Source organism: Alosa pseudoharengus, unplaced genomic scaffold, assembly GCF_046254945.1.
Source record: "Alosa pseudoharengus isolate Yale_2024_CS ecotype anadromous, Long Island Sound unplaced genomic scaffold, YU_APseudo_1.1 YU_APseudo_1.1_scf_1, whole genome shotgun sequence".
NCBI classification, from domain to species: Eukaryota; Metazoa; Chordata; class Actinopteri; order Clupeiformes; family Clupeidae; genus Alosa; species Alosa pseudoharengus.
Genome location: NW_027468564.1, coordinates 27,108,473 through 27,180,561, shown reverse-complemented (window position 1 = coordinate 27,180,561; position 72,089 = coordinate 27,108,473). Strand labels below are relative to the sequence as shown.

The 72,089-nt window shown below is 39.9% G+C and overlaps 3 protein-coding genes and 3 long non-coding RNA genes across 6 annotated transcripts in view; 5 read left to right on the top strand and 1 right to left on the bottom strand.

The window, feature by feature from the left end:
* LOC143124334 (uncharacterized) overlaps positions 1-4,663 on the top strand; it is a 14,728-nt gene extending 10,065 nt beyond the window's left edge. The window contains exons 2-3 of the long non-coding RNA XR_012987026.1: positions 4,364-4,396; positions 4,614-4,663. This is a non-coding gene — a long non-coding RNA (uncharacterized LOC143124334). The remainder of the gene's footprint in view (positions 1-4,363; positions 4,397-4,613) is intronic.
* Positions 4,664-5,336: 673 nt separating this feature from the next.
* Positions 5,337-12,663, top strand: LOC143117959 (GTPase IMAP family member 9-like). Its single transcript, XM_076279302.1, has 3 exons — positions 5,337-5,343; positions 5,923-6,599; positions 12,307-12,663. The coding sequence occupies exons 1-3, from the start codon at positions 5,337-5,339 to the stop codon at positions 12,661-12,663; spliced, it is 1,041 nt and encodes a 346-aa protein (XP_076135417.1).
* Positions 12,664-37,766: 25,103 nt separating this feature from the next.
* Positions 37,767-39,295, top strand: LOC143124284 (uncharacterized). The gene is made up of 2 exons (XR_012987009.1): positions 37,767-38,198; positions 38,712-39,295. It is a non-coding gene; the product is annotated as an uncharacterized LOC143124284 (long non-coding RNA).
* A 44-nt stretch (positions 39,296-39,339) lies between these two features.
* Positions 39,340-41,013, bottom strand: LOC143124297 (uncharacterized). Its single transcript, XR_012987012.1, has 2 exons — positions 40,706-41,013; positions 39,340-40,295 (listed from the first exon to the last, which is right to left on the bottom strand). It is a non-coding gene; the product is annotated as an uncharacterized LOC143124297 (long non-coding RNA).
* A 6,275-nt stretch (positions 41,014-47,288) lies between these two features.
* On the top strand, positions 47,289-49,089 carry LOC143117928 (GTPase IMAP family member 7-like). Its single transcript, XM_076279301.1, has 2 exons — positions 47,289-48,156; positions 49,046-49,089. The coding sequence occupies exons 1-2, from the start codon at positions 47,289-47,291 to the stop codon at positions 49,087-49,089; spliced, it is 912 nt and encodes a 303-aa protein (XP_076135416.1).
* Positions 49,090-54,733: 5,644 nt separating this feature from the next.
* LOC143117912 (GTPase IMAP family member 9) lies at positions 54,734-55,821 on the top strand. The gene is given in 3 exon segments (XM_076279300.1): positions 54,734-54,795; positions 54,887-55,538; positions 55,702-55,821. Coding segments are annotated over 3 exon segments (834 nt in total).
* Positions 55,822-72,089: the final 16,268 nt, after the last annotated feature.

Here is a 72,089-nt window from a genome sequence, read left to right as displayed (position 1 = left end):
GACATCATTGGATAGCTTTGAAACTACACTTTCAGAATCTGTGAATAACTCAAAATGTCTCTGGGGAGACATGTGGCTGGTTTTCATATGGCTGGTCACATATCTGAAGGTGTCTGGCATTGAAATTTAATCTTAAACAACGCTCATTATCCATCCCTGTGTGATCTCTTACCATTAAAGATGTTAAATATAGGCTACTACTGGACGTAGACCTACCCTACGCTCTTGAACGCAGCATGACTGCACTTCACCACCACACCACATATGAGCAAACCGCATATGATCGGTTTGACAGCACTCGCAAGTCCTAAGAAGTCACCCTGCTTTGATGCGAGTGTTTTGTCTATTTACATAGGTGTTCATTTTGCTAGCCTACATGGTTTGATACGTGCTGAAAAAGTCCTGTTTGCTGTTGGCCCATAATACAGCCTACTTCAATGATTGTGTCAATTGATCTGTAGCTATTCGCTGCCAATCAGAGCTCCGGAAAGTTCCCAGATATTTTGAAACACCTGTTAGGAATATCTGATGGCGGAATATTAAATGGCTACCCGACAACATCTCAGTGCAAATTCCAAAATTGTTCGGCTGCAATGGCTTTATTAATTTCTGCCAGTTAGTGCATTTTTCCTGTGTATAAGTTAAAGACTACCCAGTGAACAAAATAAAGTCCCGGCGACGTCCCCTAAAGGTTCCCTGGCGAACGTCACCTCATTGTGTGGGGTTCCCTTGACGTCCCGCGGACCTGTGTTCGGGATGTCTAAAGGACATCTCCGAGACTTTGTAGTGATAGTATAGACCTTTATACCGGGCTAGGATATGATACTTTCACATCTACGGTGTCTTTTTCTGTATAAACTAATATGATTTTTAATGGGCATATCCCGTAGCATCTCCTCTAGAGAACATGATGTTATGGACCAATCGGGGATGTTGTAAATGTCCGCATAAGATCCGGGGGACGTCCCGCATTTGTCAGGTACATGCATTAATCAAATGAGTTACGTTGTGAATTGAGAATGGCGCTCAGAGTAAATCGTTTAGTCTATTTCTTTGTATTGTGAAATCTTGGACAATAGACAGACATAAGGTGCTTATAGAGTAAGCATATAGATTATTTGTCAAATAAACCAGTAAAATAGTAGGCTGTTAACTCATTGAATGCCAAGCTGTTTTCGGAAGCTTTGTCCTAGAGTGCCAGCAATCTAGACCATTGTTGATGATTTTTGTACAGCCACAGCATATTCTATGTTATGCTATAAAAACATACAATGGCTCGTTTGAAAGGTGAAACTTTAAGCTCTCAGTGGGTGCAAACCGTGTATTTCTACACGCTTCTGTTCCTGAGAAATCGCAAGCTAAACTGTGGCTAGTTTTCATCAAAATCGCTTTTTTTCTAGAAATGGAGATATAACGTCTTAAATGAAATATGAAGTGTTGCCTGTAAAGGAAGGGGAAGTGACCTAGCGAGAACTGGCGAGACTGCCACCTAGTGATAGACCCACGAAAATGGCCTGGTTTTGAGCTGACGTGCTTGCGTCACTGATTCGACCCAAAGCGGCAACCGAGTTATGATAAAATGTCCAGATAAAATGTCCAGATTGTGCGTTTTCATGAGTTTCCATCGTCATATATTTCATTTCTGTTGTGTCCGAGTGAGGGCACGCATACACATTGATGGAGGCGGACATGAAAGTGCTGAACAATAAACTTGGCTTTATTAACTACTGTATAATTATAATACACATAGGCTTTCTGTGTCTCCTTGCAGTAGAGAAGAGCGTTGATTGGGGGAACTCTACCTTATATAGCCCCCGCCTAAACGCATGGCATTATGGGAAGTGAAGTTTGTATATCCGTACACAACAATTTCCATTCATCACAGAGTTCCCAAAATCACATATAAGGTGTGTTAGAGTGTCAAGTTTCGTAATTTAAAAAAAAAAAGCCAAATACGTAATATAACATTTTTGGCACTCAATGCATGGGATGGAAAAATGTAATATTACGTTTTTGGCACTCAATGAGTTAAAGGCTAAAGAGTGCACTTTTTTTTCTTACGCACATGGGAGAATTTGCCCCAAAGTGCAGCAGACTTACAAATGCATTTGGAGGGGGGTTACGTGCCCTAGTAACAAGTACATGTCGTCATACTGTCAGCGTCAGAACATTTAAGCAATATAGCATGAGTGAGAGTGGGGTTGGTCATGGATATTCCCACGGGTGTTGTTCAGCCGTAGCCACGAGGCCGGAGGTGCTATATTGCTTTTATACAACAATTCTACCACAAACTAAATAATCTGAAAACACCCCATTATTGTTTAAAAATTTTAATTTCGACATCGTTCTTACGCATCAAAACATAGTTCCCTTTTCAATAGACAGCGTCTTGGTTGCTAGGTAACCAACATTCCAGATCCCTCGTTGCGGGTCTTTGTGGTTTAAATGTCTTCTTGAAAGAAATGTTAAAAGTCGGGCTGAAATCACATTCATATCTAGGTTTGCTGCATGCATGTTACAAGGACACTGGGCCATGTCATGTAAGGGACATGGTACTGCAAAAAAACGGAAACATAGTCTACATTGCAGAACCACTCAACTTTATTAATTTATGGTGAATAAATGTTACACTACTGTGCACAGCCTGACGTGACGATGCTAGCACGTTAGCAGCGGTTAGCTAATTATAATTATAATATATAAATATTATAATATATAAATATTATTATTAGCTGTGCAAAGTCTGAGTTAAAATGTCCAGGGCAGAGTTTCCGCTAGAAAAAAATGGTGCCGGTCAAAGTGACCGGCAGAGGTATCGTTTTCCGGACATTTTGATGATATGCCGGTCAAATATCCTATTATCGCTTCTTAATTAGTCAAATTGAGGAAAACTGGAGACAGGCTATGTAGCTTAAAGAATGACATAATCAGGCTGTGTAGAATGTTCATTAGCCTAACTTAAACATGCCTAACAAGATCTAGCCAGTATCTTTACATGGACAGCAAGAGTCCGCTGCTACCCACGTTATCTCCAGTGGTGGCTGTTTAACTTACACAGATGCGCACACACAAGAATGAGCGCCCACACCACTACCCCCTAATACTATATGCCTCTTTATTTGATAACAATAAATTAAGAAATGTTTCCTATTCTGGGAAATGTTTCGTTTCTTTTTCTTTCGGCCGCGGTTCAATGATACCGTTTAATTGTGCCAGAAATTATCCGCGGACCGGTAATCTCCTCGTCGAGAAGGGCCTAACTCTGCAGATCATAGACAGAGACGCATAGGCCTACTGTATGCTTTGGGTAAAGAACACTTTGCATGTCCAGTGTAGGCTACACGGAGAATGACAGTGTATTGGAGCGGCACCACCCCCCGCAACTCCACTTCCAATGTCACTGATTCCGACATAAGCCCGACACTTCTGCTTTTTATCTGGTGGTGGTGGAGTTGACCGGACATCTGAGGCTTCAGACGTTACCAATTTATCATCCATCGCGTCTGGCCTCTGAAAAAACGTTTAAGGCTAGTCTGCCTGGGCCTGGCCATGTTTGAACCGCCACGTTTTAAGCGTGCGCTTCCTATTTGAAATGCAGAATAGGCTATGCGTGTTGTTTAATAGCTTACTTTTCAAACGCTAGAGCCAGTTCATTTAAAAAAATAGCCAGAGGACGTATAATATAGGTTTACATATTAAGGCTTATTCTCAAATTCAGATTGCGTTAGGGGACGGGATTATTAGCCAATTTCAATCGGACAATTTGACCGGAGAGATTTAATTTTGTCGGACATTTCATTTTTTTTCCGGCCAATGTCCGGTAATTACCGGACAACGGAAACCCTGGTCCAGGGATATTCCAACTCATAGAACGTCTCTCGGCCAATCAGAAACAAATAAATAGTTCCATAGAACCCAATTGTTGTATAATCACCAACAATTTTGGAATACCAGACTTTTTGTTGTGGTGTTGTGGAACATTGCAGACCATAAATCAGCTGTTGAATACAATAACAATCACATTACAGGACACATTTCTTTTTTGGTGTCATTCCCGACCTTTTCATATAGCATGACACTAGAAATGTATCAGCTATGATAAAATCTTAGTAAAATCTGAGATGAAATTGTTTTATCTGACCCGGCATAACTTTATTTAGAATAAAATAACAGTGTGTACTTGCTAGTGGATAATGATATGATATTGGATTATTCAGTTCTTATTGTGATAGTCAAGGTTATTCTCCATTTTTTTTATTGAGTTATTTTAGAAAGCTTGTTTGTACCAGTGTGTAATCTGTATTTGACAGTTGGTCATTAAAAGAAACTTTGCTTCTAATGAAGTATTGTACTCTTCTCTTAGACTGAATAGAACTGAAGATGGCTGGTAAAAGAGGTATGTTTTGTAACACTGAAATTACAATGTAAATTTGGTTGTATGTTATGAATTAAAATTAAATCAGTATAAATGTTAAACTGGTCATAATGATGCTTTTAATTTAGGTTAAAATATTCCATCTACAATTCTAAGCAGGTTTGTTAGGATATGGTTTGTTGATATTTGTGTTTTATGAAACACATTGTTGAAATATTGACAAACAATACCTTCTAAGGTCCAATGCTCAAGACGAAGCATAACATCGAAGGCAATCAATTCTACGGTAAAACATTTTCTTTTCTCTCTTTGCTTTAAAATATTTGTCAGCTAATTGATATTACAACACAAACAACAATAAATTCTTTTCACCAAGTTTCATGTCTGCATGTCGGTCACTCTGGCGGCATCAATGGGTCAAAATTGGTGTTGGTCCATGCACTTAACTCTTAAACCGTAAGCCTGATTATGAACATTGAGGTATTGTTGGAATATTTGGATGAGGTGGAATTCAACTCATCCCATGATATCAATTCCCCCATGTTGGAACTACTGCCATATTGGATTTGATCAAAAACACTTAAAAGTTTTTTAAAGCAACGTGTGACGTTAATGTAAATGGTCCGGCTGCCATACAGGATTCCATCAAAAAAATTAAAACGTTTTCACAGGTCACACATTTGATCTGATCTCCACCAACTTTTGCACAGAGCATACCCCATACCTTCAAATCATACCTGCCTTGCTTTTTAAGCCATATTCAAAACCGTTTGCTCTTCAGAGCCAATTGAAATCAGTGGCGGAGCCGACGAGCAGGAAGTAGGCTCATATCTCAGTGCTTTCACATATCAAAACCAAACCCAAAATTTAATACAGTAGATTTTAACAACAAATTTGGTGTCCTTTTACCACTAGAGTGCTAAATTAAGCAACACTTTCCTGTCTCTAAAACAAACTTGGAATGTGGAGTAGGGATACCATTCTGAGGCTGCAAAACAAATTTGGTGACCTTTGACCACTGAAGGTGCTATAATTAGCAACACTTATGTGTATCAAAACCAAACTTGGTACATGGACTCATGAACACACCTTGAGGACACAAAATAAATTTGCCCATCACAGCCAATCAGAAAGTGACTTTATATATCATCCAGTCTTCCGTTGCTTGACATGAAACTTACTGTGAATGCTTACAACTACATTTCTGATGCAATAGCATTTAGTTGCCATGGCAACACCAGCCTGCTTGACTGTTGGTCCCTCAATGCTGCTTGCTATATTTTTGCTTTAAAATATATATTTCTTAAGAAATACTACCAATTTGATTGTCTATAACTCATTTATAAATGGTGTACTGTCACCTCAAGGGTCTACATAGTTCTTATGACCTTTTGCTAGCTCCATTCAAGTATAGCCTAATTGGCTAATCCACAATCTTTAACATTGTTTGTCTGTGCCACATTTATAGCTGATGTTACTCATATTATGGTATCAATCACTACTCCTTTTTTAGCAGAATGTTTAACTATTGTCTATTAACACTGTAGTACCAGTGCAGCCTGCTGATCTGAGGATTGTGCTGGTGGGGAAGACTGGATCAGGGAAGAGTTCGTCAGGAAACACCATCCTGGATAGAGAAGCATTTGACTGTCATCTATCACCTAAGTCTGTGACAAAGGAGAGTTGGATAGAAGAGAGCGTGTTACAGAGCAAGACCATCTCTGTAACTGACACACCCGGTGTGTATGACACAGAATTTACAGAGGAAAAGTTGACACGTGCATTACATGCCTGCATTTACATGACAGTGCCTGGACCCCATGTGTTCCTTCTAGTGATAAGAGTTGGTGTGAGATACAACAAGGAGGAGAAAGATGCAGTGAAATGGATCTGTGATCATTTTGGGAAGGAGGCTTTAGCATACACGCTAATACTCTTCACCCACAATGATATGCTGAGAGGTAATCCTTTAGAGCAATATATTGATGAGAGCAGTGAGCTTAAAGAGCTCATTACAGACTGTGGGGGCAGATTTCATGGATTTAACAATTTAGACACACGCAGAAGTCAAGTCACTGCTCTCCTGCAGAAAATTGAGAACATGATGGAAATTAACAAAGGGAAAGGAAGCGAGCACTATACCAACGATATGTTTAAGAAGGCAAAGAGACAGATTGAATTGGAAAGATTGAAAAATGTAGCTCTAGGTGTTGCAGGTGCTATAGTAGTTGTAGGGACAGGGTTAGTAGTAGGAAGAGTGTTGCAAGGTAAAATTGTTTTGAATCTACCAGGATTGTAAGCTAGGGTCTGGAATCTGGATCTACTGTAGAAGTGGGCAGGGTTAGGCAATGGCCACCCAAATTTCTGCTCTGCCTACAGCAATTTTGCTTCTTAAAGGATAATTCCGGTATTTAGCACTTTGAGTCCCTTTTCTGGTTTGTTTTGGAGGGACTAGAGTGGTGGACACCGACATTTTGATTTTTCCCATTTTAACCGACCTTGTCATAAAACTTCTGTATAGGATCATAGATAGATAGACAGACAGATAGATAGATAGATAGATACTTTATTGATCCCCAAGGGTAAATTCAAGATACGATGCTTCAAGATGCGATACGATGCCTCCTTGCTGCTTTGTCGTCTACATCAGCCTTTCTCAAATTTCTTTGACCTGAGGCTCAGTCAAGGCATACTTGGGGTCATAGGGCCCACCTACATGAACCCACCCCTCCTCCCACCCCCCATCAAATTATCATAATGGTATCACAATTATTATTATTTTTATACTATATTGCTATACATGCACTTTAAAACACCAGCTTTTGTGAATAGTAGCCTAAATGGCGGATCTGGGGACCGTTTCTAGAAAGCATCGTATGCTAACTTGCGTCGCAACCTTGGTAGTACTCTCCATCGTTCTTGGATTTGGTGTTTCTAGAAAGGGTAGTTCGAACTCTCCATCGCAAACAAGGACGCAAAGTTTGGTCGTTTGAACTACTGCCCTTAGGCAGTCGCACTTGTGTCGTTCCTTGGTAGTTCCTGTTGGTGTCCAGAGCGCCTAACCAAAAATCACAACCGCCTAAACAAAAATTGCAAAGTGGATGTTTATCTTGTGACTCAATGATTGATCTATCCTGTAGCTTAATTTTGATTAAGACACTGACTCCCCTACTTGGCTCATTCTTGCTATTTATGTTCATTCGAGTATTGCCTTGCTTTTAGTAAATAATCTTCATAGACTCTTACAACAGCAGTGATAAATGGTGTAGTGGCTAGAGCAGAAGACTTGTCATCCCAACGTTGTAGGTTCGATTTTCTTATGATGATTGTCCTCTTGCTTCTCGCTACCTGCAGGTGAACTGTGTGACACGTAGATTAAATTGTTTTTGACTGATGTCTTGTACCTATGGTCTCTCGATGTAGAGTAACTATATACATAAATATGTATGGTCAAATCCTATTGTTGTGTCTCGTAGGCCTACTCTTACTCAGAGATGAAAAGAAGAGAAAGGATGCGAACTCCGGCCGAGCGCACAGTGCACCAACGCGCTGCCGTTAAGCCACGAGACAGTTGATAACCTTTGGGATACCCAGATATTTGTCCAGGCTATATATTTTTTCCAACACATATATATTTAACACAAATAATGACTCATATTGGTCTGCTTAAGTTAACTGTTTTATATGCTTGCAATAGGTTTAGGTTTTGGCTGATGGCAATGACAATACCAGCATTAATCACTCGGTTTAGATTAGAAACATGTCGACATAGGCCGTGACAGAACATTTCTAGGGGGTGGGGTATTACACGTTGCCACTGTTATCCACCAATGATATGTAGCCTATCGCTGCATCATCAACAACGTTGTTGGAACTATGGTGTTCGAACGTCGGAGGTAGCGAATTGCGACACAGGTACGATGCTTTCTGGAAACAGGTGTAACAGTGTCGTTGTTTGGTCGCAAGTTGCGTCGTACCATGGTGGTTGAGCAACGTCGTTGCTAACTTTTCTAGAAACGACCCCCTGATAGGCAAATCACTGATCTGGAGATCTTTAACTATCTTTAACTAAGATGAATGAATAGCTTTTGGTCACATTATATTCAAATTTGACTTTGGATGGAAGTATAAATCAACATAGTTCTATTAAATGTTGTTTCATAATTAAATAGCCTTCCAATAGGTTGAAGCGGAGCTTTGCTACCAACGTTATCGAGTGGCTTCTTGCACAGACATACATGCATGCATTGAATAAACACTCATACCACGACTTAATTGTATGCCTCTATGTTTGATGACACCAAATTAACAAGTATATCCTACTAATTGCAGAAACGTTTGTTTTCTTTTTCTGTCCACGGTTCCTTGATCAATTGCGCAGCAAGTTATCAGACGATGCCCCGGGAATAATTTCACTCCGCAGACCAGCATTGTCCACGTTGTGGACCGCGGCCCACCATGTAGTGGTGGCCTACATGCTGCCATATTAAGGCCTGTTTACGGTGTGTTTTAACCTGGTTTTCGCCTGGAAGGCTCTATAGAATTCTGGCACCCTATTGAACGAAGTTAAACTGAGAGAGCGTGCCGTTCACAGACACCAGAATGAACGAGTTCACAGTAACGTTCATCAGGCAGCAATACAGTATGTTCAGTTCGCCCAAAATATGAACATGAACTATCGTTCAATGAACGCGTTCAGGCACAACACTGGTTTTAAGGACATGTTTGTGCATGCCTGTAGGCAGCCACTCTGAAGTAGTCAAAGTCGATTCAAAATGAGTCAGAAAAGTCGAGACAGGAAAATTTCGGTGTCCACCACTCTAGTTCATCCGAAACAAACCAGAAAAGGGACTCAAAGTGCTAAATACCGGAATTATCCTTTAAGCTACTACATCAATCACATTTACTTATTTCAAATTGTTTGATATGAGTTTCAGAGATTCTTTGAATGTAGTTTGAAAATGGGGTTTGCGTTTATTTTTTTGGGGGAAAAGATGGAATGTTTCAAAAAAATGTTTTAGTAATTGTAAATAAGAAAGGATATAAAATTAAATAAAAATATAGTTGGTATTTGCAATATATAAAGAGTCTTACTTAGCTTTTTCTTGTAAGATCATTTTGACATAAAACATATTAAAATAAACCAGACTCTCATTAATGTATAAAGGAAACAAGCACATTTGGCTGCCAATGCAAATTTGTCTTGATAAGAGGTCTTAAAATAAGTCAAACTCTATACTTAAACTACCGGTAATGTAAGATTTTTGATCTTAATAATCACTTGTGTTAAATGTACTCTTTTTTACGTGACATGTATTCTAAATTGTGTGTGTATATATATATATATATATATATATATATATATATATATGTATGTATTGTTATTTTGGTGATGTGTACTCTGCATAATAAATCCTACTTTACAATGTATTTTATTCCATATTTTTCTTACTGAAGTAGTCTGTGACTACAGACTGTGTCTGAAATACTAGCTTGAATAATATACATAAAGGTCGGATGTCCACAGTAATAGATTTCTAAAAAGATTAAGGAAAATCCTGTATAGAAAGTGGTTGTTTTAGTTTATATTAGAGAGTGTAGGGATACACCTTCTGTCAAAAATGATGGATGGCCCTAAGGTCAAGAGGTCATGGGTCAGTTACGGGTCAGTAGGCATGGCCTTCCAGTACATTCCAGAAGATTCTGAAACATTCCAATTATGTCACATGATGTAGGAGTGTCTTACCACGTCACATGCACTGCAAAAAATGAATTCTAACCAAGTGTTATTGATCTTATATTAAGATTAAAAAATCTAATTTTAAATATTAAATCTAGTTTTTAGTATGAAAAGACTTACCTAGAGCCCTCTCAAAAGATCATTTTGACTTAATTTAAGAAGACTTTAACTTATTTTAAGGAGTCTTATCAAGACAAATTTGCTCAACGCACTGGCAGACAATTTTGCTTGTTTTTAGGACAAATTTGCTTAACGCACTGGCAGACAAATTTGCTTGTTTTCAAGATAAGATGTCTTAAAATAAGTGAATTATTTTGTAAATTAAGTCAAATGATTTCACAAGAAAGCACTAGGTAAGTCTCTTTATACTGAAAACAATACCAACTAGTTTTTCTTATCTTGATATAAGATTAATAACACTTGGTTAGATTTTGTTAGATAAGCAGTTTTTGCAGTGCATGAGGAGTCGATACTTTCCACATGATGTGGGGGATGGGGCGTTACCTTGTCAAGTCTTGTTTTATAGAATTCTGAAGCTCCAGTGCTGCTGATCACGGTGTCGGAGATGCAGTTCTTCAGTCGAACTGTGGCCGCTCTGTCAGGTAGTCTGCAATCCAGGATACCAGGTGAGCGTCCACACCCATCTGCAGGAGTTTTTCACCCAGTCTGAGGGGTTGGATGGTGTTAAAAGCACTGGAGAAGTCAAAGAACATGATTCTCACAGCACTTTCCCCCTTGTCCAGGTGAGAATGTGTTCTCAACACTCTGGAACCATTTAATACCACTGGTAAACATTGGACAATAACCGTAAAATGACAGTTCTGAATGCCTTTTTAAAAAATCCGATACCGCATGGCGCAGTCCACCTTACCGAGATCACAGAATTCAGTTTACCCCATAACCTCATGTTATCCCTAGCGATAGCTTTAAATATGTGTTAACAAAAAGTGGGCAAATTTAGTCCAAGGAAGTATAAAGTGGAAAGTGGGCCAATTTAGTCATTATTAAAAACATCATTTTGATAGAGATACGATTAGGTACTTTTATTTTGAAACTTCACAATGCACTCTAGCTGAATCCGTAGTTGGAGAGCAGGCGAGAGACAAGGAAGACGGCCATTTTTTACAAAATATTTTTAGCAAATTATTTTTGCCATTATTTAGTTGTTTTCTGGAGGAGCTGAACTTTGAAAAGTGATGAAGTCACTGGAGGGTTTTTTTGGGAACATTTAATAAAAGGGTTGAATGGTGTTAGTTATATAAAGTTATATTACGTTAGCTAGACCTCAGGAATGTTTCTAGTTTTGTGGTTGTGTGGCATTGGTAGTGTTAGCAGCTAGAAGTAATAATTAGCTTCACACTCAAATTATCAGCCTTTCCTAACGATAGCTGGCCTGACGAGGGAAATGGCCTTCTATGGCAAACAGTCACTGGCTGAACCTTAGCCTTCGTTTCGAACAACGTTTGTATGAGTGGTAGGTTGTGGCATAAAATGACTTGATTGTAGGCTTAGCTGTTAGTTTTTTGTTCAGTTAGTTTTTTGTTCAGTTCAACATATTTATCTAACAGCTGCCCCCCCCCCCCCTTCTATTTCTGTTAGGTGCCGCTTCACTCAGCTACTGGATGGTGGGGGATCAGTGAATGGATGGCAGGAAAGCACAGCACGCGTGACTTTCTAGATGAAGAGTGAATAAATGCACTTGCTTTTCAAACTGATAAGTTGTCAATGGTTATTTATGCAAGCTTGTGTAGCCTAAATCAGACATACCTAGGCCTAGCCAAATTTATCCTGGCTGTAGAAGCAGGATAGGAATTTCCCAATATTTTGCCAGATTAATAATGGTTTACTAAGGTTTAATATCAATTGAAATACCATTGAAATCAAATTGATCTTTAGTTTGGTTGTAATTTCAACATTGTTTCAAAATTCATTTTATGGCCTCCTTACACCAAACAACTTTGACAAGATTTGGGATGAACATACATTTACAGAGATTTAATATGACCATCAAGTTTCCACTGTATGGAGGAAGGAGAGGAGACTACAGGGGTTGCTTGGCAGGGTGCCGGAAATTCCGGGAATTCACTGTCAAATGGCAGCTAATACAAAGTATTTTGCTTTGTTTTTTTTTTTGGCTGTGAAATACTCTTATCTCTGTAGATTACTTTAACTCTTGTATGGTATGGCTCAGAGGAGTCCTGTCAAGCTGCAAAATAGCACTGACCCGGTGGCGCTGCAGAAGCTGGCGGAGATCCTGGAGGTATGCAGGGCGGAAACAGCCAGGGAGCGCCTATTACAGTCATTATGCCGGCCGATCCATTTTGTCAGAGAGGGAGGAGGGGCCCCTAACATCACGCAGCCACAGAGATCAGCCCTGTCAGACAGTTCTGAGTGGAACCTGAGAGTAGACCTCAATCAGCAGCTCAGGTTTCCAAAAGAGATCACCACAACCAACCTTCGACCAGACATTATTCTCTGGTCTGCCACAGCCCGGGCAGTAATCTTGGCAGAGCTCACTGTCCCATGGGAAGAAGGAGGCAGCCTTTGAGAGGAAAAACGACCGGTACCTCGACCTCACAGCCGAATGCAGAGAGGCTAGATGGTCAGCTGTCAGCTACCCGGTGGAAGTCGGCTGTAGGGGGAGCATCCACCCAGTGCTCCCTGAAGAACATGGGAATCACAGGCCCCAAACACAGAGAGGCTCTGAAAGACCTGGCCGAGGAGGCTGAACAAGGAAGCTTCTGGCTTTAGTTAAGAAGGAAGGACCAGAAGTGGGAAGAGCAAGGGTCCTAGGGTTAGCTGCAGGGGGCGGCAGGGAGACGTCCCTGCCGTTGCTCCACCACCGTGAGATGTTCCGGGATTAATGGAGCGAAACATCAATGAAGGGTGGCTCCCGGCTGATGTCCCTGCAGCTACCCGCAATGGAACCGTCGGAGGTGCGGCAAGCAGAAATGTTCAGCAGGCAGTCACTTGCCTGTGCTACCACCTATGGAAATATACTTATAGTCCATGAGCCACAGGCCCAAAAAGGGGCGTGTCACTACCACTTGGGGGGGCAAATTCTCACTATATTTTTCTGAAAGCTACATATCTCTGGAGTATAAAATGGTATGATAGCAAGTTGGATCTTGTAGCTTTGTGGCTGTACAGGCCTTCAAAGTTGACCTCTGATTTGAAAAAAGGAAATTCCGCCTATTGGCTTTTTTTTGTTAAACCACTCATAAGAGCCCAGAAAATAATCCAAACCTCATTATTACTGATGCATATGTGGTGTTTGATGTTGGCATACATATTTTGAATCATTATGTGATTTTGCCCTTCATTTTGGTTGATAAAATTCAAGATTTATGTGTAATAATGAGCAAATCTACGTTTTCAGAGACACAACGTGTTGCAGCACTAATTGAAATGCCCACTACCTCATTAATCAATGTATTTATACCTTCCTACCTCCCAGCAGAGACTTGAAATACAAATGATTACATAGGTCTGCATTGCTATGCTATTTACTATTTGTAAATGTACTATTCGGAAACACCCCAAAAATCAGTAAATTAGTATTTTATTGAAACTACCCATACGAGATATTCCAAGAGATCAAAACATCATGATTACCAATCACATATTACCTTTACATTCAAGGAATACCATATGACAATTGTTCACATCACCACATGTACCCAGCTTAACATAAATATTATAATTTTATAATGTCCAGGGCACATGAAATTCGAGGGGCAGCCGTGGCCTTTGAGGGGCAGCCGTGGCCTACTGGTTAGCGCTTCTGACTTGGAACCGGAGGGTTGCCGGTTCGAACCCCGACCAGTAGGCATGGCTGAAGTGCCCTTGAGCAAGGCACCTAACCCCTCACTGCTCCCCGAGCGCCGCTGTTGTTACAGGCAGCTCACTGCGCCGGGGTTAGTGTGTGCTTCACCTCACTGTGTGTTCACTGTGTGCTGTTTGTGTTTCACTAATTCACCGATTGGGTTAAATGCAGAGACCAAATTTCCCTCACGGGATCAAAAGAGTATATATACTTATACTTATACTTAAATACATACAGTAATTTCCTGTGTATTAGCCGTATTGTGTATAAGCCACAGGACAGTGTTTTATGCAAGTTAAAAGAAACAAAACCATATACCATATTAACTGCCCCCGTGTATTAACCTCATAGCTGAAGAAATTTTGCAAAATCATTGTATAAGCTGCAGCTAATAGTTGGGAAATTATGGTAATTGCATCACAGGTGCTAAAATGATCTACATTATACATTTCAGTTGTACTTTTAACTAGTAAGAATGTGGGAATGAGATGTAGATGAACTGGTTGGTGAAAATATTCATACTTTACACATTGTTATCATTATGTACAATTATTATTATTATTATTATCATACTTAAAATTGTCTTTCATCTGATGTTAAAATATTTTCCATTGAAAAGAAATAATAACTATTTTCCAAGACTTGATCTACAAGTACATACATTTACAACAGTTTTAAAAATTCTACACAGTTGGATCTGATGAGACAGAAACTGAAATTGGATCAATCCATTTTCAGAGGAACATGAGTTCATTTGCATATCTACAGCAGGCAAAGCAACACGAGGTTAGGGATGATCTGATTCAGGCTCATACTACAGGCAAAGATCATGACATAGAGGCTGGAGTCAGATACACCTAAGCACAAATTCCATGATACATTGACAAAGCAAAAATTAAATACATTTACGAGCATGAGTCAAAAAAGAAAACACAGGCACATGGGCAAGACCATCATGTTAAAGACTGGACATGAGAGAAGTCTTTTGTCACCCTTTGGACCTTAACCATGGTCATTGGCGACACCTTAGGGGACCCCAAGGAAAACCTCTAAAGCAGCACTTGCAAAGCATTTGCAGAAACTTGTATCACTATCAGATAATCTTCCAGATGAATATAATACAGCAACAATCATTGATGGAATGTCTCTGGTCCAGAAGGTCAATAACAATGTCTCAACTTATGCAGACATTGCTGCTGCTATTCATAGCATGATCCGTAAAGAGGCAAAGCAGAGGCAGATCATTTTTTAGATTAAATTAGATTAGATTTAACTTTATTGTCATTGTGCAGAGAACAAGTACAGAGACAACGAAATGCAGTTTGTGTCTAACCAGAAGTGCAAAAAAGCAGAAAAGTACTATGTGATATACACAGTATAGGCAGGTGGTGCATAGACAGGAGAAGAAATATAGTGCAGTGTAGACAGTAGTATACAGTTGTTTTGCAGAAGGTGGTTTAGAGTAGCATAAATTAAATATAAATATGTGTAGTGTATTAGCAGTTACCTTATAAGAGCAGAATAAATATGGCTATGTACTGTAACAGGCTTGGAATTTCACCATTCTGGGGGCAAGGCCACTTGGCCTTCAGTTGGGCATATTTGGTGGGGGGCACAAAGGCCACATGTCAGGGCACCAAGGCCAGTTAACTATACAGTAGTAGGCTATAAAAATGATCAAAGTGTTATTTAGCCTATTCACTGCAGTAGACCTGCATCACTGTATGAAACATTACAAAAACATGAAACATAACATATAACATAGAACTGTAAATCATCTGATCATCTAATATTTACAGATATCTAGGCTATATATAACATTTATTTTATATTTGGCCTGTTATAAAATCATGTATTGAACAATTTAACCACAGCTCAGCTTTAAGAAACTCAAATAGCCTAGATGCATGCTTAGCATTTTATGAAGAAGGCATCAGGCGGGGGCGGGGCAGGGGGTGATCAGGGCTCCAGACTAACTTTTTGCACTGGTTGCACTGGTGCGCCTAACTTTTTTTCTTAGGTGCACCAGCACAAAAGTTAGGTGCACCCACATTTTCAACCACATCGCATTTAACACCGCAGCAGGTTCTTTTTTTTTTCCTTAATTACTGTCCTATATAGGTTGTCCTATGACTTATGATTTACAACTCTACAAGAAAAGTAACTTAATGAAGTGTTGGTGCTTTAAGTGCTTCACTGAGCTGAACATAAAACATCTCAAGATGAATTAAATAAAAATAACAGTGAGTAAATTAACAGTGCACTTTTTTAAGGGCTTCAAACTGCACATCTCATGGCTCAATGTCTTACATACTATCCTTCATGATCTTTAGGCCTTGGCTAAACCAGCTCGCCATGCTAGCATCTTCCATAGAAATGTATTTGAGCACAATTTAAAGAGATGTTCCAAGTAGCCTGGGGGATTTTTATGTGATTTTGCAATGATGATTGCAAGAATCATTTCACAGTCCCACAATGCAATTTACTTTTTAATTTTAGTATTTTTACATTTTCAATAGGCTAAGAACATCACTATGGTTAATGCAGTAACGAAATGGTAGGCCTATTATTATAGGCTATTGCAATGACTTGCCATGCTCGATCTAAATGTGTCCATTCAATTCACCGACCAACACGTGGACAACATACTTATGTAACATTACTGTTGATTGTTCCCTTGCCCAGTGCATTGAGACATAGTAAATGAAAAGATTTTATAAGAGGCCTACACAATGACCACAGTTATACATGCAGGGAATATTCGGGCTTTAAATGTAGCAGCGATATTCGGTTTGCGGCCAATAATGGATTAAATTGATTGATGCCATCAGAATGAGTTTACACAACTCGCGCGCAAAACGAATATTGCTGTTGAAAACCGGGTTACCTGCATGTAACTGCAGTCAATGACGCACTCCTTTTCGGCGATATCTGTAGGCCTATCTATGTCGTTCGCGAAGGCCTTGTATGCATTGTTCGCAATTTTAAGACGTCTTTTCATCTGCAATGAATCCTATAAATTTGGCGCAAGTGGCATTCCTGTACGTCGGGTTTACGTTCAAACTATTTTTCTGGTGAATAATTATTTCGGACTGAACTTGGTGAAGGGAAGTTTCACTAGGCCTATTGTAGGCAACGATAAACTTGATCATCATCTCGGGCTCGTCTGATCGGTTTGCTGCTGCCAGCCGCCGAAAGGCAGTGGGGAGAGGGTACATTTATCTCGGCCTATGTGACCACACTGTAATGCAACTACATCCACTCTGTTTATCTGACGGGTCTCTGACCTCTCTCTCTCTCTCTCGCTCTTTGCAGCACACGCATTTTCAAATTTACACACAGGCACTGGGCCACGGCCAATCAGAGGGGAGGTCCCGCCCTTCACTATCTGTGATTTGTTTAAACCACGATTATTGGCCAAATATGTGTCTGTTATTGAACCAAAGGTAGAGTTTCAATGCGGACACTTTTTCCTCTCTCGAATAGCTGGTTGCACCGGTGCGACCTCCGATTTTTTTTAGTCGCACTTTTGAAAAATTAGGTCGCATATGTGACCAAATTGGTCGCACTCTGGAGCCCTGGGGGGTGATGGAGGCTTAGTTTGTTGGATGTCACCGGGATGCAGAGCTAGAGTTCAGTAGAATGACAGCCGCAGGAAAGAAGCTTCCTCTGAACCTGCTGGTTCGGATGCGGAGAGACCTGTAACGCCTCCCGGAGGGGAGTGGGGTGAACAGTCTGTGTTTGGGGTGAGAACAGTCTTTGATGATGCGCGCCTTACGCAAGCATCGCTTGCCCTGGATGGCCTCGATGGAGGGGAGTGAGGAACCGGTGATGTGTTGGGCAGTTTTCACCACCCTCTGCAGTGCTTTCCGGTGGTGGGCAGAGCAGTTGCCATACCAAACTGTGACACAGTTGGTGAAGATGCTCTCGATGTTGCAGCGGTAGACGTTCACCAGGATCTGAGGAGACAGATGGACCTCAGAAAGAAGAGACGCTGGTGAGCCTTTTTGATCAGGGTAGAGGTGTTGAAGAGAGGTCCTCAGAGATGTGGACACCCAGAAACTTGAAGCTGGTGACATGCTCCACCTCAGTCCTGTTGATGAAAATGGGTGTGTGTGTGCTAGCTTTAGACTTCCTGAAGTCCACAATGAGCTCTTTGGTCTTCTTGGTGTTGAGAGCCAGGTTGTTATCAGTGCACCACGATGTTAGGTGCTGGACCTCCTCCCTGTAGGCCATCTCATCGTTATTGCTGATGAGCCCAATCACCGTAGTGTCATCTGCAAACTTGACAATGGTGTTAGAGCCATGTACAGGTGTGCAGTCGTAGGTGAAGAGGGAGTAGAGGAGAGGGCTCAGCACACATCCCTGTGGTACACTGGTGTTCGATGGTTGAGGAGGTGCGATTATCTAACCTAACAGACTGAGGTCTGTTGGTTAGAAAGTCCAGAATCCATAAGTTTGGTTTTTCTTTTATCACATACACATATATTGGTAGATGTTTTTTCTTTACCTTGACATGTTTCGACGTATACTTCCGTCTTCATCAAAAGGTCACACGGTGGAGTAGTGTGACGCGTTTTTATCAGCTGATGTTGTTACGGAGGTGTGATCCACCTGTCACTTTTTATCTCAAGTGTAGACACAATGAATGCAATACAAGTAGTCCAGAATCCAGTTACAGAGGGAGGTATTGATGCCCAGTTCACTGAGTTTGGTGATCAGTTTGGAGGGGATGATGGTGTTGAACGCTGAGCTGAAGTCAATGAACAGCATTCTTACATAGGTGTTGCTATTGTCAAGGTGGGACAGGGCAGAGTGAAGTGCCATAGAGATGGCATCCTCTGTGCTCCTGTTCTGATGATGAATTCAATCAATAGATTAAAGATCCTTTGTACCCCTGGGGATCAATAAAGTATCTATCTATCTATCTATCTATCTATCTACTCGTTTCAGATACAATTTAAAAAACATTTGTACTGCAGACCTATGTATGTCATCATTTAACATTAATTTCAACTCGCAATTGAAAGTAAGGAAGGTAGAATAGTAATGATCAATAAGGTCTGCATTCATGTATTGCCATAACATGTTGCTCTGAAAACTCAAATTAGCTTTTTTTTGCACATAAATCTTGAATTTTATCAACCAAAATGAAGAGCAAAATCACATAATGAGTCAAAATATGTATGCCAACATTAAACACCACATATGCATCAGTAATAATAAGATTTGGATTCTTTTCTGGGCTCTTATGAGTGTTTTAACAAAAAAAGCCAATAGGCGGAATTTCCTTTTTTTTCAAATCAGAGGTCAACTTTGAAGGCCTGTACAGCCACAAAGCTACAAGATCCAACTTGCTATCATACCATTTTATACTCCAGAGATATGTAGCTTTCAGAAAAATATAGTGAGAATTTGCCCCCCCAAGTGGTAGTGACGACCCCCTGTGGCTCATGGACTAATAGGGATACAGAGCGCACGTAGGGGGAATTCTGGTAGAATAGCTTCAGTATGTTAATAGTATTAGTTAAACTTGTTATTTAAAATGTTATAAGAGTATTATGGTTAGGAATAACTTCAGTGTATTACTTGATTATGATTAAGGTTATATGAATACATGTTTTACAGTTTCAAACTCGTTCTCTCATCGTGATGTCTACAACCCATAGGATAATTTTATACAACAGGTCATATTCAAATTTGCATTTGTCTCTTAATTTTGAATATGACCGTCAACTCATTTAAATGTCATTCAGCAACCATAGAATGACATCACAAAAAGTGGTCTATGTTTTTTTTTTTTTTTACAGAGCTGTATATGTATACAATACTGGAAAGAGTTTGGGGTCACCTAGAAATTACCTATTTACCAAAAAAATAAAAAAAAATTGTTTTTGTTTTTTTAATCAGGGCAGCAATTTTCAAATTATATTACTGTATGTGCCCACATAATTGTAAGCAGTTTGTTGTAGAAAGAAATGGCTGATCTTTAATGCAATATCTACATTACCCATTATCAGCAACCATTCATCTAATGTTCCAAAGGCATATTCTGTTTACTAATCTGATATCATTTTAAAAGTTAGCAATTATGCAAGAACATAATGTAATCTGTAATCTGCCGGGCCAATCAGTAATGAAAGGGCATGATGCTAGTATTGGAATCAAAATTGGTTGTGGTAAATGACAGTAGTAACATTTGTAAAACATTGTATTCACAGCAAATGTAGGACTAAATACATTGTTTCCTGACTGCCGATGCAGTTTAATATCAGTTTGTGAAGGTAAGGCAACGTAGGAACTAACATTAGGAATCCCTGATCAATGTAATCGAAGCCATTGGCCCAGCCTAATCAAGGTTAACACAAAGTTAATGTAAAGTCTATGCCTGCTGTGATGATGAAAAGTTGGAAATGTTTCCCAGTCTTAAGAGGCCAGACTCTGCACAAAGACTCTGGGAACCACACTATATTCACATCACACCGAGATAATAACATAGTCATTAACTAAAGGCTTTTCCTTCCAAAATATGATGTACTATCAGATATTGTATTTCAAATAATAATTGAATAAAAACATATTTATTCCTATATCTCTATGCACCCTAGTAGGACTGATTACCCATTATGGACGAAACTCACAACGTAGAAAAACAAGTTAACAGAGGACTAAAAAAAAAAAAAAGGTTTCGGCCTATCCTAATCAGTGACATTTCATGACATACTCTTCAATGCCAAAACACCTCCACCTCCCTTTCTAAAAAGAGGAGCGGTTTATAGGAAACTGACATTATGTCATGACTCATGATTGTTGAATGCCATTCTGTTTCTATAAACGTCCCCGCAGCCGTCTTTCCTTGGTTGACTCTGAAAGCACTATGCTGGAGTTTCTAAAATAAATTGAATGAGTTACATATGGGTTGTGGGATAATATTTTTAGCAAAACTAGACAGCCAGAGGGCTAAGATCAATCTAATTAATTGCATAATTACTTAATTATGTATTTTAAAAATATTTCCTTTCAAATAAACTTTGGCAAATGAGTAAATCAATGAATAACCAATATTATAGACTTTAAAGGTCAACCGCTCATTGTTGGGCGCAAGCATCAGCGTAGTGCCTGGTGTGAGTTTTGAACATGGTTAATGCAAATGACTGAAGTTTCCACTCACTGTCAATGACGGGTGGAGTAGGTTATAAAAGAGTCCTTTGTGTTGCCATTGAAAGCTCTGTGCCAAAGGGTATGTAAGTTGAAAAAGTCCTTATTTTCATACAGGTTAATACAGGTTTAACAGGTCAGATATTAACATCAGTCCAAAGGAAAGTTATGAGAAACTTACAATGGTATCAGATTACTGGGTGAGCGGAACACCCATTAGGTGTGTACCTACATTAGAACATTTGTTTTGGGGAATTGAACAATACAGAGAATCCATAACCAGGCAAGAATATTTTCATAATCACAATTTGATGAGGACCACTACATCTGGGTAAGTACTAAAATAATAACATCTAATTAATTACATTCTAAAAAAGCCTTCATAGTATGAGAATGTAACTAGACATACACACATATGGCTATTCTGACAATACATTCCACATTGTTGAAACAGGGGTATAGATGTATTTCAGTGGCAATTTACTGTTTTACATGCAATGTTTCAAATACAGATGTTTGTTTTCTGAAGAGAGTATTTCATCTTTAATTGATATCACAATAAAGTATGTAGAACCAGGGTTGTAAAAATAGAGTGGCCCGGTGCCTGGAACGCCAGGGTGTGTGTGTCTGTGTGCGTGTGTGTGGTAGGGGGGTTATTGTTGAAGGGGTGGCGAGATACGTGTCTCCCTCGACTTTCAAAAGGTGGTGTTTGTCCCCCCCAACATTTGTCATCTAAACAATCAACAAATACCAGCAACAGAGACAAATCAGCTTTAGGCTAACTATTGACTAACAAGCCAAGACAGCCAGAACCAAAAAACGAGGTAGCAAAGGAAAGCAGATAGGAAATACTGAAACAAATCTACAATAAGCACATCGTTTTCATGCGCAGGGAGAGAGCTCATGCACAGATCTTATGATTGTAAGTTTCTGGTGGTTGCTGATTACTGAAAGAGTTATGGTTATGGATATAATGAACATTCTGAAAACGAAAGGAACTGCAGTAAGACAGTGCAGGCTAATCGGAAGGCACAGCAAGGAAACATCAATACCATGCGCTTTTTAGAGTAATCTGCCCGGCCCCAAAACGCCACCGGCCCAACGGGAATTCAGGAAGTCTCTCGATCACCATCGATCAAGGCAATGAGGAGCAGAGGGGTATTCCATGAACCTTGCTAATGAAGGCGGCGCTTAACCGAAATTGCCTGGCTTGGACTGGGGTAGACTTTCACTTGGGGCTGAAGCCGTTCCATTAACTCAAGGTATGCCGGCCTTACATTGTATGATTTTCATGCGATTTCACAGTCGGCGATTAAATTTCCAAAGTCTGACAGAAATCATAGGAGTTGTAGGCTACTAGAGTCGTGGCGCGTTCAGTCAACTACATTGTTTAGTGTAAGGTGCCAATCTTATTATGACCGCCGCGCAGCGAAGCGGCGGTCATATAGGTTTAGTCAGATTTTTTTTTCTTTTTTTTTTTTCGCATGTTCAAAATTCCGTCAAGGATTCATAGGACACTGTAAGACCGGGGTACACGAAACTTGGTGGTCATGTAACCCCACATGGATAGCATGGAACCTCCTTTTTTCGTTTTGATCTGTAGCCTCCCCGCTGGACTGGACCCCCCGAAAGGAGGGTAGGGCAGACACAGTTTTCTGCGAATATCTCGAGAACCGTAGGGTTTAGGAGCACCACTCATTTCATGTATAGTGCCACCGAGTTAAACACAAAAAAGTAAAAATTAGGTGTAATCGCAGGTATCTGTGACCTAACATAGTCAAAACTTCACGAAATTGAAAGTGTAGGATCATTATGACACCCTCTGAATGCATGCCAAGTTTTGTGGAATTCCGTTCATGGGGGGCCACACAATAAATTAGTTTATGTTATTATACACCAACTGGCCTGTAGGTGGCCGGAGACAGTTTTCTGTGAATATCTCGAGAACCGTAGGGCCTAGGAGGTCCACCTTTTTTGTATGTTGGTCTTAAGGGGGCATGTCAACCTATCCCATTACCACTTATTTCATGTATAGCGCCACCTAGTTAAAAATTACATTAGGTGTTTTCATCACAATATCTCTGGCTAACATGGTCAAAACTGCACGAAATTGAAAGTGTAGGATCATTATGACACCCTCCGAATGCATGCCAAGTTTCGTGGACTTTCGTTCATGGGGGGCCTTACAATAAAATAATTTATGTGTACATTTAGTGACCGTACACCAACAAGGATTCCCGGGACACTGAAAGACCGGGGTACACGAAACTTGGTGGGCATGTAACCCCACATGGATAGCATGGAACCATCGCTTTTCGTTTTGATCTGTAGCGCCCCGCTGGACTGGACCCCCCGAAAGGAGGGTAGGGCAGATCACAGTTTTCTGTGAATATCTTGAGAACCGCAGGGCCTAGGATGACCAATTTTTTACATATGTTTGCCTCCAGGGGTCATGTAAACCCATTCCATATGCACACATGTGCATAAACAGATACACACGCACACACATACATTCACAGTAATCCTACGTATGACACATACTCACACAGTAGACATATATACGCATGCATGCACATGCACACACACAGGCACATAAACAGGCAAACACACAAGCACATGCACGCACACACACACACACACACACATAAACATGTACACGCACACATGCACACAATTCAAGAATTTCTCAGAATTATGAACAGGCAAGATGGGGGTGGGGTTGTATAAAATGTATATTACATGTGAAATCTATGAACTAATCATGTTTTGGTAGTTGTTGTCTAGCAGATACCAGTGAGAATTGAGTGTGCATAATGCAATACAGTGAGACAGTTAGAATCATATATGCCTTTCAGCGTGACTTATTTTTGTGGAAAACATGTGCTGGACTGGGCGGCGGTCATATTTTGTACCGCTCTGCGGTACATCTAGTTATTGCAAGTCTTGTAGTCGTTGCTCATGCAAATAGTGACGTGAACAATATAAAAACCAATAGTGACCCCTCTCCAACACAAAACAGGAAGGGGCAGCTGTAGCCTATATGGTTTGTTATTTTGTTTCTTATACATTATTTGTGTATTCCACGTGACAAAAAAGGGGCCGGTTCCCCAAAACATTCTTATCGCTAAGTAGTTCTTAAACTATTCCTTAACCTCTCTCTTAACATTATGGCACGATTCCCGACACGTTTGTACGCTAAGTATATCTTGTGTAAGTCACACTTTCGTAAGGTTGGTCGGGACCATTCGTAAGCTCCCTCTTAGCGTTGTTTGAGCTCTCAAGACGCTAGTCTCCACCACTGTGCAGCAGTCTTTAGAAATCAGCGCAGCGCAGTACAAGTCAAACTATGGTACAGTATGTTGATGATGTTGTGGCTCAACGATGATTTTATGTTATGGACATTTTAAGAATAATAATAAAATATGTTCGCAATGGGTGCAGGGCAGGCCTATTTATGTAGTTTAGGCTACTTTATTTGGTATCAGAACTAATATGGTGGTAATTAGCCTAGGCTATTTCGTAATGTCATTAAAGCGTTCAAATTGGCAATCACTTTTGATAATTAAAAGCTGGCAAAGAATTTGCCTCTAAATGGCTAAGATCTATAAATGGGTAAGCATGGTGGTGTCCAGTAAGCGACCAACTAGGCCTATGGCAGCGATCCAACGTGTCCTTGTATTGAATCATAAACGGCGCCGGCCGCGGAGCCGTGTAGTCCATGTCGCTCCATACAGTAGCTCTGCTGGAAAACAGTGTCGCCTTGTGCAAGCTCACCTCGTCCAGCAAAACTTCAAGTTCCTCTGATGAGAAGCTTGGTGCCCTTTTTTACGTTGCTTCCCCACCATACTGTATCTAACTCTCTCTCTGTTCATTGTAGATAGGTTGCTTTTTATTGAAAACATTAACCAATGGCAATCAATACCGCATTAAACAGAAGTAACTGCAGCTGCTTGCCAATCAATTCTAATTGTAAGGTACCTTACCATTAACATAAAAGTGTATTACATAATGTTTAGAAGTCGTTAAACCCATGTCAAGAAGCGGCACAAGTGGCACAACGGGATAAGGAGGGTGGATGATTAGCGAGGAATAGGCCTACCCGGTTAGTCTACCTGTCACAACATATCGTGTGAACATATTACTGACAATTTGATAATTTAGTTAATAGTTTATATTTTACTGATAACTGATAACTATGTTAAAATAAATGTTACTGGAATAATTTAAGGAATGTTTCATTTGCATAGAACGTGTTGTCTTTCTTAACGCCGTCATGCACCTTTGCATGAAGTAGAAAATCGATTCCTGAGCAATCGATGCCAACTAATTCAGCACCTTCACTTGGGACAGCGCCTTTGTAACGTCGAACGTAAGAGGCAGCGTGTTAAGAAGCTTCCTAAGGGACACTTCGGGGAACACACTTAGGAACATAAACAACTTTGGAAAGATATATCTTTTGAGTCTTCTTAGCGCGCTAAGAGTGAGCGTTATCGGGAAACCGACCCCAGTTTCTTGAGAACTGATCTCAAGAGTTCTCAAGAAACTTGAGGTTGGTATGAAGGAGTGTATTGTGTACTGTATGTGAGCAAACATTGTTAACGTTGCACATGGTGCAACTTCTTGCAGGGCAACCACATAACCGGTTCCATGTCTTCCAAATGGATGATTAAAGTTCTCAAGAAACTTGAGGCAGGTATCAGGCAGCTCACATTGAGTCTACATAACAATCTTTTGCCTGCTCCATTCACATATAGACTGTGGCTAATCCACAAACTCTAGCATTGTTTGTGCCACATTTATAGCACAATATTAACAATGATATGCATAATATCAAGTTGGTATAAACAGCCTCCATTGCTTTGGAAATGGAAGCATGTAATGACATGATGCTAGCTAGACATTTTCTGTTTGCAACTAAAAGTGAATTGGGTGTGCCTGTGACATCCAATCGTCGGTCTGGCACACCTGAAATATTTTCATTTTTCACGGCTATGCTTGTCTGTTCTTGACATTCTAACCTGCTGTAGTGTCAACAAAAACCAACCATAATAGCTTATCATAACGAGCAAAACATTAATAGCTTACCTTGGACACTCATTAGGCTACATGCATGGTTGAGTGTTTGTTTGTTCTCTCTGTGAAGACACCTATTAGGTCCTCAATGCACCCACGGCAGTTAAATAGCTTACTGTCTGTTGAAAGAGAGTTAGCAGAAAGTCTGAAACAGTGATATCTTACCTTGGACACTCATTAGGCTACATGCATGGTTGAGTGTTTGTTTGTTCTCTCTGTGCAGACACCTATAAGGTCCTCAATGCACCCACGGCAGTTAAAGGAGAATTCCGGTGTGATATTGACCTAAAGTGTATTGAAACATGATACCGAGTGTGAACGTATGTCTCATAGCCCATCTCGGCTTGTCCCCTGCACTCCAAAATCTGGCGCTAGTTAGCCGATGCTACCAACAGCTTTTTCAATGGTGGTGCTTCGGCATCGGGCTAGCCATGCAAATAAATCACTGTTTTACACCATTTACGAGGCTCAATGTATCTCCACACTTCATTGGTAGACTTCCGAGGGCCCTGACATTTAAAACGAGACATTGAGAACTTTGAAAAAGCACTGGTAGTTTACTTACAAGACGATTTATACAGACAGTATCTTCACGAAGTTTAGCGTTTGCAGCCATCTTGAATTTAGTCACGATAAGTCGAGCGACGAGTAAGAATGAACAGGTATGATAAGGGATCAGATTCCAAAAATAATTCAGTGGAAATGCTGCTACTGGAAGAAACTGGAATCCATGCATTTCCACTGAATTATTTTTGCTTGCTTACTTGCTTACTTGGAAATGAGGTCCTATGTCCAAAATCCTTAACCACCCCTTTAATAACTTACTTCGGCCAATCGGTTACACAGTCTTTGCTAATCAATAAACAATGCAGTTCACGTGTTGAATTGACTTATAGGTCTATGAAACCCATCTCTAAAATAGGAACTGAATTTGTATTCTGCCTTAAAATACTTTATGGCTTATTTTTTCCTACTTAGATTTTCATTTAAGTTCGGAAATGAGTCATGGTAGGCTATATAGTTTTCAAGACAGTATAGGCTAACCATATCTGGGAAAGTATATTGCATGTCATGATCAACTTTTGATTCTTTGATATGGAAACCAAGTTCCTTATTTTGGGCTATAACATTAGAATTGCAGCTCAAAGTTGCAGAAATTTGCTGCAATTTCAAAACTCGGGAACGACTTACTGTACAGAAGAATGCTTCATATTGTCGTGTCCGGTAAGGTCTGCTGTTTATTCTTATGGTTTGCCCTGTATTGAGTAACGCATTTGTGAGATCTACCATCGAGAGTAATGGGTGGAGATGGTGGAAGCGCATAGGGAGGGAAAGTAATCTCATCGCCATCTAGTGGTTGCGTTCCTAGAGCGGAGGGGATGGGATTTTTTTTTAGAAAAAATATATCTCGGTGCACATTGGGATCTTAATTTAATGCCTTCCATATGTTAGGCACTGGGGTCACCTCTATTGCTTCAAGTGGTCATACCTTATTTTTAGGATGAGTTGAATTGTTTTGAGTTTTTGTCGTAACATGGTCATAACAAACTACAGTTGCATGTGACGTCACAGGTTTGGGCGCTTAATCTCTAACTGATCAATACGGCAATTTGCTTAACTGGCTTACATATTTTTGTAATAACGGAAGGTGATGTAAACCGCGTGGTGATAACCTTTATGTCTGGATAACTGGTGTTGTGCTTCTACTCACATGAAGAGCTGGCAGTAAGTGTTAAGTGGCAATGCTAACCAGGCTAATAAACAAACCATGCTACCGTGAGTAACGTCGAAGGGTAAAGTCACGTGGCTTTTTTGTAGTTCGTTTATGAAACAAAAAAAGCAATTTCTATTTTTTTAAATAAGACAAAATAGGGTCTGACATTTTCACAGTTAGAAGATTATTACTGTATAGACACTGAAAAATATTTTTGGTGGATAAGATCGCTCATTTGGCTTCACAGTATTTTTTTTAAAATAGGTCTATGGGACTTAACATTGGAGCTGCTCTTCGATAGGAACGCAACCACTTGGGGCGCTGGTTTTCACTTTCCCTCCCTATTGTGCAGAATGGAAATATGCTGAAATGTCATGTGTCCAACGTTAATTTTGTCGCAAACCGTTTATCATAGCACCAGCCACTAATATCATTGGAAAGCTCCAGTTCCGCTCTTTCATGTGACATTTGTGTGATTTATGTGAGATACTGTAAGTAGCCTATTCCGTGAGCAATTCAACAGAGAATAATGGATGTGAATTTGGACGCAAATTATTACTATATTGCATTTTAGGCCTTTTAATTCAACATAATCAAACTTTTTTTTTAAAATACTCACTAGATGGTTACTTCATCCCAATTGCAAGTAATATAAACAACACATATGTTAAATGTGTTGCCCTTACCTTTGTTAAATCACAATTATGAATAGAAGTGCCACTCGTTTTTGTTTATTTTTGTATTAAAATATAACAAAATAAGGAAATGCATCATAAAACAGGCATAACTGGAAAATAATCAACAATTGTACAAATGAAGCAAGTTTTATTTATTTGAATTTCATTAGAAATCGAACATACTCAATAACATCTGTCTGAACAACACACTGAAGCCATTGAACACGGCAATTTTATACCAGACTATACTACATATGAGGGGCAGAGTCTCACTGTGTGTGTATTGCATATGTATTTTTTGATAGGGGATGGCATGAAAAGGTAAAAAGAAGAATTGATGTCTTGTGCATGAGTGACATGCACAAGACATCGAGCATGTAGGTCCTGGTAGCATCCGAATCACATTGCCAGCTATGCAGGGGGGTTCATTTTTTATAATTTTTTTTACAATTGGGGTTCATTACAATTTTTTGACATCCATGTCAAAAATACATGTTGTCATTTGCAAGCTGCTGACAGTCTAGTCCAATGTCTGGCTGCTCAATGGCTGGTCCTGCGGCTTGCTGCTCATCGGCTGGTCCTGGGGCTGGCTGCTGGCGGGCTGGTCCTGAGGTTCGCTTGCGTTTCGGAGCCGGCTGACAGGCTGGTCCTATGGCTGGCTGCTCAACGGCTGGTCCTGCCGCTTGCTGCTCATCGGCTGGTCCTGGGGCTGGCTGCTGGCGGGCTGGTCCTGAGGTTCGCTTGCGTTTCGGAGCTGGCTGACAGGCTGGTCCTATGGCTGGCTGCTCATGGTCTGGTCCTGAGGCCTGTTTGTGTTTTGAAGCTGACGAGCTGGTCCTGTGGCTTGCTGCTGCTTATTGGCCGGTCCTGGGGCTGGCTGCTGGCGGGCTGGTCCTGAGGTTCGCTTGCGTTTCGATGTAGGCTGACGGGCTAGTCCTAAGGCTAGCTGCTCATGGGTTGGTCCTGGTCCTGGCTGCTCATGGGATGGTCCTGGGTCTAGCTGCTTACGGGCTGGTCCTGGGGCTGGCTGCTTGCGGGCTGGTCCCGGCTGCTCACAGGCTGGTCCTGGCTGCTCACAGGCTGGTCCTGGCTGCTTGCGGGCTGGTCCTGGCTGATCACGGGATGGTCCTGGGGCTGGCTGCTCTCAGGCTTGTCCTGGCTGCTGAAGGGCTAGTCCTGAGGCTCTTTTACGTTTCGGAGCTGGCTGATTCTTATCCTCCTCTTCAAACTCAGTGTCGGACTCTAATTTTTCAGAAATGCTATCCTCACTTTCTGAAACTATTTGCTCTGCATCACCATCAAAACCCTCTGACACACACACACACACAGGACCTATGATTTCCACACTTTAACTAGATCCGGGTCCAGTGGACCCGAACATCCTGTGTGTAATATAAATGTGAAGGGGGGGTATGCAGGGGGAGTTCATTGAAAATGTTTTCTGATTTATGTTCCTCACAGAAAATGAGCCAAGGCCAATGAATCTTAGTTTAAAAAAATAATTATTTGCATCATTTTTATTAAGCTAAAAACTGAAAACGGGTCCCACAGACCCGAACACCTTATAAGGGTTAAGGTCGGAAAACAATGATCAATCAAAATAGGCCTAACGACGTCCCTGGTAAGAGATCGCACAGGGATGGATAATGAGCGTTGTTTAAGATTAAATTACAATGCCAGACACCTTCAGATATGAGAGACCCCCTCAGATTTTTGACTTGTTTTCATGGGAGCCAGTCCTCACTCTAAGGGAGCTCGGCTCCCTCTGGCTCCCACGTAATTCGAGCACTGGACTGGACGGAAGTCATTAAGGCTTGTTGCAGTGGAGTGTTTTGGTACCGGCACGATGGAGGTGGTTTTAAAGTGCCCATATTTTGACTATTTTTCAACAAGTTCAAATAGGTCTTTGAGTTCCATAAAACATGTTTCTGAAGTTGTTTGGTGGAAATAGCGTGTAGGAAACGATTGTTACCTACCTCTATTACCCTCTGTTTCAGCCCCTTCCAGAGTGTGCTGTTTTCTGCTGCTCATTACATATTCATGATCTGCAGCTAATTTGGCCACGCCCAAAGCTTCTAGATTCTTTGCCCACGCCCCACTGACTCTTACCACTACTACTACGTTAACTTTCACATGGACATGGCGGCAGTAGTTCAACCATACATGTTCGAACCATAATCTGATCATGAAGGAGGGGAGTCTCTTGCACTACCCTAGACTGAGAGAATTCAGCAAGACGCTTCTAAATGGTTAGTGAAACTTTCTATTTTTTTGAAACTTAGATAGTCAGTGTTTAGCCCGTGAAAGCTAAGTTAGGCTAGTCTAGCTATCGATAGCTAACGTTAGCGCCAGGTCAGGCACTATTATGAATTATTATTCATTATTTATTAAACTTAATGAATTTGTATTCACACAGTAGTAAACTATATTGTGCTTCTTGTTCACTAAACGTGAAGTTATGTCTTGTAAACACCCCGCTGCTTCAAGCTTCGCTCGGTTGGCAGATCCTGTAACCTGCTCTAACTTATAATATTTAATAACGTTACAGTTTTTTCACTGTACTGAGTGTTCCTAAAGTACAGTAGTATTTTTCTGTCATACTTATGAGACTTGCATGTATGCGCTTGATATATTGGTGTATACTGATGTGTTCGCATTGTAAACTTGAGAAAGTCTAGCCTAGCACTACTTACCATTCACCTACTTACGTCAGGCTGAGAAAAAGTACTAGCTAGCTGGAGCACGCTCGTTCAAATGTAATCGTGGGTGCTATTATTGGGTAAAAAATACCAAGTTTATTATTTCTTTAGCTTTATTCATGCATGACTCCTTTTGTATTTGTTTGTTTAGGTGCACGTGGAAATTGTGCAACAATGCTGTCAGAGCCTGAGAATTTATGCTGCCAGGAGGTACCACAGGCAACATGATCTTTCCTATACTTATGTCAGCAATGTATGATTGCAGACAAGATGCCACTGCAAGATACTTACCTTATGTTATGCATAATAGGTTACAAGACGGCTGCAGCAGCTGGATGAAAGGCCTCCATGTATGATAGGCAAACAGGTTCTAAACCTGGACGGTCTAAATGTGTTCTCACTGCAGGATGCATGCAACATTTACAGGGCTGACTACGGTCCTTTACAGTTATGGGGAATAGAGCAGTGAGTTATCTGTAATAACCTACTTACATTCACTGTTCATACAACATAATAAAGCAAATATAGTCTGCCAAAGCCTCTTTCAGATTTTTTTCTTCTTTTTTCTTTTTCCTTAGCAAACTGTATATTACACAAATTCACATGAAGCATTTTACACATGCAATAAACATTTATTTACCACTTTCATTGTACATAAAAATACAGTATTGAATGATTCACTGATTCCAAATTAGACATACATTATAAAACCTTTTGACTAGCAATGTTCATTGTTCTCAGTCGTTACAGGTATTAAGCCTACAGAAGTTTTGTGAGCTGGTGCTGGGGCTTCCTTGGTAGAAAGATACGGGTAGTGATCGCCTCATGTGTCGTGACGGGAGTTTCCTGACGCCCATGGAAGATATGTAGGGTTCAAACTCCCGCCCCTTGATTGAATCTTGAGACATAGCTGGCGATGACCTCCTCCTTGTCCGGCGGGATGTTTATCTTCAGAATCTTGTCTTCATACGATGATGGGTCAAAGACTTTCTCCATGATCATGTCCATCAAATCATCAACATACCCTGTGCAATACAGATACACACAAAAAAGTGAATCACTAGTATAATTTACTACATTATTCAACAACTGTTCATTTTGAACATGAAATTTTGTAGTTTCTCAGGTATTTAAATACGTTTGTTTGGTTTTATTTATTGTGTTTAAAAAAACTGTTGCAGTACTTTATTATTGTCCTCGATTAGCATTCTCATTATAATGCAGTGCAGCCAGTCTTGGACAGTAAAAAGAAAATCAGACATGAAGACAATTTCAAGGAATGGGCAAATATTATCAAAGAATAAACAGTTTCATTTACCTGCACAGCATTCCCAGATATGGATAGACCACGTTTTTGGGTGCGAACCGCAGAATGACACTATGGAACGCCTCCAAAGAGGACGTCTGATAGTGGGGACTGAGTTTGGCAATATCCTTCAGGACAGTCTTCTTGGTCAGCTCCTTTTTCTAGATTGTAGAATGCAGGAGTTCCTGCAAGACAAAAAAATATATATATAGTACATATCATATTTTTGGTAATGACCAAGAAGACAGTTGTGTGCCAACACTCTTTCAGGGGGCTCAGTCTGGCAACCAATATATTTTGTAGCTGGTCTTTCTTCAGTATGTAATGTTTATGATGTACTGGCCTATACAAAAAGAGAAATGACATCAACTTCATCTTACATGTATGCCAACAGCTACATCAAGTAAAAAAAGGATCACTAATAAATCACTGATTCTTGAGATAAGGGACAAAACATGTCCCCCATCAAAATGTTGCAATTTCCTTTAAAAAACAATAAATTATTTCATTTAAAAAGGCTTTAAAAGTTGGATATGAAATAATTGTGTATGTTTAGACTTTTAGTTTTGGCTATATTTATATTATTTCATAGTCATTTCATAAAATACCGGCACTGTACTATGAAAGCCCATGCAAATTAACTCGTCCTCCGCAGAGGTTACAGTATCAAACTGCAAAAATAAAGTGTTTTAAAATGCCCAAAATGCACAAATATGATTATGAGGTTAATTGGATGGCTTAATAAAATATCACAAAATACTTAACGTGAACATTGCATTATTTTATACATTAACAACAGCCTTTCAAAATCTGTCCTAAATTCATGTCAACTCCGTCAGATATTTTTCAAATTTGAAATAAATCAGGCATATTTTGGTCAGCTTTAACCCTGAGGACCCCCTTTGACTTCTTTCTGTTGATGGATGCAGCAGTCCAACACATGATCTCATAAGTTTTTTTTAATAAATAAATATTCAGCGTTGAAAGTTGAAATCCCTGTGGTCACAGCTTTTATGTGTCAACACTGTCTTCAAAGTAGAGCTGAATTCAATCAAGAAGTTTGAAATAAAAGTTGGTATTTTGCTTTAGTTTAGTGGCAGCTGGCAACTGAGGAAAATCAAAATGGCTACCATCTACTACACATGATTAAGTTAAAAAAATATGTTGTTTTGTCAACTCCGTCAGACGTCAACTCTGTCAGATATTTTGTCTGACGGTGTTGACATGTGAGCTGACGGAGTGGAAAAGTGCTCCCAAATACTCATTAAGTAATGTATAACAACTACATAACATGATAATATGATCTAAGTATGCATGTTGATTGACTTAAACATCTTAATATACCCAAATGCCAAATAACTTATAATAATAACTCATAAAAAGTATTGTTTTTATCTGTAATCTAGGCAGACAGGAGCAAAAACAAAGAAACAGTACCAGAGAAAAGGGAGAGAAAGAATTAACAGTGACCCAGAAAGCAGAAGGGACAGTTAGACAGTAAACAGCAGTTAGAAAAGGAGAGACAGAGATGGAAGGACAGGGTCCAAAACAAAAAAGTAAAACAAGTAGGAGAATTAGGACCCAGAGCAAAAAGGCACCGCAATAAGTATTGGAGGAAGGCAAAGAAAAGGTCCAGAGCTATGCAGAATAGATGGCTAAATGAAATAGACACCCCACCAGAATGTCCTCTGGACCAGGCTGTTGAGGAGCCTACTTCAACCCAGCGTGCCCTTGCAGCTGAGAGAGAGGAGAAAAACACAAACTAAGAAAGCAGGAATGGCGGAAAAAGGCGGCTCAAATAGAAAGGTCAAACGTCAAACTAAAAGATAAAATGATTGTAGATTCTCCATGAACAGAAACAGAGAGGATGATAACGGGAAGCCAACATCGGAACCCCAACATTAGGAGATATCTTCTTTTCCACAAGAGCTGAGAAGGAATTATACAACTCATATGGCACAGAAACGAGCCGTTGAAAAATCAGGTCACAGACAACTGGCATTACACTGCAAAAACTGCTTATCTAATAAAATCTAACCAAGATTATTAATCTTATATCAAGATAAGAAACTAGTTTGTATTGTTTTCAGTATAAAGAGACTTACCAGCGCTTTCTCATGAAATCATTTGACTTAATTTAAGAAAAGTTTGACTTATTTTAAGACATCTCATCATGAAAACAAGCAGATTTGCCAGTGCGTTGAGCAAATTTGTCCTAAAAACAAGCCAATTTGTCTGCCAGTGCGTTAAGTAAATTTGTCTTGATAAGACTCCTTAAAATAATTCAAAATCTTCTTAAATTAAGTCAAAATGACCTTTCAAGAGGTAAGTCTTTTCATACTAGAAACTATACCAAATTGATTTTTTGATGTTATTATAAGATTAGATTTCATTTTTTGCAGTGTATCAGGCAAGGTTCTAAAGAAGTATCGGCTTCTCCATAGGCTTCGCCAGTTTGGTGTTAGCTACAGACAACTATCATGCTCTTGCAATGCTATTGAATTGCCAATGCTTTCCCCCAGCTACTCTTTGTATAAGAGACTGCTCAGAGGAGCAGCAGACTGATGCAAGGGCCAGGAAGAGCCATCCATGTTGATAGAGGAGATGGAAGACAAGTTGGGAGAAGCAGGGGATTCGGTCGATGAAATAAGATTTGGTGGATGAAATGGAAGATATTTGATGTAGATATAGAACACCAAGATGTGAAAGTTGAGTTACTGCCAATTTTCACCCTAAATATGGGAGGAGGGTAACCTAGAAATCTAGACGTACCCTAACAGCAGCAAATGTAATTTGCAGCCAGGGTAGTCTAGCAACTCTCTGTTGGCTTGTGAGCTGGAAAAATCAAACTTTGATCAGGCCAATCATATTGTGTGTAGAGTCGGTGGGCGGGCTTACAAAAAATACTTTCAAAAAGTATTCTGTTACAGAATACAGAATACATGCCCAAAAATGTATTTTGTAACGTATTCAATCTGAGTAACTTATTCTGAATACTTGGATTACTTCTGCATTGATTTGCAATGCAGCCATCAAATCCTGCTTACTAAACAGGCCTATTCTGGTGTGTTCTTCTGTTCCAAATGGCTAAACTGAAAAAAAAAAAACAGCTAGAAACCAGCTTATGCTGGTAGCTGGTTTTAGCTGGTCTTTGCTGGTTTTCTTCCAGCTCTTGCTGGTCTTTGCTGGTGTAGCTGGTTGGGCCACCAGCTGGATATGCTGGTGTGACCATCTGAGGAAGCTGGTCATGTTGGTGTGACCAGCCTGTCTTGTGGGATACAGCTGGTGCAAGATGGTCATGCTGGTGACCAGCCCGTCAAGCTGGTCATGCTGGTTTGCTAGAATGACCAACATAAGCTGGCATGGCCAGTTAAACCAGCACTATAGACCAGCAACACCAGCTAAAATGACCAGCTTGAGGTGGTACGACAAGCAAAACCAGCTGAATTACCATCATAAGCTGGGAAAACCAGCTGAAGGTATGTTTTCGCAAGAGTTTTGCTGGTCTAGTAGGTCAACCATCATAGGGTGGTCAAACAAGCTGGTCAACCAGCAAACCCCCTTTAGCTGGTCAAGAAACCAGCAGGGAAGTGTTAGGCCCATATAGGAGAATGTAAAGTCAACAAAGCTACCAGATACAACTACTGTATAAAATAGCAAGGTGACCAGTAAAACTACAGCAGGCAACTAGGCTAGGAGGAGGGATGCCTGTTTCTGTCCAGTGAAAGATTTTGAAACTGACAGGGACAGCTTGTTCCCTGTTCAACACCTCTTGTCCAATGTCCAAGTCCCGCAGGTTAGACAAACTATTATATATAAATATCTAATACTTGGCTCTACACCGAAGGCAGTAATGACAGATAAAACACTATATGTACTTACTTGCTGAGAGAAATTGGAGCAAATCATAGAACTTACTTGCCTGAGGTCCTGTAGAAACTCTTTGTTTGAAGTTTGATACTCTTTCCCTTGATACTGCCATGTCAAAACTAGTCAAATATCTTTAATCAGTTTGATTCTCGATTAGTTTGTCAACACCGTCAATTGTGTGTCAACACCGTCAGTTGTGTGTCAACACCGTAAGATGGAGGTTTTTCATTTTTATAAAAAAATGTATATTTATTTTGTTCAATTGAGTGTGTTCATACATTAAAACACCAACTTATCTATATGCATCAGTGTCTTGTGTGCACAAAACTACTAATTGTATATATTAAAAATTAAAAAATAGTAAACTAAATTAAGGTAATTTAAAATGGCTTATTTCAAAGCAATGTAAAATGATATTAAAAGTGTATATAATGCAATTTATCACTAAACCTTGCTAAGGCACACCATTTCTACACACTTAAAGACTTTAGAGTGTTGTTGAATTGATCAAACACACAAAAAAACATATTTTCATGTGTCTGACGGAGTTGACAAATGACAAGTTACTAAGTCAGTAAATGTCAATTTTTATAAAAAGTGGTTAATAAAAAACCTGTTCCTTTTCAGGCATGATAGATGAGATCTATGTTTATGATGATATCCAATTCAAATTAATGTAGTATTGATTTTTTGTTTGTCACTTTTCAAAAGTACTTTTGTCCCTTATCTCAAGAATCAGTGAAATACTACACAAGAGAAGAAACTAATTACAAATAATGGTTGGCTTTGAGTGTAAATTGTCCAGTGATGTAGCAATTTTTTAGCCTGACGTAGTCATACTCAATCCTAGTCAGAATTTGAGTCTGATACTGCTCCATAGAGCTGTGATTATGGGGCGTGTTTCAAACGAACCAGGAAAAAAAATGCCTCTGCACTCAAAGTCAAAGTCAAAGTCAGCTTTATTGTCAATTTCTTCACATGTTCCAGACATACAAAGAGATCGAAATTACGTTTCTCACTATCCCACGGTGGAGACAAGACATATTTTACCAATTTTAAGTCCACAGACAAACATAACATTCAAGTAAACAAAAAAGTAAGTAAATAAGTAAATAAGAGGGCACATATAATGAAAAAATAAGAGCAGCAAAATTTGGTTGAAATTGTGCATAGACAGTCAATAAAATAAAATACTAGTGCAAAGTCAGGCCAATAAGAGGCTGAGGTAGTTCTGTTTGACCTAAGTAAGAAATAAAGTGGCATAGTGGTGCAAGTTATGTAATTGGATAGACTCAATTGGATAGACCTACAACCAATCAGAGCAACGGAGTGTGTGACGTATGTTAAGCGACGCATAGTTGATGTCAACAGAACTCAACTGCACGCTAGAAGAAGAAAATGTGAGCGATTTTCGCAGGTGTTGTAAAAATAATGTAAGGATACACGGAGTTCTTCAACACACGAACCTCATTTTTGAGAGAAACAGTAAAGGTGAATGCATATACGATCAAGTTATCCGTTTAGGATTACAACTCCACAACACTGCAAACAAATCGCATCGCATTTGTCGGTCCTGTCAGAACTTTATAACACGGTTGGAACGCGACATGCCCGTGTTTAAAAAATGGACAGAAGACGAAGGAGACCAGCCTGAAGAACCGTGTTCATCTGAGGCATCAGAGACGCCCCGGACTCTGAAGACGTTCTGCCCCAATCCGTCAACTCCAACCGGTACAAAAACGCGAAGAAGCATTACAGAGGTAAGCTTGTTAATACATTTCTACTTCTTATGATATGACTATGAGAATAACCTCGATTGCCACGTTTCACATGAGTTAATAGTGAGTCGTGATTATTGTCCAATGTGATAAACACTGTGCATTCCCACACTCCTCATTTCCGTGAAATCTATCTATGATTAAATCATCTAGTCATATTTTGACATGCCTAGTATTCTGGAAGCCAGCCCGAATTTCAGTGTAGTGTGAGCAAATGTTACCAGGATAAACTTGTACCTGATGTGTAAGTTGGCCTCTGTCACTTTGTCAATATGTAGAAACTTCATTTTGTAATGGACTAGCATGTTATCCAACCCCCACTTCTGTGCTCTGCACCTCTGTGGGGGGTGGGCAGTGTTTCTCTGACCTGCTCAGCAATTGCATCTGGTGTCACCATATTTAACAGTCTGTATTTTCCAATGTATTGTCAATGCACGTTATACTTATTAGGCTATACTGTAATTCTTCACACTGATGTGTTCACTTATATTTCAGGTTGTCACCCATTTTCCATCCACTTGACCTCCACCTGGAACACCTAAACAATTTACTCAAATCATTTATGAGAGGATTGGGACCAAACATGTCAGAAATGTCAGCAGCCAGAATCAGTAGGTCCATTGGCATCGTCAAAGAGCTAATGGACAAAACGGACACAGAGCTGGAGCTGACAAGGCCGGCTGGCATTCATCATGTGGCCCGAGAACAGGACGTTTTAACACTGGTAAACGTTTTCACAACTTTCCCAGCAAAAATCACCCAGGCAGGCAGTCTCATGCATTCCCGAATTTCAAGAGAAACTTATTGGCAAAGCTGAATTACCAGGAGAAAATAATGGACTGGCAAAATGTGCCTATTTAAATAATTAAGTAAATGTGAAATGTAAATGGTGATGGTAATTTGTAAATATTGTTTTCGTAAATGACAATGTAAATAATTGTTTTCATATAATAGTTTAGTAGTATCCACATTCTTGAAAACATTTTTGTGTTTTCTTATTGGTTGTATGTTCAAAGTTCAGCGTATATCTTCAAACATTACCTATTATGTGTAGATATTAAAAATCTTTATTGACATGTCTTATTGTTTGTCTTTAAATGCAGAAACATCACCAACCAGTAGAGAAGTATAAACCATTTTAATTTTATTCAAAAATATTAATGTAACAGAGGTAAAAAAAAAAGGCATTTGCACAACAACAGGACCCTGAAGCTACAAATTTGAGCCTGAATTTGAAGCTAGCCTGAGATCTTCAACATTGACAAGCCTGATTCCAAGTTACTTGGGGATGATTGTATCTTATCATCCTCATCCTCGTCATCAAAGTAACCAGTGTAATCCATGTCAACCTGAACACGGTCATCCTGAACAACACAGTCATCAAACAAATAGTTTGACTCTGTTCGATGTCATCATAAACCTCATGCATAATTCATAGTATCTCTTTTGCATGTTCCAGCTTGTATGTAGGGAGATTATGGATAATGAAGTCCAGGTCAAATATCTGTGTGCACTGTTCTAAAACTGATCAATGAGTTCATCTCCAAAACCAGTGCAGGCTGTGTCGACTGTGTAAAGTGGTATGTTTTTATGGTCCTGAAGTAAACTACTCCTGTAAGTTTGTAACAGTTCCCTGATCAAAAGTGTGCCCTTAGGTGTGACTATTCTGTGTTTGTGGTGTGATGAAACCTCCCCTTGAAAGTGTTCATATTTGGGGATTAGCTCCCCACAACCTTCAGGTTCACAAGAACAAACAGAATGGCAGTGAGTGCAGCACAGATGTCCTAGATCAACAGATGTGGTGTGTTCCTCAAAATGGCAGTACAAAGCTTTCCGCAGACAACTAGTGACTCCATTAAAGTACCGTCTTAACTGCTGGGTCAAGCTTTGTACTAACATCCCTCACAATCCAGTGTAGGCACTCCAGTGTATGGCCAGGTACTTTAATCAGACCCACTCTGATGTTTGTTCTGTTTGGGCTCAGGGCCAAATTTATTGGATTGTCCATCTGAAGCTGTTTCATAACCCTGGCTCTGGATTCCCGATCAGCAGAAGCGGTCAATGTCAGCACAGGTGTACCTGGAATATATAGCAGTACAAAAAGCAACCAATAAGTAACAGTAAAAATAAGAAATTATGAGTAGTATCATTTAGTACTTTTTAATGACTGTACTGACATCTAAAAAGAATACATCACTTATAAGGGGTACAGTGACTAGCCTACCAATATGGATATGGTGCTTGAGTACATAAAGCAACACCCAAATGCCCTTCTGCCCTTTTGCAGCCTGACCACTGATAGAAATAAAACAGTAACCTACATTAGAATGTTTTAACAGCTAGTTCGCTACAATCACACTAACGTTATGATTGTACCAAGTCTGAGTTAGCGAACGTACAACGATACCTAGGCTACTATGTTTACAACATGGGATTCATATCACGACATTGGGAGTTATTTACTAAGTCAGACAGTTAGACTCTCTTACCATTTGTAAGTTAGATGAACTTCGTCCACGACGATACCCATTGCGTTGGCTTAAAAACATCGGAGCCTAGCATGTCCCTCCACTTGTTGTTCAGCAGCCAGGATTCCGGGCTTCAAAAAAGGATCTGGCAACGACCGCTGGCTATATCCACCTCGTCGTGCACGCCGAGTTGCATCGCCGTGATGCCCATTTCAGTTGCTTCGGCAAAAAACATCTTTCTTATCAACAAATGCCTTGATCCCGTTACTCTGTTCCTCTTTTAAAATTAATTCGCTGTCGATATCTTCTAGAACAGACCTGATAACAGAATCTACACATCTCAATTCTCCAGCGGCAGCCATCGTTGTTGTAAACGAATTCAACCCAAGCGCTCTTTGGTGACGTGGTGGATTACGTTACTGTTGAGCATCTGTCCATCATCGTATAAAGCCCGCCCTGACAATTTGATTGGCCCGCCAGTATTTGGGCGAGCATACTCGCGCCACTATTGATCAATGCCAGACCGAACTTCCCGACCTCAAACGTTGTGGGCGGGACTAAGTTCGGAATGGCACCCAGGCTAGCAATTTTTAACCATACACTCGTTCTACCCTGGACAACACTAACATATTCCAGTTCAGAAAACATTTCCAAACGCATTATTTTAGCAAATTCCCCGAAACCGCCGAGGATGTGTACTGCATGACCGATTTTGTCACAGGGTTTGAATGTTGATTGCTAAGCTAGCGGTGGCAAAACACTACCTACTTGGTTAGTTCAGCAAAACACTGCTTGGTTAGTTCGTGTAGAATTGCAAAATAAACACAGGTAAATACGTGCACAATTTGACATCTCCCTTACACATGAATTAGCTGCTAAAAAGATCAGAAACATATGTTAGGATTAGGGGCGAGCTAGGCCTAGCTACTGTATCTTCTATGTGGTGGGCAAAAATCTACTGTAGTTTGACGACCAAACTTGTAATCTCGCCCACACACACACTTGTTTTAAACTGACTTTTTGTTGCGCAACCAATTACAGCATAGAAATCTTTTACAAATGCACAACTTTCGAAAGTTTCGCTGGACAATGGCTTTGCAGGAGAAACCAAGCAGACTTGTAAACTAATGTTAGAAGCTAGCGCTAGCGGTTAGCCGCCTCGGTGTCAATGGCAAAACACTGCTACAACACACACGAGTTTACCCTAATTTACAAATGAAATTGTATAGAACTACTTACATGTTCCTCATCTGCAGGTATTTCGCGCAAAGTTGGAACTGCGCCGTCGTTTAAGATGAGTTTCCCGGCTAATCCTGCCTTGTACTGACCGTAGTTTGAGAAACAGTCAGTCTCGAAATGATTGTTGCCAGTTTCTTGCCAACTGTAGCAGTGATATTGGCATCAAAAATGAACTCAATCCATGCCGCTCCTCTTCGGCTGGGACACGATGTAGTGTTTTGTGCTCTTTTGTACAGCCAACAACAGAGCATTTCGCATGGGACTTCGACATGGTGTCTAATCCGAACCAGTGCTTCCAAATCGGTAACAAAATGGCTGCTATCCGAGAAGTTTACTGCTGCACCTGGTGGGTGGAGACACTGTACGTATGCTCTGAGGGGGTGGGAATATTCAAATATTTCGGCTTGTGACGTAAAAACCCGTGGCGATTTTGAACAGCTCACCCAGAGGCTGAAGGTGGGATCAATTCTATAACCTGTATCTCACTCAAAACAGCATGGATGGTTTTTCTTACAAGTTTGTATGCATGTGGAAGCACCAGAGACACACAATAACACCCCAAATCCCAGAAAAAGTGATTTTTGCATAATATGGGCACTTTAAAGCATGCAAACTAATTAAGCGAGCGAGCAAATTAAGTCGGCGAACTTTGAGTTTTCCTACCCCAGAGCTAACTTGCAATGCAACTTGCCATAATAATTAGTTTCAATTAACACTAGATGGCAAAGATGGCAGCTTTGAGTCCTTTTTGTAAGCAAACTTCAGAGGTCTATTACCTACTTTGTGTACCAATTAGAGCTGTCAATCACGATTCATCACGATAAATCGCTGAATTTTATTATGATAAATCGCTGAATTTATCGCTGTATTTCAGAACTGTTTTAAAGTCCATATTAATAATGTAAAGTAATTCTTACCAGTGTATCTTCTTGATTGGGAACCAAATGAATGTAGAGAAAGTTATCCTCCTTTATGAACTTAACTTATGGGGGCAGCCATGGCCTACTGGTTACCGGACTTGTAACCGGAGGGTTGCCGGTTCGAACCTGACCAGTAGGAACGACTGAAGTGCCCTTGAGCAAGGCACCTAACCCCTCACTGCTCCCCGAGTGGCGCTGTTGTAGCAGGCAGTTTACTGCGCCGGGATTAGTGTGTGCTTTACCTCACTGTGTGTTCACTGTGTGCAGTGTGTTTCACTAAGTCACGGATTGGGATAAATGCAGAGACCAAATTTCCCCCACAGGATCAAAAGAGTATATATATACTTATACTAACTTACTTATATATTCGATTATTTATTGTAAGCCATCTATTTGTTGACCTCAAAACTGGAGAAGAACGAACAAGTCTCTGGCAGCTTGAAAGGGTGCATCAAAGTGGCAAAATAGTAGCAGCCAAAGATAATCATTGGTAACACCACACTGATAAAAATATTGAGCCTGATCTACTTAAAAAAGGTAAGGCAACTTTTTGCATCAGATTAATATGTAGTTAAAGCAAGGCTGGTCTTTGTATAGGCTACTTAATTTCTTGTGTGTAAGAAATTAGTTTTGTAAGTAAAGTCAATATTAATTTATCAAGTAAATTCAACTTAATCTTTCAAGTAAAGTCAACTTAGTTTTGTAAATGACTGAACCTTATTTTATGAGTAAATTCTACTTAATTAAACTAAGTTGACTTTACTTGCAAAGTTAAGTAGATTTTACTTCCAAAACTCATGTCTTACATTCAAGAAATTAAGTAGCCTATACAAAGACTAGCCTTGCATTATATACATAATAATCTGATGCAAAAAGTTGCCTTACCTTTTTTAAGTAGATCCGGCACAATATTTTGTATCATGTTTGGTCTACTTAAAAACTGAAGTATGTGTCATCTATGTGTTCGAAAAGACAATCCTCTTATCACATGTCAAGATATGCTGCCATGGAGCCAAGTGTAGACCATAAAAAGACAGGAGCTGCAACGATTAGTTGATTGATCAATTAGTTGCTAACAACTAAATAATTTGTCAGCAATTAGAATTTTCTTTGAGTCATTTTTTTTAAGAAGAAGAATCCCAGATTCTCTGATGTGAATGTTTTAAATTGAGAACTGGTGATCAGAACAAAACAAGACATTTTAGGACATTTTTTTTCACCATTTTCTTACACTGTATGGACGAATCCACAAATCACAGATTAATTCATTGGTTGCAGCCCAACACTGGAAACTGAGCAACCCACATGAGTCAAACAATCTCAGATATAATTACGCATCTTAACCCAAAACAAGACTTGGAAGTCATTTAGCTCAAATAAATACATTTATTTGACAAAAGCCAAAAAAACAAATCAAAATACATTCTATTACAAACAAATCAAAATACATTCTATACACCATCTGTATAGATTTTAAGCTTGCAAACAGACCTTGAGTTCATGGACTTTGGAGGACAGTTTTTGGTTTGCATCCTCTAGCTCTAGGAAGATCTTCTGAAAGACCTCAAACGTGTATTTCAGTTTATTAGGGTACCTCAGTTCCAAGGCATAGATAAGGCCCATCAGATAGGTGCAAGCATGTGCCACATCTGGGATACCAAAAAGGACTTCTGCTCCCTCGATGGCTATTCCAGCTTGCTTGGGGAGACCATCCCTGGCTTTGCTGACAACAAAGATGCCGAGGGCAAATGTAGTAATAGCTTCTTGGATGGTCGCAGCATCGTTGTCATTAAAAACCTGTGAAATACAATAACACTTATTTATTGTATAGTAATGTGAAGGATGCATAACTCTGTTCCCCTCTCCAAACAGATGATCAGATTGTTATGTGGTACTTTTGAGTAGTATTGTAGCTTAACAAGGGTGTCTACAGGTATCACAGAGTTCAATCAAATGCCATTTAAGGCCATTTTAAGTCAATTTGTTGGAGTAATTAAGCAATGCAGCTTTATACAGTATAAAGAGTATCATATATTTGGTTCTGTTAACTACATAATTATACAAATGGTTATACATCAGCATTTTGAATAATTAAATACTGAAATATTATCAGTACCACAATGGAAAAAAGTCCTGAACTTTGTGTTTTTTTTTATTCTTGATTATACTTTGTGTCCTTCATGCATAGTAATATCTTCTTTACCTGGTAGTCCTTCATTAACTCTCCAGTGTTTTCACCAAGGTAGAGTGTGAGTCCTCGAATCACAACTTCTCTTCGCGACTCAATTGTGTCGTCCTACAAAAATATGGAATGAGATTACTAATTAATACGAGAAATATGAGATTAATATAAAATATGAGATTACAGACATCAGAAAGCTACTACATACAACTAATTACTACCACACTGTTGTAAATACATGCCTCATTTAACGTGTCATGGGTCTCATCAAGTTTCTTCCCAACGGCTCCATCCTTCCTCCTGTACAGGCAACAGCTTGGGTGTGTGTTGGTCCAACTTGCCCAGGACTGCAATAGCTTCAGTGTGATCCTGCAGAATTCCTTCTCGATCTGACCAAGAGATGTAGACAAGACATGGAGATGTAGAAACATAATGAGACAGACACACATGGGCAAGAGAAACAGAACAAAGACATGGACAAATGAATCCAAAGACCACACTGAATAAATCAGTCTGCTGGTTGCAGAACTGGTTACAAAAAGACCTTGCCTCTCATAGACTTAAGTCTTACATGTACATTTTTGGCCTTTCCTTATCTTACTAAACTTCGAGAAAGTTCTATAACATTTGATCGTTTTGACATGATATACTAGTATATTACATGTTACCTGTTCCCAGGTATGATTATGTGTACCTTGGATTTATTTTAAATGATCTAAAAACGTAGCCTTAAAAACGGCAAACTTTTGTTACATTAAATATATTGATGACAAAGGCTGCACTTTTAAGATTGACCATGGTTTAGTTTTCGGGTCAAATGGCTTTTTGAATGGGTTTGCCACGGGCAGTTGGTTGTAGTGTTACGGTCCCTTATCACTCAAGTTTATCACTGCTAGCAGCTAGTTGGCTGTGCCCATTCGTAGCGAGCCCATTTAAGAATAGCCTAGAAATCCAGACGCACCCTAGCGGCAGCAAATGCTAATTTGGCTAATTCAAGAAGTCGTTTAACCAGAAAACTAAACCATCGTCGATCTTAAGTGCAGCCTTTGTCGATATCCTTTTAACCTAACGTTTGACTCGAGTATTTACACAAATGCATTTTGGCGAGGATTTTGTTTTAACGTCACACACGACTAGTAGTGCTAGGCTAAGTCCACTAGTTGAGTAAGGCCACGTGCTAACATTAACATTCATTTTCGAATTAAACAAAAAGACTCGACTAGTTCTACTCTTCTAGAGTCTTTTAGTTTAACTTGAAGATGGAAGCTAATCTAACCATAGACAGTAAAATAAATATAACCAGGTATAAATACTTGGCAAACTTTATTCTTACCTTAACGTTCAGTGGACTCAATCATAAACCCAGCCTCTGGAAATGCGGTGGTCTTCTTCTGCTCTTTTCAACGGATGCGTGCCAGTTGGCGGGAGTACGGAACAGCGTAAATTAAACAAGCTTTTTGTTTGTTGAGTGTTTGTACTTGAGAATATCGACTGGGATAACTTAATAATGTATGTAAATGAAAAAACACACAATTTTATTGTAATTTGAACAAATGCAGATTAATTTCAAACAATACATTTTCATGTAAAGATACAAACTGAGATTTTTATTGTTAATTTCACAGATTTAATTTATGTTATATCTACACATGCTCAGAAACACTTTTTTTCAGTGCACAAGTATGCTATAAATGTTATACAAAAAATGAATTGATTCCTTAATCTCATCGTGATTAATACAGTATGTAAATGGTGACGGCCCTAGTAGCAATTTGACACTAGTAGTCCACTTTTGGCACTGTTAAGTTCAAATCTGTTTCATAGTTATGCCATTTTATTTTGTGTTGACATTCTTTCAGATGACTCAGCTTGCCTGAAGACTGTCCTCAATGCACTCACTAAAGTCTTCATCTGCCAATGGCATTCTGGGCAGGGAGGCTTTTGCAGAGTCCCAAGAGACAGGTTGCAGAGGGGAATTCCAGGGCATTTTGGTGATTAACATAAGCTAATCAGCTGAAGTAAAAAGGGCAATTCACCAAAGTCACTCTCTGGCTTCCCAGTTTTTAGTCTACAAATATGTTCTGATGCATGCCATGCTCATCAACATACAAAGAGACAAGTGTACCAAGGGGGCAAGCTACTGAAAAACTACTGAATAGAGAGAGATAAAGATAGATAGAGATAACGCCATTACTGGTGGGGGAACTGCAGGAGAAGACAGAAGATGAGTGAAGCACAGCAAGACAAAAAGCAGGACGGAACCATGTCTGAGCTCAGGATTGTGCTGCTTGGTAAGACTGGAGCTGGGAAAAGTGCAATAGGAAACACCATCCTGGGGAGAGAGGCCTTTACAGCAACATTATCCTCTGACTCTGTGACTGCAACATGTCAGAAGCAGAGTAATGAGATGGCTGGGCGTCGTATTACACTCGTTGATTCTGTAGGATTATTTGACACAGAGAAGAATGAAGATGAACTGAAAAGAGAGATAGATAACTGTGTTAAGTCATCTGATCCGGGGCCCCACGTTTTTCTGCTGGTGATCAGACTGGATGTGAGATTCACAGAGGAGGAGAGAAATGCAGTGAAGTGGATCCAGAAGAACTTTGGTGAGGGAGCAGCAGAGTTCACCATGGTGCTGTTCACTCATGCTGATAAACTGAAGGGGAAATCAGTGAAAGATATAATAACAAAAGACCTACACACGTCGATAGACAAGTGTGGGGGTGGATATCACACCTTTAATAATGAACAGAAATGTGACCAGACTCAAGTCAAAGAGCTGAGGGAGAAGATGGATGCCATGGTGAAGAAAAATCGGTGGAGATTTTACACAAATGAGATGTACCAGGAGGCTCAGAAACAGCTCAGAGAAGAGGAGGAGAGGAAGAGACAGGAGGAGGAGAAACTAAGTAAGCAGATGAGTAAAGAAACCGAGAGGAAAGTTGACAAGGAATGGAGAATAGAGACAGCAGAAAGAAAAGAAGAAACAAAGAAAGATAAGAGTGTGAACTTGGAAGACACACCTACTGGAGGAGAACTGGATGGAGCAGAATATGCAGACATGATGAAGAGTGGAGTTCAGCCCCCAGAGAAAAGTCAGAGACCATCACCACAGCCTGAAATTGAGGGTACGGTTTTTGTAATCCCTACAATGGTGCATCAAATTATCCATGTGCATGTCTGTGCCCATATCTATCCCATACCCTAATGATTATACCCTTAAATTATTATATATGGAAGAAAGAAAAAAGTCTATCTGATCCGCTTAACAAAATTGCTTTATAGCCTACTGGGTTTAGCTAAAAATGTTAAGGGTTCATGTTTCAAATGAACGAGGGAACAACATGTCACAATTTTCCCTTGATGAAAGTAAAACCATGAGTTTTCCCACATCTCAACTGGCCAAAGTTTTCAGAAATAATCGTTTTCAGTGGTAAAACCTCATTGAAATAATATGTATTAATTCCCAAAAAGGCCATTTCCATTTTCCAAACAACAAACCATGGGTGTCCAAATCCGTCAAAAGTGTCAATCAGAGAAATATTAGTTTTAAACAGGGGGATGCCATAGTTTATAAAGACTTGAAAAAGCAAGTTAAGAGGGAGTTCAAATGCGCTAAACTTAAATATAAGGACAAAGTCGAATCCCTATTGAATAGTGGCAAGTCACGCCCTGCATGGGATGGTGTGAAGTCAATGATGGGCTTGCAATCTAATAATAAAAAACCCTCTCATTTGATGAGCTCATTCTGAGCTTGCAGATGAATTGAATACCTTTTACAATCGTTTTAATATTTATGATTTTACAAAGGAATTGTCTGTGTACAGGGAACCACGGGCAGAACAAAATGTTGCCATTGCTATTGATAAGGACAGAGTTCACAAAATTCTTAGGGGTGTGAAGGAAAGGAAGAGCCCTGGTCCAGACAATATTGGTGACCGCCTCCTCAAAAGCTGTGCAGAGCCTCTGTCTGACATACTCACCTTTATTTTTAATAAGTCACTCCAATCACACCAGGTCCCTCATCTCTGGAAAGAGTCGGTGATTGTGCCTGTGCCTAAGACCAAAGGACCTAAATCACTTAATGATTTTAGGCCAGTGGCTCTCACTTCCCTCATTATGAAGGATTTTGAAAAAAAATATTAAACAGGGGATTTTAGCAACAACACAGCCGCAACTCGACCCCTTACAATTTGCCTACAGGGCTGCTCAACACAGTTTTTAACCACCTGGAAGGGACAAAGAATTTTGTACAATTACTATTTCGTCCCATTAGAATTATAAGGTTCTATCTGACATTTTTGTCAAAATTTAGTTATTGACATATTCATATTCTGTGACACCTTAAGAAGATGAGGTGAGGTGTTTCTTGTAGTTGTATGCATTTTTGGACATTATATCTGAAGAGGTTTGTTCCACTTATCAGTATAACTCTATGGAATTCTAAAACTTTGAAGCTCAATATCTCAGAACTACTCAGAACGTAGATAGAACCCTATAATTCTAAGGGGATGATTTATTGATTTTTCATCAGCTTTTAATTGTGTTCAACCCCATATTTTAGCAGACAGACTTTTAAACACAACATAAACCCAGGGCTAATAGCCTGGTTAGTTGACTTTTTAACCTCCAGATCCCAAAGGGTTAAAGTTAACAGAGTTTTATCTGGCAATCTTTTATCTTCTACTGGCTCCCCTCAAGGATGTATCCTCTCCCCTCTCCTCTTTGTCTTATACACAAATGAATGCCGTTCACAATATGATGGAAGACAGGTTTTTAAGTTTGCAGATGACTCTACTGTGTCTCTTCTCAATAACATCGCGATTGACCATGGAGCAATAATGAATGATTTTAATGATTGGTATAAGTGTTCCTTTTTAAACATAAATGTAGCAAAGACCAAGGAACTAATTATTAACTTCAGCAAGCAATGCCCCCCTCTTCCCCCCACTATCATTGATGTAGTACAAGAGTATAAGTACCTTGGCATAATTATTGACAGCAAGCTATGTTTTAATTCATACACTGATGCTGTTTGTGCCAAAGCCCATCAGCGCATGTGCTTTTACCGCAAACTGAAGAATTTTAACATTGACCCCACTTTTATGAGAATGTTTTATTCCTGTCTTATTGAGTCTGTTTTAACCTTCTGTTTTATCTGCTGGTTTGGTTCTCTGTCCATAAAAAAACAAAAATAGACTGGAGAGTATCGTCAGGACATGTAGCAAGATTGCAGGCATTAACTTCTCCACTCTCTCTCACACCTACACCAAAAGAGTGGCAAAGAAGGCCCAATCTATTGTAGCTGACCCTAGCCATCCCTTGTCCTGCCAGTTTAAGCTACTCCCCTCAGGCCGTAGGTACTCCATGCCCAGATGCAGGTCCAATAGACTCAGAAACTCTTTTATCCCGACTTCCATTTCCATTTTAAACAATCTGCCAGAACTGTTTTAACTATATTTATTTTGATTCATTACTGTGTTAGATCCTGTGGGTATTTATGTTTTTATGTATTGTTGTTTGTCTTGTCCTTATGTCTGAATGCTGGCTCTGCAATTAATTGCCCCTTGGGGACAATAAAGTTACCTTGACCTTGATTTTCCATATGTCTTAGAAGCCATCTGTCTCCTTCTAGCCACAGCGTTTTTGTTGTAATATATCAACCTAAGCGTGCTCAGATGACATGATAGACGAGGCACTGTTGCTCACCTATCCATCATCGTAAAGCAATGCCAGACCGAACTTCCCGACCTCAAATGTTGTAGGCAGGGCTAAGTTCAGCTGGCACCCAGGCTGCCGGATAGGGGGAGGAGAGAAAAAGTTATCTGGGACTGGTCCGTTTGCTGTATTCAGACCAGATTTCGGAGTGCATCTGACACTCGCCCAGTTCAGATCTAATTGCTGTCAGATTCTAATTGCTCAACTGAGAAATCTGAGAAATCTACTTAAGTAAAAGTATAAGGGCTGTATTTTGGGCCACCAACGCATGGCGTAATACTCGTTATTCACCCGCGGAAAGTTGAATTTGGTATTTTGCACGTTTATTTTTTAAGCATTGCGCCCAGGGGTGTGGCAATTAACAACCTAGGGAGGGCCCTGGCGCATTGTCTAAAAATCGCTATCATACACCACCTAAACCTGGTCAGAAGTCAATGGCGAGTTGTTCATATGCTATTTTAAGAGCGCATGTCAACAGTCATATTGGCAGTTGCACGCACCATCCTTCTATCATTCATGAACGCACACCAGCGCACGTCCATGCAAAGCATTACAAATTGCACGATTACAATGGGAAACATAATTAGAACAAAGATATTACGAAATACTGTACATCTCATAATGAGTAGTTATTCACAATCATTTGCAAATTGGTAATGACGGTTAAAAGTGATTAGGGGAGAGGCGAGAGACACGTATGGAGCACAGCTGAAGACGCACTGTCACAAGATATAAGCGACTCCTCTGCAGGATAAATGTTGTTTTATTCAGTCATTTGAGCAACATTAGGGTAAGTGTTGCTTTTTCCAGCCTATGTTTTCGGTGGTAACCCATTGTCAGTCAATAGTGAAAGTAACTGCATATAACTAACTGTCTTGTCGTTGACTGACTCCTTGGTGAAGTTAGTTTCACTTTGCCAATGAGTTTAAATAATAGACGAGTGCAAATGCGTGAAGGCTATGCTAGGTTTTAGTAAAGCATGGTTTAAGAATGACTATTCCATACGGTCTCGCAAGCAGTCTCCTTCAAATGCGCCGTTGAATGCCAAAATACCGATGCATTTATTTGACATATCGCGCATTGCGCCGTTAAAGGGAATGACAGATGTCATTCTCATTGGTTTAAAATGTTGTTACGCCCCAAACACACCCATATGACTGATTAAAAGACCTAGGAACACCTTGTTGCGCCATGCACTCCACTTTTGAGAACGAAACCCCTCCCAATGTGAACTGGACATCCTACTAAATTTGAATAGACTTTTGACGAGTGACGATGCACTTTAGAATGTCATGATAGGGCCCTAAAAGTAAATTGTTAATAAATTACTCAAGTAACGAGTTACTTTTTTTGTACAGTTTTATATTTTTGATGGCCCTTTAAAGGGATACAATAGTATACTTTACACCTGTTTGCTTTTCTGCTCCTTTGTAGGCTAGTCCATAGCTGTCAACATTAAGCTTTGAAAATAAGGGAGATTTCCCGGGTTTCTCACGCAGAATACGGGAAAATGTCAACATTCGTCCTCCAACGTTGAAAGGGTTGCAGTATTAGTCCGTTTCATAATTGCAAGCTCGTGCATTGGTCAGCTAAACAATACAACAAAGTAGCCTACTTTATTTACGCCTAACAGCCTATATTAATTTGGTCAACTTTATACAGCCCTAGCAAGTTCTGTAGCCTAATCGATTGCCTGTGCGCTGTCATTCTCTCTCCTGCGCAAACAAAATGTGTGCGTTCCAAGTAGCCTAGTGCGTAATTCTTCATAAAGTTGAACAAATGCATTTGGTTATTTTCGAGATTTTAGAGAGAAAATATAAATAGCCTGTCATGCAGTTTATGGGCTACAGTGCAGAGTTGGGAAGTTATGGTAGGCCAACTTAGAGTGAATATACAAACAGGGGGAATTCTTTCTCTACTCGTAGGTAGGAAGATACACACAGTGTGTGCGGCCGTACATTATGCAGGTGCCACGCCGTCATCTTAAATAGTCACTGTCGCCTTCAAGCAAGCAAAACGATGCTTTGAAAACATCTGTTTCGTGGGAAGGGCAAGGGTGTAGCAATAGGACAACAGTACAGAGACTGACAAGTCAGATGGTAGAGCTAATGTTATGAGATTGTTAAAATACGGGATATTTACAGGAAAATATTAAAACGGAAGACAGCGGGAAAAAAGTTAAAATACGTGAGAAACCCGGAAAAAACGGGAGGGTTGACAGCTATGGGCTAGTCATATAGGCAAACCTATTTTAACAGCCCAATATATATTTTATTTGATTTAATATACTTTAATATTATTTGACACACTTTTCTAGACTATCTTGTCATAGCCAGAATAAGCATTAAAGGAGAATTCCGGTGTGATTTTGACCTAAAGTGTTCTGAAACATGATACCGAGTGTGAACGTATGTCATATAGCTCATCTCGGCTTGTCCCCTGCACTCCGAAATCTGGCGCTAGTTAGCCAATGCTACCAAGAGGCGGTCAATGTTGGTGCCTCGGGCATCGGCATAGCCATGCAAATAAATCACTGTTTTACACCATTTACAAGGCTCAACGTATCTCCACACTTAATTGGTATACTTCCCAAGGCCCTGACATTTGAAACGAGACATTGAGAACTTTGAAAAAGCACTGGTAGTTTACTTACAAGACGATTTATACAGACAGGTCCTTCACGAAGTTTAGCGTTTGCAGCCATCTTGAATTTAGTCACGATAAGTTGAGCGACGAGTAAGAATGAACAGGTATGATAAGGGATCAGATTCCAAAAATAATTCTGTGGAAATGCATGGATTCCAGTTTCTTCCAGTAGCAGCAACTGGAATCCATGCATTTCCATGGAATTATTTTTGGAATCTGATCCCTTATCATACCTGTTCATTCTTACTCGTCGCTCAACTTATCGTGACTAAATTCAAGATGGCTGCAAACGCTAAACTTCGTGAAGGACCTGTCTGTATAAATCGTCTTGTAAGTAAACTACCAGTGCTTTTTCAAAGTTCTCAATGTCTCGTTTCAAATGTCAGGGCCTTGGGAAGTATACCAATTAAGTGTGGAGATACGTTGAGCCTTGTAAATGGTGTAAAACAGTGATTTATTTGCATGGCTATGCCGATGCCTGAGGCACCAACATTGACCGCCTCTTGGTAGCATTGGCTAACTAGCGCCAGATTTCGGAGTGCAGGGGACAAGCCGAGATGAGCTATATGACATACGTTCACACTCGGTATCATGTTTCAGAACACTTTAGGTCAAAATCACACCGGAATTCTCCCTTAAGTGGCTATGGATTGAAAAGCAGACACTTCCAATCCATTGCCAGCAACAATAGACTGCATATCCACTCGGACAGAGCGACAGAGCAGGCTATCTGTTTTCTCAGCCGATCGTCTCATGTCATGTTCTGCAACATTGAGGCTACGTTACGAATGCTAGGTTTTTTCTAACTTGTGTGCTCGATTTCCAGTGCATTTGCTTTGCTTGTAAATTAAGTTGTAGGCCTACTTTCCTTGTCCAATGTGATAGTTGAATGATGCTGACCATCATTCAACAATCACATCGTCTCTCGTCTCTATGTTACTCTGGCAGTCTCACCAGAAGATGCAGCAGCTGGCAGCACGTCATTGCGTTAACTGAGCTGTTAGATATATAGAACATCTACTGTACTTCCGTGTAATAGGCTACATCAGGGCAGTCATTACTTTTATAATTGCGGGGAAACGTAGCAATGCATTCTGAAGCCCTGTTTCTTTTCTCCCATGCCGCTGTGCACCAAGGGAGAGGTGCACTTTTCTCCCTCGAGATACTTTCTCCTCCTAGCCTGGGTTTTCCCATAGTTTGACGTTAGCCAGGCTATTCTCCTCCAATAATAATCTTGTACTCTTAACAAAAGGCAATTGAAAATGTAGTGGGGTAAAGAGTAGATTACTGGCTCAAAAATGTACTTGAGTAAGAGTAGAAGTACCATTTTGAAAAAGGAATATGGAAGGTTGCCGTTCCTCGAAAAAAATACTTTTTTTACTCATGTGCGTTACTTATAATGCGTTACTACCCACCCCTGGTCTACTGATTACTAATGTTAATGATGTAACATAGGCATATATCCTGTCATTTTTTGGTGATTACTATTCATAGAAAATGTGTATTTGTCTCCACAGTGCCTGCATTGAGGATTGTGCTGCTGGGCAAAACTGGGACTGGAAAGAGTGCATCGGGAAACACCATCCTGGGGAGCAAAGATTTTGAACGGGATTTCTCACTCGAATCTGTGACTAAAACGTGTAATAAGCAATCTACTGAAATAGCTGGTAAACAAATTACACTGATTGATACACCAGGATTATTTGATACAAACAATACCAGAGACAAGCTAAAAGCAGAGATAGAGAATTGTGCTGAAATGTCTGTTCCTGGGCCTCATGCCTTTCTGCTGGTGATCAGATTAGACATAAGATTCACAGAGGAGGAGAGGAACACAGTGCAGTGGATCCAGGAGAACTTTGGTGAAGATGCTTGTCAGTACACCATAGTGCTCCTCACTCATGGAGATGCACTGGAGGGAAAACAAGTGAACCATTTGCTGTATAAAAGTGCTGCTCTTTCATCTCTTATCAGCCAGTGTGGGGGTAGATATCACACATTTAACAATATGAGTGAAGACAGGACTCAGGTCAGTGAGCTACTGGAGAAGATAGAGGCCATGGTGGAGAAGAATGGAGGAGGACACTACACCAGTGAGATTTATAAGGAAGCTCAGATGAAAATACGACAGAGACAAAGACATCAGGTAATTGCTGATACTATAAAAGCAATAGGAAGAGCTGCAGCGGCAGCAATAATAGGGGCAGCAGGAACAGCATCAGTAGGAGCAACAGTAGGGGCAGCAGGAACAGCAGCAGTAGAGGCAGCAGGAACAGCAGCAGTAGAGGCAGTAGGGGCAGTAGGAGTAGAGGCAGTAGGAACAGCAGCAGTAGAGGCAGCAGGAGCAGTAGGAACAGCAGCAGGAACAGCAGCAGGAACAGCAGCAGGAGTGGCAGAAGAAATGGCATCAGATTCAGTATGGACACTAGCAAATTTGATAGCTTCTTTTTTTAAAAAAAATTGAAGTCCAAATTTTTCATTTCCGACCAAAACTTGCACTTGCACCTCACGTCGGATGTTGCTTCGTGTGATGTTTGTAGCTGATGTTGAAATTTAATTTAATCATTTGGTATGTAATTCTGCAATAGCTTATGCAAAGCAGTAAATAATAATGCTAGGTCGATGCTATTTTGGTACTATATGTCACTGCTCACGTCAGCTAGCAAGTCTGCAGATGAATCCAAGCTAATGTTACCAAAGTGCTAATGTTTTTCATCAATCGCGCAATGAGCTTGCTAGCTATTATGTTATTTGTTGGGTACATTTTTTTTCTTTACATGCAGACGCCAAAGAAACAGCTGTATTTCATATATGTCCCTTGCTGGCCAACGTTTTTTTTTTTTTTTTTTTAAATGGCACACTTACATGGAGCGTCGACTCCAGCTATGTATGTAAATGAGGATTTCTAAGTCCATAAATATGCTTTGAATTGGTGGTGGTGGTAATTAAACATGAATGGGGCCACATTTATGAATGTGAAATGTTGATTTTGTTAACAAACAACTCATAGCGTTACACAGTGGACCTTTAAGATGCATCTCTCCCATCTTTACCTGGATTGCAGCCAGAGGAGTTGATATCACACATTTAACAATAAAAGTATAGACAACAAAGAAAAATCCAAGAAGTTATTTGGAAAACTAGTAAAGTAGTAGCAGCAGGACCAGCAGTAGCAGCAGTAGTAGGAGAAAGGGTGGCAGCTGTAATAATGGCACTAGGACATGTACCTGACAAAAGGGTATGAGGGTGTTGTATCCTACATTTATGGAGCCGCCACTAGGGTGCAGTAGTATGAAGTTAACGCAGGAGTTCACTGAGACACATGAGTTTTGGGGGAGAAGAATAAAAAGAGACATGCAGACTTAACAATGTGCTGTTGCTGAGTTTCTTTATATTTACCCCAGTTAGAGAAATATAATAGAGGGGTCAAAGTAGAAAGCAGAGAGTAGAAACAGTACAGGTGATTTCATTAATGAGCTGATACACCTGGCTTAAATGTTGGCTCAAATAAGTATACCGTAAAACTTCAAATAATAGCCGAGGTACAAAGAGACGCCTATCTCTTACGCCTGGCATGGCTACAGGTTTGGGTTAAGGGCCCGTCTCCAGTAGAGGCCTGGTCTGTTTTTTAGTTTCGGGTTGTATTTAATCTTCTAAAACCCATCAGATCGTCTGTTTAAAGCCCAATTCACACCAAAGATTCGCAATGACACGAAACCGTTACAGAAAGGAGGTTACACGGTGTGAATTAGATGTTGCACGTCATTGCAAGCCATCGCAAAGCATTTGTCGTGAAAAAAACGGTCCATTTCCGAATCCAATTAACAATTTATCACTTAACTACTTACTAATTAGCACTCTGGGACAAGGCGTCAATGCAGACAGGAGATCTCTGAAGACTGTTGATCTTTATTCACCGTATTGCAGTGATAGTCCAGCCTAAACGATGTCCAGACCAGGTGTCAAGCAATAGGGTGATGTGAGATGTTATCAGCTGGCGCCCCCGATGAGATCTGACTAACAGGTGGCTGCGGTCTATCTTTTATACTCCTTAAGATGTGTACAGGCCTTGAAGTCTCATAATAATTGCAGTAATATCAAAGTTTATAAAAACCATACATGCATCCGTTAAGTCATAGAAATCCACCACATATTCACCATGTCTGGTCACAGTTGCAAGGTTTTAGAATGTTGCATCAAGTTGCTGGTTTATAGAATGTTGCAGCTCATCTCGTCGTGAATCTTGGGTGTGATTTGGGCTTAAGTATGGCGCAGACTGCGCACGTTATTATTAGATGGCATTAAAAGACTGCGGTGGGGAAAAGCTAGAGTTCCAAATTTTATAACTTTTTTTCAATATGAACTATGCCAATATGTCCGACTTCGTCATCGTTCAATTCATCCCTTGTGTTTAAAATTTGCGGATAGGCTGATGGTAAGCTTGTTTTTATGCTGGCAACAAAACCAGAAGAGTTCGCGAACGTTATTCCTTATTCTAAATGCCATGACGATAAAGAGAAAGAAGTCAGAAAAGGAATTTACCTTGGACTAGGCTATATCAGAGCCCGTCTATGGACATTCTCTGGCTATATACTGAAATAGGTTAATGATGTAAAGTCAAGTGCGCTTCTATGGGACTGGTGTGTGCGTGCGCAGTTTTTATTGATGAGTCGGAGTGGCAAGTGATGCGCATAGTTGCAGTGGAATGTGGCTGCCCAGGGCATTATACAACTTCTCACTCTTAGACCTACTCATACACGGCGCTGAAATGGCATATTTAGCTGTCTAAATTCGAATCATATGCTGGGGGAGAAATCGTTGGACATCCATGATTATTTTGTTATTCAGCACCCCTGGTCAAAAATATGTTCCCGCGCGCCTGGAAGTAGGCTATGATTTGAAATGTAGACTGTTTGTCAAATTTGGCAAATACAAAACGGGAGAAACGATATGGTTCATGCTCTCTCATGCTGTTTCATTCGTGCCGAAAAGGAGGGAGAATGAAACATTATGCACGTTCCACTTTTGCATAAATAATTCCTGAACGGTTTTGGTCAGGGCTGATAATGCAACTGTATTTGACAAAGGACCGATATAGGCTATTTGCTAGTGACAAAATATGAGCTTTCAGTGTGATACGATCTCTTTGTAAATTACATTTAACTAAAACGTGTTTCATCTGTTCTGGCTATCCCCGCTATTTGGATCTTACTGTATCTCAATGAACAACATCTCAACACTAAATGAATGATGATCCGTAATTGTCATCAGATAGCCTAGTCATATAGGTAGACATTCAGTGTGTTTGAAATAATTAATTCGATAATATTTTCCATCTTTGCAGAGGAAAAGTTTTGTGTAAAGGGAATTAAAGGCCTGTCTCATATAGACGCCTGTCTCTAATACTAGCCGGTGCAGTTTGGCAATTTGGGAAAATAAAAGCCCGGGCTATTATTTGGAGTTTTACGGTATGCTCTTTTGATCCCGTGAGCGAAATTTGGTCTCTGCATTTATCCCAATCCTTGAATTAGTGAAACACACTCTGCACACAGTGAACACACAGTGAGGTGAAGCACACCTACACAGTGAGCTGCCTGCTACAGCGGTGCTCGGGGAGCAGTGAGGGATACATGAGAACAACATTCCGGGTACTTTCCGTTTTTTTGACACATCCGGACATTTTTAGGTGAAACTACCCATAAATATTTGAATGTGGATCTATGAGAATTTCAGTGCATTACATTTTTGAACTTTACCCAAGTGTTAAATATAGCTATTTATACCGATCTAATGCTATGGCCAGCCAGCAGACGAGTTATACAAGCTCTCTTCCAAGTCCTGACCGGTGTCGCTATTTTATAGCGCATTTAACATGCGCTATAAAATAGTAGAGTGCAACCATGATAGCACTAGTGCTAGGTGTTGCAGGCTAATGGCTTCTACATACCTGACGCACCCGACCGGTAGCGCACCACTCATTTTTTTTCAGACGAGCGCGACAAGGCGGAAACAGGAAGATGGACTAGTTCGAGGGCAAGCGAGTTGCAGTGTTTTGTTACAGTCGTGAATTTTTAATAGTTTGCTGGATAAGTTAACAAAGTTACCAGTGAGAGTTGCAACACATGGAATTAAGAGGAAAGAATAGAAACTATTTATTTTCAAACAAAGGATATCTATTAAGGCCTGAACAAAATCTCTTTCCACTTCAGGAAATTACACAAACTCAGCCAGCTGCTAGCTAGCTAGCCAGCTAACTAAACTGTTTAAATTATTAAAATTTCCCTCGGGATGATAAAGTACCTATCTATATATCCATCCATCTATCTATTTATCTACCTGTGCACACACCTTGGAAACTACATGATAATGATGATGGTAGTTGTGAATAGTAGCAACCAAAGTCTGAAGTACCATCACAGAGGCTAGCTACTGGTGTTTCTTACTGCAGCTAACTGTAGTTAACGTTAGTCTTTTCACAACAGCGACACCTCTGTTCAGGAGAATATTGCAAGTAGTGTCGCGACCACCACGCGCGAGTATAAATGGTTACGCCGCTTCTGTGACGTCACATTGTCGCGCTACAGGTTGGGTGCGTCGAGTATGTGGGACGTTTTACTCGGAGCTGAACTATGACATGTAATCACAGCTAGTAGTTCGCAACGTTTCATTCATTCCTTCATTATTAGATTAGACATATTTAACATTGGACATCAACTGACTTTAGCTAGCATGACTGACTGACTTTAGCTAACAAAGTGTTTGCCGCAGACGTAAACAAATTTAGACGCCGGGTCCCACAGCCTCCCATCGGGATTCTCTCTTCTGATTGCCTGGAGCCACAAACCCCTTCTTTTCCCTTCCCTTTCTTTTTGTGGCAACATACTAAACCGCAAATCCTTATTTTTTTGTTTGTTGTTGTTGCAAAATACAACACAGCAGCTTTTAGGCATGGTGCCTGCTCATTGAAGTAGCCTACTGTTCTGTCAACAGTAGTAGCAAAGTGCCTACTTCCTTCTCCTAAAAAAGGGCGTGGACGTTCTGGGACTCATTAGCATATCGCTGGTGACGAGACGCTGTTCTCATGTATTAGGTGCCTTGCTCAAGGGCACTTCAGCCGTTCCTACTGGTCGGGGTTCGAACCAGGCAGCTCACTGCGTCGGGATTAGTGTATACTTCACCTCACTGTGTGTTCACTCTGTGCCGACTGCCGAGTGTGTTTCACTAATTGGGATGAATACAGAGACCAAATTTCCCTCACGGTCAACTTACTGACTGTCTTCTTATATCAGCGTTTGTGTATTCAGACTTTCTATATCTGGTTTGTGCACCAAATATAGCACTGAAGCACTGAAAAGGGAATATTTTATAACATGTCCTCTTTAAACAAAATTGATTCGCAGTTGTTTGTTTTTAATCACAATTTAATAAAACATCCTGAGCCCATGATACTGTAAAGTGATGAAGGCCTGGTGGTTTTGTCTGAGTCCCTTTCCAATGACAGTACAATCATTACGGCCAGTGAAAACATTCAAAAACTTCCTCATGCATAACATGCTTTCTGCCATGTGTAAGTCATGAGATGTTTACCCATGGTATCACCTGACTAGTCAGGTTGTTAAACACTTTTAAACTATTGCCCTTTTATGTTTGTATGTACTATGCTTGTGTGTTTTGTTTTGTTTTTTTATTCTTTACTTTTCAAACTATTCTTTGACTATTGCCCTTCTATGCTTTTATTGGCTCCTGTTTGCTTGTGTTTATGTAAAGCGCAATGAATGACTTCTGTGTATGAAATACGCTAAAGTTGACTTGACTTGACTTAACAACTACAAGTATTTCATTGTCTCTATGGTAAATAAATGAACCCATTGTCCTTATGATAATGATAAAAGATCAAGCAAGCTGCGGATGAACTTGCTTAAACACTCTGTTTAAGGTGAGCTCACTGGGCTGGCAGAGTAGGCCTAGTAGGAAACTTTTTTTTTTTAAGATGGAAAAGGAAACAAAGAATGTTTTGACGTCTGCATACATTATGATAAAGCACTGAATTTGATGAATACATTTTCCATTATCATGTAACCATTGTTTTGGCACTGCCCCTTAACTGGCACCCCTACAAGGGATTTAAAAGTAAATCCCTTTTTGTTAAACTATTCTCCAATGGATTTATATTGAAATCAGCCTTGATGTTGCAAAAGCACACAATGACCTCAAATAAAGATAATTGACAACTCAAATGCTATAACACAAAAGACAATTTAAGGAGTATAAAGTACAGATATTTATGTGAAAATGTAGGGAAGTAAATTAAAAAGTTGTTAGAAAAATAAATGCTCCAGTAAAGTACAGATACCGGAAAATACAATACTTAAGGATGTGTACTTCCCATCTCTGGTAGCATGTACACCATTAAGAATAATTACTAAAAGTCCTTTTAACCCATTCTCATACAATCACAGTACTTAATCTATTGGATCGTTTTCATCAATATAAATGTTCCATTGTTTTTCTGACAAAGAACTGCAAATAGAAAGAGTCGTTTTCCCTGAAGCTGTGACACTGCTGCTCTTACACCTCTGACTTTCAAGTTTAGAGATGTCACGTGACATCTGTTCAAGTATGTGTCACGTGAGTTATATTCAAGTATGTCTAATGCAAAAGTGAACGGAAAATACACCTACAATACACAGACAAAACAGGTGCATGGATGAAATTAGTCTGCATAACAAAAAAACATAGCACAATTAGGACACACAACAAAAGGCTGCACTGTTGACTCAATGTAGTTCAAAGTTTCGAGACAATGATTAGATATAATGTACTGTTTTAAAGAATGTTTAAAATGTTGCTGTAATATAACAAACAATAACCTACTGCAGCTTTTGATATATATGTTATAACATCAATGCTTGTGTTGCAATAGAAAGCTCTGTTGAGAAAAAAACAAAAAAATGATTTTATTTGAATTATGATGTTTTATTATTGTTATTGTTACCATTTCGTTGCTCTGAGTGTATACAGGTTGGACAGGTAAGGTATGAATGTGAGTGAAGATTAAAGATAAACAAAAGTTTCATAATGGTGTCAGATTACATGATCATAGCACGCCCATTAAGTGTATTATGTATAGCACTGTCAGTAGAATGTGGGGCCACGACATACAGAGAATCCCTTAGAATAAAGGGAGAATCATACTGTTAGAGAATCTCACTGATCAGTACTTCTCAAGCCTGATCCATTGCTTGTGAAGAATGATTTATTAGAAAATGGTAAACTTATATTTGTATTTCGTGTGTTAAGGTGTAAGACCCAGGCACAAAGAACACAAGCATACTCTTTGGAAAGCCAGCAAGGTCAGAAAAATGTCTCAGTGTCCTGCGGCAGGGAGAGCTGGAGGTGCCGCTGGCGGTAGTGTAGGAGGGTCCATTGGTTCCGTTCTCACTCCGAGTGTGGGTGCCCTGGCTGGCGGATTTGTTGGAGCAGTAAGAGGAGCGTATGCAGGTGGAATGTGTGGAGGCTTTGCAGGAGGTGCTGCAGGGGTGGCAGGAGGTGCGGCTGGAGCCTCAGTGGGCATGGTGGCTGGAAGTACAGCTGGTGGGGCTGTGGGACGCAAAGTTGGAGGAATGGTCGGAGAATCAGCAGGCAGCCACAAGGCTTTTCAAAAACTGGAAAACTGACAACCTGAGGAAACCAACCATCAAACCTGACATGTTGTAGCCTATTCACGTTGTTCATCCGGTACTGTACTCAATCCTAATTGAAGGGTTTATGAGTGTTGCCATGTCAACAAATTCCTTCATTCTTCTTAACTCAAACTGAAATAAAATACATTGTTGTCATTATATTACAGTCTCTTTCTCCATTTCCTTTCTTTGATTTAAATTAAAAAAATATACGAGGATTGTATTTTAAGTGTTGAAACAGCTTTTTCTATAGTGAGGTAAAAAATAAGGGAGAAAAAAAAAACATGTTATAGGGGACATGTAGTCAGAGGGACATTTGGAGAATCAGTTTCTTAAAGAGCAGAATGTTTAAGTCTTTTTCAAAAAGTAGCAATTTTCCTGTCAAACCATTGAGTACCCAACTTAATCATAAATTAAATACAAAAATATTGTTATTTAATAAGTATTTATCCATTTGGTTTAGTTCATCAAAAGTCATACTAACAATGCAATATGACCAGTAGGTGTCACTGTGGTATCTTTTTTCAAATAGAATCTCATTTGTGTGGTCTCAAATGTTTGCTTTCTTTCTACCGCAGATGACCCATGTATTATCAGTATAAAAATAAAGTATACAAAAGTATAACAATAACAAGAAAAAATGTGCCAGATGAATGATGACAATATAGATGTAAAAGATGCTTTATAGTACATTGTGACATTTCTAGCTGTTAGGCCTTATAAGACACCAATTCATGAGTGCAGTGATGCCTATGTTTAGGCAAGAACGATTCTAAGACAGCCCCTGCCCCGATTATACTATGTTATTGGGGGGCCCAGAATTACTGTTGTTCAAAAGGGCCCAAGTCCTCAGCAGCGCCCCTGCAGACCCAGAATGCAAGTAAGCATTGAGTGTCCAACTTTGTGACACCACCAAGGGGGCAGGTCAAGGCTAATTGAGAAAGTCAGTTTCGCATTGCACCCAAGAAGAAATGGAAGCTTTAGCGTAGTTCTACAGAAAAGACTCGTAGTCACATATTCTGTTCATAACTTGTTAACCAATCACAGCTCATGAGAAACACTTGTTCTCTTGTGTACTTGCCATGTCATCCATTCATAAATTCCCTAGCCAATCACAGTCGATTCACAGTCACATTGCTACGCCTCCCATTAATTCAATGAACCTACGAACCAATAGGAAATTAATGCACTTCTTAAAAACTTCTATGTCTAACTCCCCTCCTTGCTACTTTCAGTATAAGCTGGCTCCGACGTCTCCATCACCACCCCACTGCCACCAGTTGGTCCAGTCTGTCTCAAGCTATGCCGGGGGGTATGCTCCTCGACCCTGCCATGGTCTATCGGCAGGATCCGACATCCCCGCACTGCTCACCAGTCTACGGACGGGGGCCTACGCCAAAGTTTGTTTCGTAATAAGCAATATGATTTGTTTGTTCGTATTTTCGCTTAGCTTAGCATACAAAACTAGCTACCATGCTAGCGGGAATCCCATTTTCTGCCTATGGTTTACTAGCGTGCTAAGATAGCAACACAGAAACCACTGAACTGCCCAAGATACACCATGCCACTCAACAACAAAATCCAATTGGTTGGAACATTGACTGACTATCAGTTTGTTCAGGTAGAATCCCAGGAAATGGTAAAACAAATTAAAAATACAATGACACAACATACCACCCCAACCAAACCTTATAGATTAAGTAAATTATATATAAATTGTCAAGATTAATCAGACATATTAATCGTCCCATTACAGTTTATGCAAAATTACCCATTTGAATGAGGACAAAATTGACGACAAGTTCATAACTGGGCAACTCTGTTTGCAAACTTCGCCCAGTTTCACACCAATTTGTGGGAATACATGAGATTACATTTTCACTGGGAATTGATTTTCCCCATGCACATGAACGCACGATAGGTTTCCTTTATGTCTAGTAGCCTATGCTGATTGCTGTGTGCATGGGATTGACGTATGTGCAGGGTAGAAATTTGACTGAAATTGCATTAAATCAGGTTGTTTTAACTAATATTATGCTGCAAGATGGGGTTTTGTCCACTACATTTAAGTTCCCTGTTATAGACTAACTTGCCATATTAAAAATTCCCAGTTTATTCCCATTAATTCCTAGCCTGACGTAGTCATACTCAATTGTGGGCGGGACTAAGTTCGGAATGGCACCCAGGCTAATTAATTCCCGTTCATTCCCGTTAATTTCCGTATATTCCCGTTAATTCCCATGGAAAGTTTCCAACTTTGAAAATTCTCGGAATTTTGCAACCCTAGTTAAGAACCAGAACCACTCTGATCAAATTCAAAGTGTGCGTCTTTCAAGGCTGTGCTGCTGCTTGGGTCTGCATTATAACGTCTGCAGTGAGCAGATTTCAGGTAGAATTTAAATGATAATTGTTACCACATTATGCTAATTTAGTAAACCAAAATTCACTGTCTGACTGACCGTTTTTATCACAATGTAAAAATGCAGGGAGTCAAAATGAAAGCGGGGTGCGCGCATCAATGCACTTGTTGTTTCTAAGACCCTTGGCTACTGTTCTCAGAGCATTATGCTTTCTCTGTCTATGATCTGCAGCTTTTCTCAAATTATGGGCCTCCTCAACAATTAACCTACTAGTCCACGTAGCCGCAAAATTAAGTTAAGCCCGGTGCTTCACACGTCTAATCATTTGCAGCAAGATTGAATGGAACTGCAGACTGAAAAATATACCGCAGTCCTGCACATTTTTTCCACAAAAATAAGTCACGCTGAGAGGCATGTATGATTCTAACTGTCTCACTGAATTGCATTATGCACAATCAATTCTCACTGGTATCTGCTGGACAACAAGTACCAAAACATGATTAGTTCATAGATTTCACGTTTCCCCATCTTGCCTGTTCATAATTCGGAGAAATTCTTGAATTGTGTGCATGTGTGCGTGTACATGTTTATGTGTGTGTGTGTGTGTGTGTGTGTGTGTGTGTGCGTGCATGTGCTTGTGTGTGTGCCTGCGTATGTGCCTGTGTGTGTGCATGTGCATGCATGCGTACATATGTCTACTGTGTGAGTATGTGTCATACGCATGATTACTGTGAATGTATGTGTGTGCGTGTGTATCTGTTTATGCACATGTGTGCATATGGAATGGGTTAACATGACCCCTGGAGGCAAACATTGCCCTGGAGGCAAAACATTGGTCATCCTAGGCCCTACGGTTCTCAAGATATTCACAGAAAACTCTGTTGGTGTACGGTCACTAAATGTACAAATAATTTTTTTTATTGTATGGCCCCCCATGAACGAAAGTTCACGAAACTTGGCACGCATTCGGAGGGTGTCATAATGATCCTACACTTTCAATTTCGTGCAGTTTTGACCATGTCAGCCAGAGATATTGTGATTAAAACACCTAATTTTTTGCTTTTTAATTTTTAACTAGGTGGCGCTATACATGAAATAAGTGGAAATGGGATGGGTTGACATGGCCCCTTAAGACCAACATACCAAAAAAGGTTGTCCTCCTAGGCCCTACAGTTCTCGAGATATTCACAGAAAACTGTCTCCGGCCACCTACAGGCCAGTTGGTGTACAGTAACATAAATTAATTTATTGTGTGGCCCCCCATGAACGGAATTCCACGAAACTTGGCGTGCATTCAGAGGATGTCATAATGATCCTACACTTCCAATTTCGTGCAGTTTTGACCATGTTAGGTCACAGATACCTGCGATTACAACACCTCATTTTTACTTTTTTGTTTTTAACTAGGTGGCACTATACATGAAATGAGTTGTTATGGAATGGGTTAACATGGCCCCTTAAGATCAACATACAAAAAAAAAACCCTACGATTCTCGAGATATTCACAGAAAACTGTGTCTGCCCTACCCTCCTTTTGGGGGGTCCAGTCCAGTGGGGGGGCTACAGATGAAAATGAAAAACGATGGTTCCATGCTATCCATGTGAGGCTACATGCCCACCAAGTTCCGTGTACCCCGGTCTTTCAGAGTCCCGGGAATCCTTGTCGGAAATTTGGCCATGCGAAAAAAAAAAAAAAAAAATCTGACTAAACCTATATGACCGCCGCTTCGCTGCGCAGCGGTCATAATAACCTAGGCTAAAAGTTTCCCCAATCAGAAATACTTATTAATTTGCTGTCATCAACTATAGACATAGCCCAGTCAGCACACATATGTCTCCAAGACGCTTGGAAAAGATCTGAACAGCTTAATTACATTTAGAACGTCTTATTATGACCGCTGCGCAGCGAAGCGGCGGTCATATAGGTTTAGTCAGATTTTTTTCTTTTTTGCATGGCCAAATTTCCGTCAAGGATTCCCGGGACACTGAAAGACAATTTGCAATTCAGTGAGACAGTGAGAATCATATATGCCTTTCAGCGTGACTTATTTTTGTGGAAAAAATCTAGTTTGATCTGATCTTACAAATGTCGGCGGCATTTCACTGTCAATGTTTGTCATAGTTCTACATCTACTGGAGATCTTAATGTCTTAAATACGATCGCGTTCCATTTAGTCATCTTATTTTGACCTTACAAACGGCGGCGTCAGGACACATTTGAGTTCTACATCTGAGAACTAAGATTTCCAGCATGTAGAAGTCAAATAACGCTTATGAGCGCTCATGCAATGTGTGCATCCCTGCAGCAAGTGAAACTGGAGGTAATGTGGGGTAGTAGCAACAATAGTTTAAACAACAACGTGGCTTCTATAACTATCAATGGAAACAGCATAAAAACTGCTAATCATAATCTTTAAATTGACATTAATTAAGCTGGCTATACGCAACACAATTTATTTATATTCCCTTTGAATATGTTTGGGTAGACTTCAAACGTTTTTAAATTTGAGCTTACAGTTCTGTCATTATTCTGTGTCCTTTACATTTATACAAGGTATTATAGTTAGGCATATTACTAATCCAGTGATACCTCAACATAATTTCTGAAATGATTTCTTCATTTGAGATATGTCTCCATGTAGAGTAGCCTAGTGTCAAATAGTGAAGTGATAGCAGGTAGATCATGTTAGTGATGGGCGAACGAAGCCTTGTGAAGTTTCTTCCTGATTGTATCGCAAAATGATCCGAAGCATCAAAGCATCGAAGACAACACAGTGACATCTGGTGGTCAGCAGAAATGACAGCGGCTATGAATTTGACACACCCGAACAAAGCTTACAACAAACATGAGGGACAGAATGGACACATGCATATGGCATGAGATGACTGAAAATTAAATTAATTAATTAGAACTAGGGTATACTGTTTGAATATAGCCTAGTGTGTTCAGCATTTGAATTTACGTGTGTTCAGTTGGTTTTAACAAACTGCAGCAAGAAATGCAGCCGTCTGCTATATGGCAATATCAATTTACTTTAAATAAATAAAGTGTAGGCGGTAACACTTTATTTTAAGGTTCACATGTTAGCCACCAATACTCATATTCACAAACTCATATTCACAAATTTCTTGTTCATGATGAATTAGGCCTTTATTATTGATATAATCTTAATAATGACCTTGTAAGCCTTGATCTCTACATACTAATTAGTAGTAAGTACCAAAATAGAATATGCATAACCTACTTGTATACTGTCTGAATAAATCCCAAATAGTAGGAGAACAGTTGTAGAATAAGCAAGTGTATGGCTCAACCTCATTGCTGCATTTCACTGCCCAGGTTGCTGTGTGAAATAGCACTTAATAACTGGGAGATTGGCTCCCATTCTAAAGTGGAAACTGGTTCCTTGGTAGCAAGCACATTATCATCAGTAATACCTCTGCAGAATGTACTTATTAGTCATGAATTGGTTCCATATTCTAAAGTCAGGCATTATTATTATTAAAAATTATATGATGGGAACAGTCTAGACTATAACTCCTGGTCAATACAGACATTCTTTACCCTTAATACATTGCTAGTGCATACATTGTTCATTCAAAATATGGTCCCTGTTCTAAAGTAGAGGCTGGGACAATGTTTATTTAACAAGTTCTGTAAACATGTTACATTGTACTCTGAATGAGATCACAAAGCACAAAAAGACTAGCAATACCTTCTCCCAATACTGATAAAATACTAGTCCACTCTGGCAAGTAAGAAGCAAATGTTCTTTTGTGTGATTTCTTTACTGCTACTGTAGTTTTCAGGCAAATAGGCCTGCTGTGTACAAGTTTTTGATATGTGGTAGGTGGGATATGTGGTAGGTGGGTCCCGTTTCAGAAGACCACCACAGGTGTGTTGAATGACAATTCTTTTGCCCTTTTTATTTGTTTAAAAGACTTGTTTTTCCTGTCAGTTCTAGTTAAAACTAGCTTTTGCTAGTCTTTTTGTGCTTTGTGAGCTCATTGAGAGTACATTGTAACATGTTTACAGAACGTGTTAAATAAACATTGTCAGTGCTGTCACTTTTCTCATCTTCTTTTCTATTGGTAACACCCTCCCAGCCTCTACTTTAGAACAGGGACCATATTTTGACATATCATGACTAATAAGTACATACTGCAGAGGTATTACTGATGATAATGTGCTTGCTGCCAAGGAACCAGTTTCCACTTTAGAATGGGAGCCAATCTCCCAGTTATTAAGTGCTATTTCACACAGCAACCTGGGCAGTGAAATGCAGCAATGAGGTTGAGCCATACACTTGCTTATTCTACAACTGTTCTCCTACTATTTGGGATTTATTCAGACAGTATACAAGTAGGTTATGCATATTCTATTTTGGTATTTACTACTAATTAGTATGTAGAGATCAAGGCTTACAAGGTCATTATTAAGATTATATCAATAATAAAGGCCTAATTCGTCATGAACAAGAAATTTGTGAATACACACCTAACAAATGGTTAATGTTGCCTAACACATGCCTTACAAGTCACTAATACAGGTATTAATTAGGTATGTATTGGTGGCTAACGTGTGAACCTTAAAATAAAGTGTTACCGTGTAGGCCTTATCCAGTAAACTGCCATAGCCTACTCATAACCAAACCAAGAGACATTATTTAGGTAGTGTGTTTTAGAACTAAACAGGCTGTTGTTAGAAAAAAATAATTCATGAAGATCCTTTCTTGCTGTAGGCCTACGATAGAGTAGACGTAACAATGAGGATGATCAAACCGGCGACGTGGGTTCAATCCCCGTGAGTCACTTTACGAGGAATTTTTATTAGGCTTATGCAATAACAAAAAATATTTGAAATTTGACTTCAAAACTTTGAAAAGTTCTTTAGCAACAATGATTGCTGAGTAACTAAGACACGTAACACAGGTTTTGTTAAATTAGAGCAGTAGGCTACAGAGAATACAGCAGTGTTGCTCCTGTTGGGTATCAGGGCAGCTGCAAACTTTCGAATCCAGCAAAACCCGTCGGTGACGTTTGAAGCTTCGGACGTCACCAGTCACGTGCTTATGCCAATTTGATAGAAGCTCCAACACACTGTGTCGAAACAATTTGCTTCACGGGAGTGATACAAGCTTCGGTGCCTCAGTGTCGAATGTCCCATCACTAGATCATGTAGGCCTACATGTCACATGAGTCACACAGATGAAGGGTGCTGCTTATTCTGTCCCTCCCACACTGCATTAAAATGGTGTGTTTAGCAATCAGAATTTCAAAACATTTTCGGGGGAGAAACTTCCGGACACCAATATAGTCCGCACCCCTTTCAGAAAATACTTACAACGTCCCTGTAGGGAGTTATTTATAATTTGGCCGGATTGTTTCACTTTCCTATCCCACAACCCCCATACTTTTAAAAAGCTTGATATGCCTCTGAGTTAGTGAATTAGCTTAACATTGTGTGCTGATAACCTGCAACCATAGACAGCAAAAGAAAGCAATTGTAACCTGCAACCGTAGACAACAAAAGAAAGCACTTGTAGCCTAGCCTACAACGTCTGTAATTGCTGCGTGCGTGCACTACTCAAACAAAAGGTGTGCATGCATATAGTTCTGCATTAAGTTGTTTTAGATAACGTGTTTACTTTACAGAAAATTGCAAATAGCCAACTGTCATGCAGTTAATGGTATGTTATGGTAAGCTAACTTGGTGTGCACACACAAAGGAAATTCTCTCTCGTCGTTGAGTAGCCTTATGGCCTATACAGTACTGTGCAAACGGCCGTACACCTGCAGGCGCGCCTGATTGTGTGTCCAAATTATTGCATTTCCTGCAGTAATGTGCACTATGCAGTGCAAAGCTATTTTTCATGTTCAAAGTGTAGCATTTCCTGCCTCTGAATCTCACATTCTCTGAGTGCATTTTTGACATGAAATATAATTATTTTTCATTTTCTTTTATGTTGAATGCAATCATAGCAAAGTCTATTGTTGCTCAGCAGGCATGAGAACTTAAAATGTAAACCAAAAGGTTAACAAAGGACTCTCTGTAGCTTGCCGGTTAAACAGGTTTTCACCCTATGTGCTGACACGCTTTTTAGCACAAATGTGTCTCCAACGTGCTGTCTTTTGAGAAAGTAGCGTTTAGAATAAAAACTGATTGTGATCTCCTGGAATTTCAAAGCACACCCACACAGCTATGCACTACCAGTTGATTTTCCCAAAACATACTGTAATTGTCAGACCTTAAAAAACATGTTCCCATATTTGTGGATATTTTTAACAGCATAGATGTAGAAGAAGCTTTCAAATGCATTGTGATACTTCTAGCTGTTAGGCCTTATAAAATACAATCATGACACTTCATGAGTGCAGACATGCAGTATACCAGTCATTTTGGGGCTTTATGATGCTTTGTGCCATTTTTAAATGTGTTTAAAATGCTTTATGGGCCCCAGCTGTGGCGCAACTGGCTGGGGCACCTGCACCGTATGCCGGCGACCTGGGTTCGATTCCCGCCCCGTGGTCCTTTCCGGATCCCACCCCTGCTCTTTCTCCCATTCGCTTCCTGTCACTCTCCACTGTCCTATAATTAAAACCATAAAAAAAAAGTCCCAAAAAAAAAAAATCAGCCTAAAAAAAAAAAAAAAA

Coding starts and splice junctions, on each gene's coding strand:
- LOC143117959 (XM_076279302.1), top strand. Junction 6,600..12,306: donor TAGGTGTTGCAGGTGCTATA/GTAGTTGTAGGG, acceptor GGTATGGCTCAG/AGGAGTCCTGTCAAGCTGCA.
- LOC143117928 (XM_076279301.1), top strand. CDS start 47,289: ATGTCTGAGCTCAGGATTGTGCTGCTTGGTAAGACTGGAGCTGGGAAA. Junction 48,157..49,045: donor ACCACAGCCTGAAATTGAGG/GTACGGTTTTTG, acceptor CAATCACACCAG/GTCCCTCATCTCTGGAAAGA.